Source organism: Mytilus galloprovincialis, chromosome 6 (assembly GCF_965363235.1).
Source record: "Mytilus galloprovincialis chromosome 6, xbMytGall1.hap1.1, whole genome shotgun sequence".
NCBI lineage: Eukaryota > Metazoa > Mollusca > Bivalvia > Mytilida > Mytilidae > Mytilus > Mytilus galloprovincialis.
Window position 1 is genome coordinate 95,094,686 of NC_134843.1, and position 72,089 is coordinate 95,166,774.

A 72,089-nucleotide genomic window follows, 5' to 3' on the forward strand; every position below is an offset into this window, starting at 1 on the left:
AAACTGATAAGGCGAAGAGAGAGAGAGAGAGAGAGAGAGAGAGACGATCAGAGCAAATAAAGAAAGACGATCGACATTCTATAAACTAAATGTAAAAGAATGCAAACTGAGCAACATGAAGCAAACCAATCATTAGTGGGAAAATTAAGTGCTCAGGAAGGGTATGCTATCGTGTACTTGGCTGGGGGACTATGCCCGGGTCCTCCACCATATCGTGTACTTGGCTGGGGGACTATGGTAAGCACAAGTAACGAAAGACGAATAAACTGTTCTTCAAATCAATTCTTTATTATCCATGCTACTGCATTGGCAGACGACAACTCAACGTCATGATAATAGCTAAAATATGTTCCACGTTTTCTGACATAATAGTATAAATTGTGTGAGGCAGTCCTGATAACCAGAAGACCCAAAATAGGAATATAACAAAGCACATGTGATACCAATATTCAAGTTCATTAAACAAAAGTTTGCATTAAATGTTTGAATGTTGGTAAAGATTCTGTTAACAGTGTTATACTCTTGAAATCTAAATGTTCAAGTATGAACGGTTTCTTAGAATCCGTGATAATGTTACAAAATAGTAGGGTTACAAACAAACTATTGTTTAACAAAGGAGCTAGTGTATATAGTCTTGATTGGTCATGCCGTGCAGAATTTCAAATATTTCAATGTACTGTAATGTTTACCTTTCATTTCGTTTTATTGTTCAAAGTTTTATATCTGTCATATCTAGTTGATAAATATTTAAATATGAAAAGAATTACAACGAAATGAACTTTGATTCGTTTGAAGCGTCACGGTAATATAACATTTATTTATAGCATTTTCGTACACTTTACAATTATTTATATGAGATTAAATGATTTAGTTACATTTTAGTATAATATGTGTTTGCATGATTACCAGAGGTAGTTATATTAACGTTTTGTAAGTTTTTTTTTCTCTTTTGTTGTGTATGCGTGTTTTGTGATGAATCAATACTTGAAATAATTGTGTGTTCTGAAGACATGTTATTGGAATCACAGGGTTAAATTCTAGGACGATGAAAATGTAAACGAAGAGGCGAATGAAAGTATTATACAAAGTTTTAGTTTTATCAAGAATATCAACCACTTGCTTACTGACTACAGATAATGTCAGTACAAGATACAGACAAGGGCTTTTCATGGATTATATTATGTGGTGAGTACATGTTAGACATATGGTAGTATTTTTATTATTATATTGAACACTGTTGAACATGTTGAAGCCAAAACGAGTTATAAAGATTGATTGATATGATGTTGTTAGCTTTTGTCCAGTCACAAGTATTTTATATTTATAAGGAACGAAATGCATATAGGAGATTGGGTATAATTGCCAATGGTACAACAATCCACTAAAGATCAATGCAAACAATGTCACATGTCATGATGTGAATGTCAACTTGATAAACACACGACACACGTCATTAACGTACAAAACAAATACCACATATATTAAAAACATGAAAGATATGGCAAAAGATAAAACAATTTTAAAAGAAACAAACCATTGACCGGGATACATAGTTTATGCAAAAACCGAAAAAGAAAGGCAATTATAGTACACAGCAATCAACAACCTTTGGATTACAGGCTCCTTACAAGCCCATGTAGAATACTGCAGGGTTAAACATGTGTGTTAGCACACGACCTTCTCCCAAACCATTGACATATAACACTTAGAAAAAGTAAACAAATAGCTGATGAAGGCTAGACTCATAAGACTACGCAGAAAGAGGTATCAAGTGCCCAACGAAACTTATTAGTAATAACCAAAACAACAATTGTGTTTCATAAGCCAATTTTTAAAATCATTCGCAATTTGCAAGAATATTGAAAACTTTGGATGTGGGCAGTATTTAGAAGTAGTAGAATTACCGAAAAGAAAAACAAAATCCACATAGTACATCAGACTGTGATTTTCTCCAAATCATATACATGTATGAGAAGGAAAATTTAACCAAAGCATAAATTATGTTGGAAGTCAAGTTATATAAATATAAGAAGATGTGATATGAGTGCCTGTGAGACAGCTCTCCATCCAAGTCACAATTTATAAAAGTAAACCATTATACTAATAGGTCAAAGTATTGTCTTCAACACGGAGCCTTGGCTCACACCGAACAGAAAGCGATAAAGGGCCCAAGAAATGACTAATGTAAAACCATTCATACAGGAAAACCAACGGTCTTGCCTATATACAAATCGAGAAACGAGACAAACTTATGAACCACATCAACAAACGACAACCACTGAACTTCAAGTTCCTGATATAAGAAAAGTGCAAAAAATGCAGCGAGTTTAAATAGGTACCAACCTTCACCCTTACCTGAACCAATAGTGTTTCAACACAACATATATTGAAATGAGAAATGAAGACGAGAAATGTGTATTTCTGATATAACTTATTTCATCTATATTGTCGAAATTCTTTAGAAAAAAATTAAAATTAAAAATTAAAATTAAAACATTTAACATTTGCAATTTTGTATCAACATGCATTCAATAGCAAAAAGTAAAATCACAAAAATACTGAACTCAGAGGAAAATCAAATCGGAAAGTCCTTATAATCACATGGCAAAATAAAATGACAAAACACATAAAAAACGAATGGACAAGAACTGTCATATTCCTAATTAGCCCTAGATAACATTTTTTGGGGGAAATATGTAAAAGTGTTGAATACTGATTTAACATTAAAAAAAAAGAAAAAAAAAAGAAATGGCATGATTTCCAATATCATAAAGACTTTATTATTCTTAATAGCATTTATCATCTTTTATATTTTAAACATTTGAGTGAAACAAATTTAAAGGGATATTGGCAGTTCCCTATTCTTAAAAAGTCTCATCGTAAGACATTTTTACAGGACAACTTGCTTTTTTAAATACTGGAAATACTGATAATAGTTTTTTTTTCTTTTATCTTGTAGCTTCATTTCTAAACTATACTTTGGTATCTGGAACTATACGAACCTTCGGGATATTATATTCGGAACTTCTCCAAACCTACGACAATGGAGCGGGTAATACAGCGTTCCTAGGCAGTATAATGTTTTTTGTAATGGCCATAACCGGTAAGTATTAAAAATCATCATTCAGATGTTTGTGAGTCCGCAGGGATTTTACAATGTTCAGAAAATCAGTAAAAGTTTTGGAGGATGTTTTGTCCTATGCGATTCATGATATCTTTTGGGCGGAAAAAGACCAGTACAAATTCACAAATTCAACTAACAGTAATTGTTTACTTATTTTTTTGCAAATTGTTTGTATTATTCCCACATCTACGCTAAAGAAGGCAACGAATACTTATAGATATACAAATTATCTCTGCTTCATTTTCTGTTCATTTTTATTGGCTTTGTGTTAACTTGATTGTTCCTTCATAACTATTTCACAGGGCCAGTATCTGGATTATTGAGCGTCCACTTTTCATTCAAATGGTGTACTATGATTGGTGGATTGATTGCATCTATTGGCATGGTAACCAGCTCTTTCACTCAAGATATAGAAATGCTGTATCTCACGTATAGCTGCTTACTAGGTATAAATATATATATATAAGATTTGTTATGGTTATTTGTATGACCTACTTTTTGTGTCTGACAAGGTTAAAAGTACAAATAGTATCAGTATACTCCTTTTAGAAGATGAAACTTAGATATATATTATATTTACAATAACAGCTGTCACGATAACAAAAACATACAATACATAATCAGAACTGGTATTTTCATGGTTTTTTTTTTATTTATTAATTTGTTAGTATGTACTTTACAAGTATACTTTATACTGTGTAATTCCTTGAAAATGAAACTGAATCCATACCATATATTAAAATCACATTTACTATAGTTTGCCAGTCATCGCTTCATTTCTACTGCTTCCTATGTTACAATTTACGAGAGCTAGATGAATGCCAGAGTCTCTATTCTTTGATATACACCACCATTGTCTTTGTGTACCCCACTGTATGCAACGGGGTAATTTGATGATACCTTTGACCGTCCACCCGTCCGTCTGTTCGTTTTTCCGTCCGTCCGTCTTTCCGTCCATTTTATTATTGTTTCCGCACTCTAATTTTGATCCTGGTATCTATGGTGAGCTTATCAAGTATTCCTCATCAACGTTTTATGAAATCATACACCAGGCTAAAAAAAAAACCAGGGACCCTTAGCCTGTTCCTGGACGACTAAGGTAATTGTATACAGAAAATATTTAGGAATAAAACGTTAATATGTCTTTAAAAAAAAACAACACACACACAAACTAGCAGACAGAGTTCGAATTAAGGCATCTAAAGGAGGCTTTTTAACTCTTAAAAATAGTAAATATTGAACTAAGGCATCTGTTTCCTCAGACACATTCTTCTTTTATTTATTTTGCAGATTTGCAGTTTGGGCTATATTTGTATGCCTGGATTAAAACGCTTAATTTCTTCTTTTTTAAGTGATAAGATGTAAAATAATTCCTGGCATATCTGTTGTGTGACTGTATAAGAAGCAAAAAAAAAAAAAACTTGACTGACTATGACTTGCGTTTTATACCCATTAAGCAATATTGTTAAAAAAAAATGGCCATGTCTGTTCGTTTTATATTTTCGTTACATTTTAATTGCACATCTTAATTTCGTATTAAAGAGATGACTTATGGAATTTTATAATGCTGCGTTATACCACGAGGGATGTTTCAGATTATAATTTATACCATGTAAAAACTTTTGTTTGATTACACTTTGATTTTTAATTATACCAACTGACCAAGGATTTTCTCTTCAGGTTCTAATACAAAGTAGAGTAAACTTTGCACTTCACCGCATATAAATTTCTGTTTTGTTTTTTGGCAGGTATAGGATTTGGATTATCTGCACCACCTACCGTTACGATTATAAACTTTTATTTCGAAAAGAAAAGAGCATTCGCTAATGGATTCCTCACGGCGTCGATGGGATTGTCAAGCTTAACGTACCCTTTTCTGTACCGGAAGTTGATCGATCATTATGGAATACATGGCGCTATGTTAATTCTTGGTGGTTTGTTACTCAACATTTGTGTAGGCGGAAGTTTCTTCAGGCAACCAAGTTGCTTCATACGCACAAATACTAATACTAACAGTCCTGACAGTTCAAAACTTTTATCTGAGGCAAATTACAAGAGTAAAAAGAGCAACCTGACTTTCGTGAAAAACAAAATCATTGATATGTTTAAGTCATATTCTGTTGCTCTAAGAAATAAGTCATTTATATTGTATTGTTTCGCCATGTCATTTGCATTAGTTGGATATTCATCAAACTTTCTCATTCTTCCTCCACACATTCAAAGTCAGCAGTTTAGCAAAGATGACGTTGTGATTGTTTTAACAGTAATTGGTGCTACGGAATTTGTTGTCAGACTTTTTTCCGGAACTTTTATTGATTTACAATGGTTCAGTGTGCAAACAGTGTTCATCGTGACAATGTTTATGGGCGGAGTTTGTGCTATCGTATTGACATTTTTCAAAAGTATGGCAATAAACATTACTTATGCAGTGACTGTAGGGATATTTCCCGGAATTTTACATTCATTACAACCGTTACTTATTGTGACATCATTAGGATTGAAAATGTTGCCGACAGCATTTCCACTATCTAGTTTCTTTACCAATACAGCGTGCCTGATAGGACATCCTTCTCTGGGTAAGTGGTTTTATAATTCATTCTTAGTCTTTATAAATATATAATATTAATTAAAATAAATTATATAGATATAAAACAGTCTACTTTTCGTATTAGTATCCATTGATCAAATATGAAAATGTGTTTTCCCAAAATATCTTGTGTCGCATACCTGCCAGTATAGACAAAATCTACTAAAATCAAAAGGTCACAATTATTTCATATAAGTTATTATTGTTTGAAACATTTTACACCAGTATTGTTTGTATTAATCATATTTTGTTATTTCCAGGCTGGTTAGAAGATTATACCGGTAACTGGAAAGCTTCATTTTATACAGTTGGTGGACTTTTTATAGCATCATCACTTTGTGTGTTGCTAGAGCAGAAGTTAGTAAAGGCACCACAGAGCGAAGAAATGACAGTCAGAACAGACAAAACCACTGAATTCACAACAAATAATCAGAATAACACTATAAACATACACTCTGATGATGTAGAAACAAGTCTCATGGGGGATGAGACATCATAGATATAAAATCTTGTTATACACTTATTTTGCATTTTACGTGTAGCTTGTATGGTCAGTGTGAGCTTTAATTTGCTATGTAAAGGCAACACTGGTGTTCAAAAGTCATAAGTCATAAATCGATAGAGAGAACACAAATCCGAGTTGCAGACTAAAAATTAAATCTTCTTCTCTGACACCACTAGGTTTTGTTTTAATAATAAAAAGAAGGAATATTACCTTACACCGTCGTGAAACGCATTTTTACAAAATGCTAACCAGACAACACGAAAATTAAATGAACCAAAAATGAACTTAAAATTCATGTAAAAGACCAATGAATATTTTCAATAAAAACTTCATTTTGACAAATTATAAAAAATTTTTATGAATTTTGAGTAAGACGCTCAATTGGAAGCCACCTTAACAACATACATTCTGAACAACCAAGTAATTGACCATGTAAATGTCTCATCTGCGGGGAAAGCGAAACTCGTGGAAGGCGAGACATATATATAGGAAAGGCTTTTCCACGATGATGACGTCGTCGTCGTTGGTGTTAACAATTGTTAAGTTTTTGCAAATTAAAAGTTTGATAAAAACTATTTGTGTAGATCGAAAAGATGGATCCTGAGGTGGGATTTGCAAACAAGAGGTTTTTACCGTGATGGTTCAATTGCCTTGTAGGAAAAGGGTAAATAACAAAAGTATCCTCGAACTCAAATAAAAATAAAAATAAAAAGTCCCTTATCAAATGGCAAATCAAAACCCCAAACACATCAAACGAAAGGAAAACAACTGTCATATTCCTGACTTGGTACAGGCATTTTATTGAGTAGAAATGGTAGATTGAACCTGGTTTTAAAGCTAGTTAAACCTCACAATTGTATGACTGTCGCATAAAATACAATTATATTGAAAAGGATGTGTGAAAAAAACAAACAAACATAAAAAATAAAAGTGTAAAAAAACAGGTACACAGCAGTCAACATTGTGTTACAATCTTAATCACTATATAAAGTTTTGACAACACTATTAAAAACAAACTAATGTGTCAATAAAGAAAAACAAAATGGCATGTAGACAAACCACATTAGTAAAGATAAGTATGAGTTTCAGCTCCAAGCTCTTGAATATAGACTTGCTACATGTCCCTTCCTAATTATGTTTTTTTCTTTCAATTTTGCCCCTTTAACAATTTTATTGCTATAACTAGAAGAATACCATTATACTGACATCTGCAGGAGGAACACATAAACAAACGCCAACCACTGAATTACAGGCTCCTGACTTTGGACAGGCACATACATAGATATTGTGGTGGGATTAGATATGTTAGCGTGCTCCCAACCCTCCCCTAACCTGTTATTGTTTCGGTTGAAAGGTGTGTTGTGTCGTATCGTTTGTTGTCCAAATGATTATAAGATTGGCTTTCAGCACCATCCTTATCATATTCCTTAATGTGACTGTTACATGTATACTGAATGTGAATTTGCATTGCTTTGCAGCATGTCTTAGTGTTTGGTAGATCTAACATTCATGGTTTATTTTCTATGTTTCTATTATAGTTTCGGTTGGATAATCTGTTATGCCTTATTTTTTGTCAGTGGCGGATCCAGAACGTTTTTTAAGGGGAGCCGCTCCAGTCATGGATCAGTGATTCCCTATATAATCAACCATTTTTTTTCAACGAAAAGGGTACCTGGGCACCCAAGCCTCCTGAATCCGCCTATGTTTATAGTTCTGAAAAAATATAAAATTACCTTTCCATACCATCATTGTCATTAAAACTGCCTGCACGATTATTGTAAAATAATTGTATAAAATTCGAGGTTGCATGTTGATTACGGAAGTGCGTCACTGTTTTTGATTTTTGATTTCCTGTGTTTATCGTTGATTGAATATATTCGTTGTTTTTGTATGTGGTTTGTATGTTGACTATTATATTATTTGTTTGTGCGTTTCTCTTTTATGAATGTTCTTGCATTTTATCTGCATGTTCATTGAACGATTGTATATTTGTATTGTCAGTTTTACGGACTTTCCCTTTTTAGTTTTTTAGTTTACCATTTGACGTGGCTCTGTACTAATGCATCTCGGCGTACTTTGAACAACATTACTTTGTATATACATGTGTGAAGCCAAACGCACGATTCTACGTCGGAGTTTATGTTAATACAACCATGTGTCTGTTAAGATTAAGGATTCGGTCCCAGTACTTAAAATCATTCAATACTTTATGGGTGGATTTTACATAGAGAAACAAAATCGTATAATATAAAAGCATAGTGAGGTTGTTAAATGTGTGCTTCTGTGTTACATTTGTCTTGTAGTGATTAAGATGAAAACACAATGTTGACTGATGTAACCCTGTTTTTGACATTTTAACCTATTGTGTCTGTTTATTTTATTCACGCATCGTTGTCAATATAATGAAATTTGATGCGACTGTCATACAAGTGAGATGTTTAGCTAGCTATAAATCCAGGTCCAAGACACCATTTTCTATTTAAAAAAATTCAGGAATATGACAGATATCAATCCGTTTGACGTTTTTGAGATTTTGACTTTGCCATTTTATAAGGGACTATGAATTTTTCTGTGAGTTCGGTATCCATTTGTTTGATGTGTTTGAGCTTTTGATTTTGCCATTTGATATCTTATAAAGTATAAATAGATATCAAAGGTACCAGGATTATAATTTAGTCCGCCATACGCGCGTTTCGTCTACATAAGACTCATCAGTGACGCTCATATCAAAATATTTATAAAGCCAAACAAGTACAAAGTTGAAGAGCCTTGAGGATCCAAAATTCCAAAAAGTTGTGCCAAATACGGCTAAAGTAATCTATGCCCGGGATAAGAAAATCCTTTGTTTTTCGAAAAATTCAAAGTTTTGTAAACAGGAAATTTATAAAAATGACCACATTATTGATGTTCATGTCAACACCGAAGTGTTGACTACTGGGCTGGTGATACCCTCGGGGACGAAACGTCCACCAGCAGTGGCATCGACCCAGTGGTGTAAATATTTATCAAAGGTACCAGGATTATAATTTAGTACGCCAGACGCGCGTTTCGTCTACATAAGACTCATCAGTGACGCTCATATCAAAATATTTATAAAGCCAAACAAGTACAAAGTTGAACATCCTTGAGGATCCAAAATTCCAAAAAGTTGTGCCAAATACGGCTAAAGTAATCTATGCCCGAGATAAGAAAATCCTTTGTTTTTCGAAAAATTCAAAGTTTTGTAAACAGGAAATTTATAAAAATGACCACATTATTGATGTTCATGTCAACACCGAAGTGTTGACTACTGGGCTGGTGATACCCTCGGGGACGAAACGTCCACCAGCAGTGGCATCGACCCAGTGGTGTAAATATTTATCAAAGGTACCAGGATTATAATTTAGTACGCCAGACGCGCGTTTCGTCTACATAAGACTCATCAGTGACGCTCATATCAAAATATTTATAAAGCCAAACAAGTACAAAGTTGAACATCCTTGAGGATCCAAAATTCCAAAAAGTTGTGCCAAATACGGCTAAAGTAATCTATGCCCGGGATAAGAAAATCCTTTGTTTTTCGAAAAATTCAAAGTTTTGTAAACAGGAAATTTATAAAAATGACCACATTATTGATGTTCATGTCAACACCGAAGTGTTGACTACTGGGCTGGTGATACCCTCGGGGACGAAACGTCCACCAGCAGTGGCATCAATTAAAGTGATGGGTTTTGGAAGATAGTTGACGTGTCTCATTGACAATCTTGAAACTCTAAATGTAGATTTATTGACACCATACATAATATAAATTAAAGTGCACATGGGAATAGTTCGAAGTTACAATCTATTTTTCATGGTCATCAGTCCTCATTCAAATAAATTCCTCACTCAATTCCAAGATGTAAGAAGTTGGCTAAACCAGTTCAAGCTATTTTTTTTACATCTTTCCTTATACTGCTTTCAGAAAGTATACTTTATGTCTAAAAGTTCAAATTATCCATTCAAATTAATATCCAACGATATTTAATTTACTCTTCAATTACTATCATCACCATCGTCTTCGTCGATATCGGAAACATCAGGTCCAAAGTCCGACATCCGAGAGAACAAATCGTCCTGTGTGAGGAATGTGTCGATGGTCGAGCCTGTACTATGGTGACTATGACTAGGGAATACAGCTCTTTGTCCTCTACATAATGACTTTGGATGGACACAAATCCCTGGCATTTGAGGTCCAGCTTTAAAATAAAAGGAATAAAGAAAATTACATTATGATTTATTGAAAAAGTTATCAAACAGTGCTTTTGATGGCAAATATGGTAAAATAAAACCTTTTAGCTTACATATACGACAACTAAATGCAACCGATTTCTAAGAGCCACAATGTCTCATTGTAAACTACGAAACCATAAAGACTGATATATATAAATAGTTTACAAAATAAATATAAGAGGAAGAAGCACAGTTAGTTACCATCGAAAAACTAATCACACGTCAGTACATTTTATCTCTATAACAAACATATATATACATGATATAATCAAGCAAAGTATTTTTGACTAAAATGAATCGACAATAACAGATATTTGGGACACAAATGCCACAAAACCAGGTTCAACCCACCATTTTGTTTTATTAAAATGTCCGGAACTAAGTCAGGAAAATGGCCATTGTTATATTATAGTTCGTTTCTGTGTGTGTTATATTTTAATGGTGTGTTTCTGCTGTGTTGTAGTTCTCCTCTTATATTTGATGTGCTTCCCTCAGTTTTAGTTTGTAACCCGGATTTATTTTTTTCCTCTATCGATTTATGAATTTCGAACAGCTGTATACTACTGTTGCCTTTATATACCCAGATCAATCAAAAGATTTTTTTGTCTCACCTTGACGTAACTTATTTACGCTATTTCCAACGACGATGGCGTTTTCGTGGTCAACAAATCGATGAAGAGAATTTCAGTTTAAAGGGAACCACCAAAGATAAATCAAAGATATTTGGTATGCAGTTGTATAAGCTATACAAAATCTAATTCCATTTAAGATACCTTGGTGTTCTCCCTTAGTCATGGTCAATTGACTTTTGCATAGTTTATACGGTAAAGATTAAATAAATCAATAATATTTGGTATGCAGTTGTATAAGCATTAGCACATCTCATTTTCATGGCGATTATTGGTTCCCGCCCCTCGGTTATGTTCTATTGACTTTGAAACTTTTAAATAGTTTACATGTTAAAGTTTATGATTAGGTCAGTTTAAAGAAACCACTTATGATAGGTCAATGGAAATTAGATTGTAGTTTTATTAACATTGGCAAACATTATATCACAGAAATATTATGGTTTTATTTCTTGAGTTATGGTTCATTGACTTTGAGTATTTTTGCATAATTTACATGTTACAGTATTTATCTTCAAATTTGAAAATTTGCATTTTACTTTCAAATTATATACAGATATCTCTGTGTCAACAGTTCATATCAAATGGTAAAACATCGCTACAATTGTTTGGCATGGAGCTTTAGATTAGGTTATTTGTTTGTTATTTAAACACTCACCTGCTCTTCTAAAGCAGTTATGACTGAAACAAGAATGGTTATCCCGAGCTCTTCTTTGAATTCTTTCAGTGTCTTTGCGTTTTTTTCTTGGAAAAATGTTCACGGGTAAGCATGGTGTACTACAGCGGAAACAGGGGCTCCGTGTGTTTCCCATTTGACCAAATCCTCTGCAAGCAAGCATATTTGATCAAATATAAGAATTGTTTCATTAAAGTTACTTCTGCTTATTGTGGTTTCCTGAAATCGATTGTATTTTATTGAAAAAAAACACGTGTGAAATATACTAAACCACATTTACGATAAAAGAGATGATTTTAGCTTTCCAATTGTGAACTTTCCATATCTAAGTAACAACATTCCAGCAGCACCTGCTTACGGGGTATATACCTTCCAATTGATACGATATTCCCGTGCTTGCATTTCCTATCATGATTTTCTTGATAGAGGGTTGCTGCTCACAAGGAAGCTATTAAACCAAGAGTTCCAAATGGTGAAATTGAAATCATCCTTTCGTAAATTTTACGGACGCCACCACGAGTTGGTTGACCGTTATGGAACAACCGTTTCACAAATGATATCGGATATGTTCCTTACGTCGTAACTACAATCCACTTCCCTTTCATGAATGTGACCTACCGAATTAGACTATTTACCGGATTTGTTATAACATAAGCAACACGACGGGTGCCACATGTGGAGCAGGATCTGCGTATCCCTTCCGGATCACCTGAGATCACCGCTAGTTTTTGGTGGTGTTCGTATTGGTTATTCTTTAGTTTTCTATGTTGTGTCATGTGTTCTTTTGTTTGTCTGTTTGTCTTCTTTCATTTTTAGCCAGATGTTGTCAGTTTATTTTCGATTTATTAGTTTGACTGTCTCTCTGGTATCTTCCGTTCCTCTTTTACAGCAACAGTTGTACACACTTAGCAGTATTTTTGAACAGTATAATAAATTAATCCTATATGGTACAAAATTTACAAATTAGTTTGATGTGCCATACAAAAGTTCGAAAATGTATTTCTTATTAGAAATGAAATCATTGAACACAAAAATACATAAAACTATAAAGGGTCATAAAGTCAACAAAAACAAAAAGACGTCAAACCCAATGTCAAACGCCTCTGGATGAGTTTAAATGAAAATCAGTAAAACTGGTTTCTACATACCAGATTTAACTATAAATAATCAAATATTTAAGCTACTATGTGACCTTTTGTAAAAGCTGCACTTACGGAATCCTTTAGAATGTATTCGCCATAAATTAGGTAAATGAAAACAATCCTAAATTGTGGAACAAACAAAGGATTGGATAAGAATGCAATTCAAGACAATGAAAAGGGCATTTTGTCTTCTACTCGAACAAAAGTTACTTCAAAGAATATTTGATTATTCGAAACAAATATGTCACACTAATCACTCATTGAAAGAAAAATTTAAAAATCATTTTGACAGTACAGTACAGCGTCACATAATACAAATTAGTCAACAAAACACTTTGTTGTAGAGTAAACAATAAAGCAAACATATTTTATTGAATGAGAGCACCAATATAAAATTCCAGTTTTGCTCTGAAACTGTTTTGAACCAAGTGCCACTGATGCGTCTTACTTAGACGAAATGTGTCTTTGGGAACCAAAGTATAAGCCTTGTGTTTTTCTGGAGTTTTAATGACGTTTAAGGAGAAAATTGCATTTAACAATTACAGAATATCGAAGGGATTACCTTTTTTTTTATAAGAATACAATCATTCTTATTATGTCCTTTGTTATTCTTTCAAAACCTACTGGGTGGGAATTTAGTGAAGTTTTCGCCATCAAATTGTTTTACAAGCAATAAAGTAGATGTTAATCTGGCGTCAGACATGATTTTGATAGTGGTTGCACTTACATTTATGAAATCATCTACCAATGATAGACCCAAAACATAGGATAGACGACGACTGGTAGATTTAAGAGGTCTCGACCAGTGGTGAAACCAAAAACTTTAGAATACAATGATGTATGGAACATCAAATACACCAGCCAATATTTTGTTGGATCACAATTATTGTCATTTTAACCGGGTTTGTATATTTGGGTTGCACAACTCATTTTGTCAATATAACCGAACTATAGACAGGGAAGTTTAGATAGGAATAAATCAGGTTAACCCATTTTTCAAAAATTGCCTATACCAAGTCCAGAAAATGGCTGTTATTTTCACTTGTTATGTTGATTAAAAGCGTTTAATTATGTCAGTGTGTATGGACTCTCCCTTTATGATTTGCTTCAGAGTTCCTTATTTTTATATACTTTTTAGCCAAATATCAACTTTTTATACGGCAAAATCATCACTCTTCCCAAGTTTCTAATACTTATACAAACAAACAAAAATATTTATCCAACATCAACTTTATATTGTATTTTTTCTTGAATAATCCTTTCAAAATATGTTATTTGGTTGCTAGTGTAGCTCTGAGACACAAAACAGCTACAGTAAGAAAAAGTATTCAAATCATGTTTGTTTATACCACCAGACTATCTAAGAAGGATGAAAACGAAAATTTGCTGCTATCCTAAGTATTATATATAGCGGTTAATTTATTTTTTTCTCGCTTGATGGAGTCAAAAAGCGAGACATGGGTATGATGTTTCCATTTTCATGGAGATTTTTGGTCCTGCACCTTCAGTTATGGTATATTGACGTTGAAACTTTTGCTTAGTTTTCATGTAATAGATTGTGTTTAAGTTTGTTTAAAGGGAACTACTTATGATAAGTAAATCGTATTTGGTATGCAGTTGTATTAGCATTGGCACATCTCATTTCCATGGAGATTGTTTAGCCATGTACCTTAAGTCATGGTTCATTGACTTTGAATAATTGCAAAACTTACATGTTAAAGTGTTGCTATTTTGATTTCAATATTTGCATTATCAAAATTACACAAAAAGCGAAACGTATCTCAGCTTATGTTTATAACACACTACATTTTGCCAATTTATTGAAAGATTTTGTTGTGAGTTTTTATTTTTAGCTTTTATATAATTAATTTTACTTTTAAGTTTCGAATCAACTTGATACAAGTCTACAATAATATAAGAAAATCAAGATCAAAGCTATCACAAATTCACAACGCACATTTTTTTGTGTACGAGTATCAGAATGCTTATTTCAATTGGTGGTCAAATATAATAGAAAAACTATATACCTGAACACATGCTCACAGTTGTTGCAGGCAAATTCTGCCCATCCCCACTCCTTGTTACGAGGTATGGCATCGTATCGAACATAACAACGTTTACATTTTGATACCTGCAAAAACAAGAATATTGACTTTTATTCTATGTATGCATAATTATTATCCAACGATTTATCAAGACAATGTCTATATATAAAGTGAGCACCTGTCCTATATCCATGAAAAATATGAAATCGTTCCAGTAGATAAAGCCCCAAATAACATCGTTTTTGTCTCGCTTGACGGAGTCAAAAAGCGAGACATAGGTATGCTTTTTCCGGTGTCTGCGGCGGCGACAGCGGCGTCAACAATGTATAAGTTTGTGATTAGGTCTAGTTTATGGTAAACTACTAGTGGTAAGTCAAATATATTTGGTATGCAGTTGTATAAGTATTGGCACATCTCATTACCATGGATATTATTTGATTCCGCCCCCCTCAGTTATGGTCTATTGACTTTGAAACTTTTGCTTAGTTTTCATGTATTAGTTTGTGATTATGTAAGTTTATGGGGAACCACTAGTGGTGAAGTAATGATAATTGGTATGCAGTTGTATAAGCATCAGCATATCTCATTACCATGGAGATTATTTGGCCCCGCCCCCTCATTCATGGTCTATTGACTTTTAAATTTTTACTTAGGTTTAACGTATTAGTTTGTGATTAGGTCAGTTTATGGAAAACCACTAGTCGTAGGTTAATTATACTTGGTATGCAGTTGTATTTATATTGGCACATTTCATTACCATGGAAATTGTTTTACCCTCCCCCTCAGTTATGGTTAATTGACTTTGTAATTTTGCTTAGTTTACATGTATAAGTTTGTGTTTAGGTTTGTTTAAAGAAAACTCCTTATGATAAGTCAATAGTATTTGGTATGCAGTTGAATTTGCATTGGCACATCTCATTTCCATGGAGATTGTTTAGCTCTGTACCTTCAGTCATAGTTCATTGACTTTGAATATTTGCTAAACTTGCATGTTAAAGTGTTGCTATTTTTTATTTCAACATTTACACTATCGAAATTACAAAAAAGCGAGACATATCTCTATGATAACAGTTTAAATCACATAAACTGCTCAATAAAGGAATTAGGTATTGACAATTAATCTAGAATCTCAACATACTACCCCACGACACTTACCAAGGAGGAAGACCTAGATTTGTTTCTTTTGAATTTCAAGCAAATATTGTAAAGTCAATTTTATCAGCGATCAAAGTTGTTGTGAAACTGCATATTCTAAATGCGGCGTGCATCAGATGTGAATACTAACAAAACAAATCTGTTAGAGTCCATATAAGATAAAACGATTTCGTCTTGAGCTTTTGATTTTGCCATTTGATAAGGGACTTTCCGTTTTAAATTTTCCTCGGAGTTCAGTATTTTTGTGATTTTACTTTTGACTGTTCAACACTTTACACAAGTATTATTAATTCCCTTTACACAATTATTCAAAATTCTGATAACATAAATATTCCAAAAATTTAAAACAAACTGAAACAAATGATCCTGCTCTGTTGCATAAACAAATGACCAAGCGTAAATACAAGTCTTAGTATGAGATAAATCGTAACTTTAAAATTTATTAAAAAAAACTCGGATTTTGGAGGACGCATTTTCTTCAAACAATTGGCCTTCCCATGCGAGCCAACTGTGCTACTCTTTTCTTATAGTTATTCCTTTATTCATATGGTGCTGTCTTCATACAGGAGCTTCTTTGTGAGAAAGGAAAGAAGCTAGCACTATCATCTGCTATATAAATGATGTTCTCTCACTAAATTTTTCAACGTTTGGTGACTATGTTGAACGAATTTATCCAATCGATCTTGAAATTAAAGATACAGCAGATGCAATTAAGTCATATCTTTACCTAAATCTAGAAATGGACAATTAAGATCGGTTGAGAACATACATTTACTGCAACAAATGATGTTTTAGGTTTCCCATGCCAATTGTGAAGTTTTCATTACTATGTAGCAACATTCCAACAGCACCTGCATATGAAGTAACTATGTTCTAATCGCCACAATATTCCAGGGCTTGCATTTCCTATCATGATTTGCTTGATAAAGCGTTACTGGTTACAAGTAAGCTATTAATATAAGGGTTCCAAGTGGTGAAGTTGGAATCCTCCCTTCAAAATATTTTATGACGCTATCAAGTTGGTTGACCGTTATTAAATATCTGTTTGACAGATCACAACGAACATATTCTGATTGTCATAAACACAATCCCGTCCTCTTTCCCACGAAAGTGACCTACTGAATAAAACTTATCATCTGGTTTATACTGACACGACTAGTGTCATATGCAATCACCCTCGTCTTTGGTAGGGTTCGTGTTGGTAAGTCTTTAGGTTCCTTTGTTCGGTTTTATAAACTAGTGTTTGTCTTTTTTCATGGCGTTTTTTGTTTTTTTTCGACTTGAGTTTTTAAATTGGACCCGCCCCTTTGGTATCTTTTGCCTCACTTTTACACCTCTCACTTCAAATGAAGGAATTGTTACTTTAATCAACATCTTTAATTATACATGCACATCTTATGCGATATAATAATTACTACATAGACATGTTACCCTCTTCCTAGCTGGTACTTTTCGCCACCAAACATTATCACATGGTCCGCATGCGTACTGACGTTCTTCGTGCTTAAACTGGCCCTGCTGTGCGAGTTCTTTCCAAGCTTTTTCGTTTCGCACAATTTGCCACTGTGTTGGAACAAAGTTGATAGTATAAGAACGTATTATCCTTGTTCATTTCGTATTGCTAAATAAATATACCTGGTCAAACGATAACTTATTTCCAAAAAAACTTAAGAAATATGAATAAATAACCATATTGTCATATCAGTTTCGATACAGTGCATCGTAAATCCAATCATCTCATATTCAAGTTATATTTGCTAACTTTTAAAACTGTTACAAATGTGTTATAGTCTTGATTACAGATACAATTCTATGGACAAGAATTTATACTTATATAATCGAATAATTCAATCCATGACATATTGTTTTGCATATTACCACTATTGATATGCTAATTTTTTGTATTCTTAACTTTCGTTTTTGCTAATGTGGTTTGTCTATATGCCTGTTTGTTTTTTCTGTTGACATATGATTAATTATAACATAATGTTGATTGTTGTACCTCTACTTTTGTCATTTTTCATTGTCATCTATTATATCTGTTTGTTTTGTCTCACATTGTTGTAACTATTACGGAATATGATGCTAGGCATCAAACCAGTTCAAATTCACCATTTTCTACATAAGAAATTATCAGTACCAAGTCAAGAAAAATATGAAAGTTGATGTCCATTCATTTGATGTGTTTAAGATTTTGAATTTGACATTTGATTATGGACTTTCCGTTTAGAATTTTCTTTGGAGTTCGGTTTGTTTGTTATAATAGTATTAACCGAATAAATCCATGCTATTTTGAGGCGTTTCATTACTATGCAGATCGAATATCGGTATCTATCACATATTGCACTTTTCTATCCTTCGTTTGTTTCATAAACAGCAAAAAAAGTGACATAAGTTGGGCTATCAACAATACAGGTGAACGGAATTATCCGGTCATCAAATAACGTCAGCGCTAAAATGCCCACTTGTAATTTAAAATTTTTCGCTAATATGTTTTGCCCCAACTTTTGGTATTTTAACACTTTTTCTTAACAATACTAGTAGTTAGTTTTCAGTATGATTAATATCATACCCCTTCGTCATCAGATCTGCTGATTTTTCTTATGGCTTGTAATTCAGCTGAAATATATGATTTTAAACATTAGACAAAGTTTTAAAATCGAAAACATTCTTTTAATTATTGTGTTGAATGCAATGTTGAACTTTTTTACGAGGAAATACTGGTAAATATTGCGTTGGAAAATCACAGCCTTAATAAGATAAGCATCAATGAATTTTTAAAGGATTTAAAAAAAAAATAAACCTACAACATGTCGCCGCATTAAATCTGATTTTAACTAATTGTAACAGACAAAATTTGTTCACTTAGCTTTCAGCATTTCGCTAAATACGTATATACGTTGTAAGTTCACTATAATGAAATAAATGTACGAAAATATTAAAATATTCGCTGAAATGAAGATGCAATCTTTTTTATAAGTGTTGGACGATAAACGAAAATTCATTACTTTTTTACCGTTTCTACATGCCACACTTTCTGAATATGAATCATTGCTTACTGGGTATTTCATTTGCTAAATTTAAACACATCCGACCTCTTTATATTTTAACCTTTGACAACGGTTAGAAAAACATACAATTGATTTTCCTATCTGGGATACACGTATACGCCCTAATTCGTCTTGATCTTTTTATTTGTTAAAGCTACAATAAATGTTTACTAGATTAAAATACCTGTTAAGGCAAAATGAACAGTAGCTTGGACATCCCCCTGGTGGTGATTTATAAGTCTCTCTGCTTCTTCATAGGCAAAGCGACCTCTTAATACTTCTCGTAGACTCTGTATCTTTGTACGTATAATGGGTACTGGTCCTGCCTTCAATACAATGTATGGGATTTTACGAAAACAGATCCTGCGCAAAATGTGGAGCAGGACCTGCTTACCCTTCCGGAGCACATGATCACCCCAAGTTTTGGGTGAGGTTCGTGTTGCTAAGTCTTGAGTTTTCTATATTGTGTCTTGTGTACTTTTATTTATCTGTTTGTCTTTTGCCGTGGCGTTGTCAGCTTATTTTCGATCTGTTAGTTTGACTGTATCTCTTGTATCTTTCGGCCCGCTTTTATATTTTATTTCACAATAAAAAGATTGTCAATCGGATCCTGAAAGTCATATTGCCCACAAAACCATTTATCTCAATATTAAATATTCTTTTGGTATTCTTATCATTTAAATATATGGAATGATCCCCAAAAACTAGCTTAATATGTTTCGTAAAGGATCGTATGCACATATATTGTTTATCGTTGTGTATTGTATGGAACGCCGTAACTGCCTTATGGTACTTCATTCTGTATCATGATGAGATTTTTCCTTTATTATGATGAGGTTTTTCTCTATTATGATGAGCTTTTTCTCTATTATGATGAGCGTTTTCTTTAATATGATGAGCTTTTCCTCTATTATGATGAGTTTTTTTTTATTGTGATGAGCTTTTTCTTTATTATGATGAACTTTTTTATTATTATGATGAGCTTTTTCTTTATTATGATGAGCTTTTTCTCTATTATGATTAGCTTTTTCTCTATGATGAGTTTTTTCTCTCTATTATGATGAGCTGCTAGAAGGGAATCATGGCAAATAAAGAGAATTAAAATCAAACAAAAAGAAAAATGGCAGAATCAGAAATGTTGAAAGTTCTTCGGAATGTTGGCTTGCTCCATGTGCGGGAAATGTTTGATACAGATAAAAATTACACCAAAAATTTTAAAATCAATCGGGTCCAGGACCAATCCAGTATATCTTATCAAAATCCTTCGTTTTTAAATCAATTTCCTATGTGCATACATTTAGAGTAATTAAAAGCTGGTAAACTCAGTGTATGACAAATATTTCCGCTTATGGAATACATTATTCTGCATTTATTTCCATATTTTTCTAGAAATTCACAATTGCATGATTGTAGTAGAATTGTTGTGTGTACACTACAAAAAAAGGATGTTTCGGTTATGGTCATGTAGACCTAGGCTTATCCTCATCAGGTATCCCTAGCCTTGTGTTTCCTCCTTTGTAATATATAGAATAGTTCAAATTTGATTTCTCTCATGGGGATACTGTTTTGTTAAAATCAATAGGGTCCAGGACCAATCCAGTATATCTTATCATAATCCTTCGTTTTTAAATCAATTTCCTATGTGCATACATTTAGAGTAATTAAGAGCTGGTAAACTCAGTGTATGATAAATATTTCCGGTTATGGAATATATTCTTTTGCATTTATTTCCATATTTTTCTAGAAATTCACAATTGCATGTTTGTAGTATAATAATTTTTGTGTCTGTATTAAAAAAAGGTGTTTCGGTTATGGTCATGTTGACCTAGGCTTATCCTCATCAGGTATCCCTAGTCTATTTGTTTCCTCTTTGTAATATGTAGGAAGTTTAAATTTGATTTCTCTTATGGGGATACGACACCTGTTCATACGTTTTAGTTCGTTTCTTTCTTTTTTGTTTCATTTGTTTTTTGTTATTTATTTCTCTCTTATTTTAGCAGTTTTGTAATTTTATTATGTGTGATATTTTTATCTTTTATTTGATTTTAAATTATCACACTATTTTTCCATTTTAGAATTCGTTAAATATTCTTTTAGATTTCTATGTCTTTTGTACGCAATAATCGGTGGTTTTGGAAACATCGTTTTAGTATTTCTGTTTTGTTCGATTAGGTGCCAATGTTTCCTTAAAGCTCTTCCGATTCCTTTAAATGCTGGGTTTAATCTAGTTGCAAAAACGAGTGGTAGAGCCGCTTTTTTATTTTTATAATTGTATTTCAAGGTTTGTTTCCATTCTCGTTTTGTTGTATTAGTTATAATGTTGTCAATCTCATTTTCGTTATGTCCTCTTTTAAGAAGTTTAGACTTAAAAAGTTGGACTTCTCTATTGAAGTCTTTTATGTCATTGCAAGATCTTCTAAAACGAATAATTTCTGCAGTAATTAATCCTTTAAATACGGATGTAGAGTGGGTTGATGTTCGTTCCAGGTATTGGAAATTATCAGTGGGTTTCCGATATAGTTTGACGTCTAAAATTTGCATTTCTTCCCATCGTTCACCTTTGAAGACAGTTATGTCTAGAAATTGTATACTTTCTGATGATATCTCATCTGTAAATTTAATTAATGGGTGTATAGTATTAGCGATGTCGAAGAAAGTCATAAGATTATCTTCACTGGAATCAAATAGGACAAAGCCATCGTCCTGATAAATTGATAAATGCGTGATATTGTTTTTAAACTGGAATAGATCAAGTATTTTTGAAATTATTTCAAACATTCTGATATCAGCTAAACTAGGACTCATTGGGTTTCCCATAGGAATCCCACATCTCTGTTTGAATATTATGTTATTAAATTCAAATTCATTATTTGTTAGTACGTAATTCAATAGCTCGAGTATTTCATTCCTGGGTGGAAGAGGTATATCATATTTAATTCGGAGTATTTTTGGCCAAGCTCTATCGACCGCTTCAATTATTTCTTTGTGTGTGAGTGAGTTGTACATACTCGAAATATCAAAACTGCATAATAGGATATTTTTAGGTGCTTTTACACTTTCAATTTTGTTGATGAATGCGGTCGGGTCTTTTGTATATGTCCAAAGTGTGCTTACAACTGGATTGAGAAAATAGTCTATAAATTGACCAATTTTTTCAACCGGACTATTGCATAACGAAACAATTTGTCTGCCAGGGAGTTGAACTTCATTTAAGTGTTCACTGTTTGCTTATTTTGTCTCGATAAATTTGATTTAATTTGTGTATCTTTGGTAGTATATATAATCTTCCTAGTCTTTTATTTTCGTATCATGTTGACTACTCGTATGTAGTGTTATGAAGGTAATTATTATCATGTAATTTTTTTCAGCATTCCATTTATAGTTTCTGAAATATTTTTTGTATGACACTCCTGGATTTGTTCATAATGTATGTTGTTATTTAGTATAACCATTGCTTGTTTAATGTATAATTTCTTATCAAGAACGACTGTGGTTGAGTTCTTATCAGCTTTTTTAATTATAATATTTTTATTCGCTCGTAAATTGTTTAAAGCTATTCTTTCCTTTTTACTTAGATTGTCTCTAATTATGTTCATTTTCAATTTGCTGAGTTCCAGTTTTGTCGCAAATAGATGATTTTCAATTGTATTATTTGTATGTTTCGGTTTATATCCTGATTTTCTCCTGAATGAGTGGTATGTATATGTATTGGAAATATCTTCAAATTGAAATTTACATCTCATTTTTCTCGATATTTCATCGAAATCTTGTAATAGGTTTTGTTTCGCATTTTTATTTAAGGGTTTAAGAAAATAAATTTTAAACCTTTTGCTAAAACAAGTATTTCATCATTGGTTAGGTTTTCTTGAGTAAATATATCTATGTAATTTAACGCTTTCTCAATTTTTGCATTGTGTTGATTGTTCTTCATAAACTGTTTTCTCCTTCTATTATGAGTTTTCAATTTACTCAAATATTTTTTTGTTTTGTTTTCCTTTTTAAATCTTCTTTTTTGTTTCTTCATTGCTTATGATTTTGTACTTTATTTGAGAAATAAAGTATTTTAATTTGTTATTCTATTTGAGAACAACTGAACTGAGCAGTCTCTATTTGAGAGATTACTTTATATTTGTTATTCTTTTTGAGTATAATATATTTTAATAGTCTCTATTTGAGAGAGTACTATATGGTGATATTCTATTTGAGAATATTTTGTGCTATCAGTCTCTGTTTGAGAGATGATTGTTATTCCAATAATATATAAAACAGTTTCTTTCCCTTTCTATGTTTTAGCGTTAAGATAGATCCTACAGTGTAATAGATAAGCGTGTGAACGGCCATCCAAACTATCAGTTTTCACAGGTTTCATGTTTCCATACTTGATGCATTTCATTCGCAGTGTCATCATATATGCGCAGGAATGGTAACTCCTAGATATTCCAGTTCATGTTTTGAAAGCATACTGACAAAATGTGGTGTTATTTTTTTCTTTTTCAAACATTTCCCACACATGGAGCAAGCCAACATTCCACAGAACTTTCAACAATTCTGATTCTGCCATTTTTCTTTTTGTTTGATCTTAATTCTCTTAATTTCCCATGATTCCCTTCTTACAGCGCATCATAATAGAGAAAAACCTCATCATACAGAAAAAACTCATCATAATAGAGAAAAAGCTCATCATAATAGAGAAAAAGCTTATCATAATAAGGAAAAAGCTCATCATAATAGAGAAAAAGCTCATCATAATAGAGAAAACCTCATCATAATAAAGAAAAACCTCATCATAATAAAGAATAAATTACCATAAGGCAATTACGGCGTTCCATAGTATTGTTATGTTGTTCGTGACATATTCATTCTATAATCTTCGACGTTTGAATATGGTTACCATCTTGACAAGAGGTAATAGCACGCACTGTATCAGGACCAACCAGCACGGAATATGACATATATAAACAGAATAAACAATTTTAAGAGCTGACTTTTTGTCGTGTGGTACGAGAATAAAGCGGTATATCGGGATATATTTTTCGTTCAAGGTGTTCTAGAATAAACAGTAGAGCAGTATGAAGGGATCTCTATCTCTCTCTCTTTCTCTCTCTCCCAAATCTGTCTCTTGTGTAGATTCAACATACATGACATACCTGATCATTCTCTCTCCTATAGATAATGTCATCCATCTGATTATTATTTGTAGTAGTTTTATCTCATAAAAACAACGGATCAATAAGTAAATATTTGATAATTTACTTCCTCAATTTAAAACTAAATTGTCGTTATTTTTAAATTTCAAGTATGAAAGCGTAAATACCACTCGGCAAAGTGAAATTCATGACTGGACTGGATTGAACTCTTCTGGATTGGACTGACCTGACTGTACTGTTGGGCTTTTGACTGAAAATTATATGAATATATTTTTCTTTCAAATTTAAATTGTTTTTCTTTTTAATGTTAATATTCTTCTCTCAATTATAAAATGGAAAAGCAGAGTAATAAATCTTTCAACGCACGATGATTAATTTTAGTGCAAAGATTGAAGTTTATATTCTTTCCAATGCCTGATTACCAATCATATACAGAGTATAACGTATATAATTGCTGATAATTTAAACATAATCACGACATACAAACCAAATAGTAAAAGAAAAAGCAAAGTAGGAAATTATCATACAATTTTAACAAGCAAATTCTGGTTAGTGCCAACTTATACTAGATTTAATTTAGTTCAGGGACTATTACACTAGTGTATTAAATTTAATTGCTTTTTGATTTGCATTGCTTAGAACTACACATATTCCATTAAATGAGTCTACTGTTTACAATTTTAATCTAATATTGAGTATTTAAACTATTAATTCATTTAGAACTGACATACACATCATGTCATCATGTTGGATTAAGTATGGTAAATATAAAAAATACTAGTACTAAAAAGTAAAATCACAAAAAAAAAACTCAGAGGAAACTTCAAAACGGAAAGTCCTAATCAAATAACAAAATCTAATGATAAAATACATCAAACGAATGGTCAACAACTATCATATTCCTGACTTGGTACAGGCATTTTCAAATGTAGAAAATGGTGGATTGGACCTGGTTTTGTAACCTCTTATCACAGTTCCTGTAAATGATAGAAATACTTGTTTGTTTTGCTGATCTGTTTTCCACTATGCAAAGGTATTAAACAAACTTGTCCCCATCTTTATACTCTTGTAATTAGATCACTATTTCCAAAAAAAAATCCTTTAAGCGTTGTCCAGTCATGTTAGTGAGTTCAGTCCAGTCCAATCAAGTTTTTACACTTTGTCAATTGACATCATGTAAATAATGAACATACGATAACAAGTTATTATCTTTATTATGTATGCATATCTCATTTTTACGACATTATATTTTCAAATTAAGTTCACGATTTGAACTCAGTGAATGTTAAAGAATTTAAAAATTTAGAACTTTAAAAATAAAAATATATAATATGACAAAAAAGTGCATCTAGTGCCTGGTTATTGTATAGCTTAAAAACGATTTAACTCTCCAATACTAGTAACTAATGGTAAATCAATACCTAGACTTCTGTTTTGTATTCAGTCTTAATGGGGCTCGCGGGTATAGCTCTTTTTTTTAAATATAGGATTTCGCTATATGAACTTTATCATATACTTAATAGGAAAATGAAATAAAAAATGAGGTCACCGATCATTTAAGCTCACAAACTACTTCCGAAAAAGGCATTCATTTTGTTAAGGTCCTTTTTTCTGTTCAACTAATAGAAGAAAAAGAGATAATATCATTAAAGAAATCACTTAAATTTTACAATAGTTTAGTTCCTGAAAAAAATGTTTGAGCGCATGTACTAACACAAATAATTCCTAATTTTTGCCTTTTTCAAATTTTTCTCGTGACATCATTGTTATGAATTCAGCGTCAAATTATTATCAGTTCACAGTTTGTATTTGTTTATTTTCGTCACATTTCCATGTGATTTCATAAATGTCTGGCAAAATGCCTCTTTCTCTACATAACTTGCAGCCTTTTTCTTCTATCAGTCTACACTACGCTTGAATGAGAAGGAAGTGTAGCGTAGAATGATCAAAACATAAGTGAAATTCTGAATGGTTGTATCTTTCGTAACTGGTCTTTCTTTCTGGCAAGTTCCACTCTATATATTAATGCTTCTTGACGGCTACTGTGTTTGCCCTTCTTTTTATTTTCTTTTACTTGTCTTATTTCTGAATGCATCATTTTGCTCTTCTCATGTTTGGTTCTGGTTTTTACAACTGTTGAAATGTGTCATTCCTTAGCCTTGTCTATCAGTTCAGGTGTTGCCATTTATGTCTTTGTGATGAATAATACTTTCTGCTTGATCTATAGATATAGGAAGATGTGGTATGAGTGCCAATGAGACAACTCTCCATCCAAACTAAAATTTATAAAAGTAAACCATTATAGGTCAATGAACGGCCTTCAACACGGAGCCTTGACTCACACTCCAGTTCTCGCTGACCATTTGCGGCCAGTCTTGATTCCACCCTTACTGATCTTGTTATCCTTTCGAGTCTATGAGAGTCTTTACAAGTCTGCTGTTTGATATTTTGTATTCCTCCAAAATTGATGGTAAAGGTAGCTGGGTTTGTGATGTTCGACTGTACAGACCTATGGCTGTCATTTCATATATCATGAGAAGCCATGTCAGTTTTGATAGCTATTCATGTTAGTATATCCAAGTCTCAAACTCTACAGGCAATCCACTCTTGTCCATCTTCTTTAAAGTAAAATACCAAAAATACCAAACACTTAGCAAAAATTCAAAACGGAAAATTCCCTAACCAAATTGTAAAATCAAGCAACTCCGAAACCTGTGTTTGTAATGTTTTCTCATGTTTGTCATAGAGTGTTATTAAATCATTTTCGAAGGCACTTAATAGGTTAATCTACAATTGTTGGTATTTCCACTAGTCGGATCTTAAGCTTTAACTTTTGTTATATCTGACTCTTCCTCATTATCATTGGTCGTGATTTATTTGACTTAAATGTCATCCTTCTGGCCCACGTGACTACCTCTTCCAGTACTAAAAGAATCCAACTTGCTTGAATACGAGACGATATTCTCAACGAACCCTCTTGTTTTCTGGTAGAAAAATCTATGAATCTTTGGACCTATTGTTTCTCTTTCTGCCTCTTCATGATTATGTTCATACTCATAATGAATAGTTGCAACCTCTAAATTCTGTCATGCTGTTGTCTTATTATCTATATTAAATCGCAGGTGTATTCCACCAAATTACTTTTGGACTAAAAACTGCCAATTTCGTCTTTCAGATCTTCGCCTCATGTATAAGTTGGATTAGAACACTGGTCGTGCCTAGACACAACAAAACACCTACAATACCCCCTTTCTGCATATCGATGTAACAATTCTCTGTCATATGTTTTATCATTCTGTTTGCCAATACAGAGAAGTAGATGTGTAAACCAACGCTCAACAGTGTATTTGTCCTAAACTGTGAAATGCCTTATGAATCTGTTTCCTATTGTACAAAAAAGTTATCAAAGGAACCAGTACAAAGCACCCTTCTGACTTCTGCCTGCTTTCTGGAATGATCACTTTTTCCATAGTGTTCGGAATAGCTGCCATCGTTTCTTTCAAGTTGGATTCTTGGAGAAATTCGCCCTTCTTTTCGCTTTCTTCTTTTTACTATTCTTCAGTTGTTCTGCACTTCTAGTTCTTTTCCCTTTATCTCACATATTATTTGAAAGGCAGGCTATTCCTTACTTCTCCATATCATTACTTATGGGCTCCTTCTTATCTGTTTGATTTTCTATTTAGCTTCAGATGAAAACGTAGTAGGCAGGTATAACTGGAAAATGTCAAAACCGTTAAAATGTTAAAACATGGTAACAAAGTATTACTCTTTTTTGTGAAACAATTTCCAATCAAACAAATAAAATGCTGTCTAGCGAGTGTCACTAGTGTAGAAAGTTAAATGACAAAAATACTGGATTCCGAGGAAAATTTAAAACGGAATGTCCTTATTCAAATGGCAAAATCAAATGCAAAGAATGGTGGATTGAACTTGGTTTTATAGCGCTTATCCTCTCACTTATATGACAGTCGCATCAAATTCCATTATATTTACATCGATGCGTGAACAATCCTGCAATAAAGGATTAAATATTTGGAGTCCTGTGACTAAATGGCAAGGTTCACATCAACTCTAATGTAGAGTCCCGTGTTTGACGTCAGAATGTAAACGTCACACAGGAAGAGAAATAAAATAAATTTCAAAATTATAGTACCAGAAACTGCTGATCCCTATGAAGCACCTGAGTTCATCGGCGGTAGTTGGTGTTGTTCGTGTTACTCAATATTAAGTTTCTGTGTGCTTTTTTTTTGTTGGCCATTTTTGTCGCTTTACACTTTTGGCATGGTATTTTTTTTTCTCGACATTTTGATTGTCCTCTTTCTCATTTTCTATAACAAAATCAAAATGGCACAGACCGAGAATCGTTAGAATTCGTCAAAACACGTATGTCATTGACAACTATAGATCGTTAAATGTTTTCTACAAGGGAGACTCATACCTGATCTGCTGATCCTTATCCGTTGTGTGAGGGATGATTTAACCCAAATTAAACAGTTAAATACTCTCTTTAAACCAATTTACACCATCGACCTAACATTAGCACTCTAATCAAATTTGAAGAAGTCTTTAAAAAGTCTATTTAAGTAAGAGTGCTAAAAGAAAATATATCTAAACGAATGAAAAACATTCAACAATACACTACTATCCTATATTTGTTGATTTTACGAAACATGAACTATAAGTGTTTATCGTTTTCGATATATATTTAATTCTATTTAATGTTTTCCTAACAGGATATAATCATGCCATTTATATAAAAAATAACAGAAGATAAAATCACATTAAAAGTAGACTACGAAAATGTAGCAATTGGTATTTGCTTGGATGATGATCATAATACTAATAGAACTCACTAAGAGAGGTAAGTTGGAAACTCAGTTATTGTACGACATCGAGGGCAAACATAATTAAAACTTTACATTATATTTAACAACTGATGAATACACTGCGAAATTTGATATTGGTGAGATGTTTTAGCTAAAAATAAATGTCGTATTTCCTATAGGAATTGTATTTTTAAAAATGGCATTTTGTACTTCGAATTCAAATAAGTAATTTCTTTTATAATATTTTACTTAAAATAACAGAATCACAATGATTTGTCATATGTTTGTCTGTTGTCGAGGCTTCTCAGTAATATCTGAATTCAGTCTTTGTAATGACTTCCGTGACGTTAAGCATCGTCTCATTTGATTTCGGACTATTTCCCATTTAACAGGAGAACAATCAGATATTTAATATCTTTCAACTAAGAATGGCGTCTTCATTCCTGATTTTCCTGCATTTAAATTCGAGATCATCAATCACGACTTAACTCTTTACCAATGAAAGAATATCGTAAACTAATATGAAAAAGCAAATTACAATTTTATATTAGAACATGTTTCACATTTTGTAGGTCTCAACTAATGAGCATCCAATGAGACCTTCACGTGTGTTCTCTAAAGAAGAGCAGTAATAGAATGTCAACAAGTAAGTCTATGTCATGAATAATTTCAATCAAAAAGTTAAATTGTAGAATTTAAAAGTCGAATTTAATTATATGACTGTATTTAAATGCGTAGGTTTTTGAATAAGCTATCTATCTACTCGATTGTATATTTAAACGGCTTGTGTGTTTTTTCGGATGTTTAAGAATAAAGATTTGAAAATAAGGGAAAGGTGTTAAAATACAATTTAATATGTTATCTTTATTTAGATCTACATTTACATGTAATTTTAACATGTTTAAATCATCCTAAAATTAATTACATTAAACATGTAAATACCTGCTCCGGTAAATATGTCAATGTGGTGTCCTTACGTGTGTACATATATAGAGATGAGGATTCTGATTTATTAGTTGGCCAAAATACTGACCCCAAGTCTACCGGACTAGATGAAAATCTTCGGTGACTTGCTTAAGGTCGAAATCACTTTCAAAAGATGTTCAAAACTGCGAGCTTTTAGTTGATTAACTGGATATAACTATACATGGGATAGATGATATAATTCTATGTAAGTACTGCTGCATGTTTTGTGTCTTTTTATGATGACGTACTTTGTTTGACGTCAAAACATTGAAATATTCTTGAATTAAACAAAACAAAATTTGTGATTATGTAATAGTTAAACGAGATAACCTCCATCGGTAGGAAACAACTGTTAGATTCAACTGGTACACTAGGAACAAAGCGGGGACATTGGATCAGTACATACGTCTTAGTCAAAGCGGGAGTGGAATAGGGCAATATTATTGAAGATAGAGAAATATGCAAAGCTTAATAATCTTAGCGGCAAGAAACTTTGGAAAAGGGGTAACTACCTGACTTGTCTCATTCCTATTCTACTAGTTATTTCATTTTCATCTAGTTTTATTGACTTGTTACAAGGATAAATACGTATGTTATATCATTTTAACAGCAGAATTCCATTTTACACACTCAAAAGATATTTTATAATGATGCCAAAAGTTAATTGCGTGCCAGATAATAGGTTCAGTTTGTGTAATATAAAGTTGTAGTGTTTGATACCTTTGTAACTTGTTCAGCTCTAAATGAAGCATCTATATATAAAGTTTCCCAATTTTAAATAGTTTTGTGTTCGTAACATTTTAGATTACAGTTTGTATTTTGTAAAATGTTTCCTAAATCCTCTTAAAATGTTTCTTAACGTTTTTTGTTTTTCGAACTGCATGGCTCTTCCAATCTTAAAGTTGCCCTTTAAACAATATCTACAGTAAATAAAGGATGATGTGGAATATACGTCAAAAGATAGCACTCTTCCTCCACCGTGTATATTTACAAAAAGAGAATTCTACAGGGGAAGATACAAGATTATCATTTCAAATTTTACTTGTATCGTAATGTATAAACACCAAGGTGACATTTGTCTGCATGTTGAGTTACACACTACAGACATGACCTAGCGTCAATGGAACACGTAGAAAATGTTTTACACGGTATTTAAGAAATCAAAGAAGTTGAGAGGGACTTAAGGAGCACCCTCTACTAAGACTGCATAGAGTAGGACTCAGTGGCTTTATGTAATGACCAAGATTAATTGTTAACAGAATCATAATGCAGAAAAAAAGTTGAAAGAAATATATAATAAAATTGAGAATGGAAATGGGGAATGTGTCAAAGAGACAACAACCCGACCAAATAAGTCGTGTTTCAAATTAAAAATTAGACTAATTAATACACCACTTCCTCTCTAAAGATAAAAAAAGGTAGAAGTAATGTTTTTAAAACAATATTATTTATCCTTACATCTATTGGTACGTGACATACTTTTCATGTTCAACATTTGGAAAATTTTTACTAAGACGTGTACATTTTACAAGTGTTTGTCCCGAGTAAAATAAACTGGTTTTCTAACCAATGGAATATAGTAGTAAAGTGTGTAGCTATCTAACTTTTATAAATTGCCTCGTTTTGATTTCTGATGTTTAATTAATTTAGAATTATATGGTACAATGTATTGTAATATTTTTGATAATACAAATTAAAAATATCAGAATGGTGTTGCAGCAATACCAAGTAGAATATTTGTACTGTGACTACAGACACGGTTGATTGAACTGGTAGACATTGATTGATAGGTTAATATATTTCAATCTATAACTCTTCCTAGTCTGATTTGGGTAAACATGGTCGTATTAATGATCATGGAGTTATGTACCAATTCACTATCTAAAAGTAAGTTTAGACTCTTAAAGACAGATAGACTATACTAGTAGCACCAACTGTATCCAAAATTATTTCAAGTTCTAACTGCTGCTATTTTATTTTAAAGGTATAATAAAGTTTAACTAGTTTAGTATATAGAGAACCCGAGATGAGTATAAATATGAAATGTAATTTCGATATTTTAACGTAGATACATTGTATGTGTGTGTGTGATCTCTGGAATTCTTTGTTCATTCAAACCATATTTTTCAAACTTAATGACACACAAACTTGCCTCGTATATAGTACATTAAAAACATTATTAATTCACCTATCCGTGTAGGTAATGTTCGCAGTGTCTTAAGATGCTTTGACAAATATTCTGCAATTAAATGAAAAATTATGATTGTATTATAAGATGTGAAATTCAACGACTTCTATTCTAATGAATTAATTTTGCCTATGTAGAAAGTTTCTATTTTGATTTTAGTTGCACTGTGTTGATATGCCTATTTAATTTTCTCATGGACTCAAAATTCAACAAATTGTTCCTATTTATATCTAAGAAAAACGCTTTAAACATTAATAAGCTAAATAAAAATCAGAGGTCAAAGCCGTTTAAAGTGGTTTTTAATAATTTCAAGTATATTTTACACTTAATAATTACTTATACTTAACCAGGTTTCGCCAATAACGGAAGCAATAGAGGTGATTTAAAAAGTCAATGATTTATAGTTAGATCACCAAATGTTCTCTTAATAACGGTAAGAATATAATTTGGCTTTTTTATTGTCTTTTTGTGTCATTTTTTGTTGGATTAAAGTATTATTTAGAATTTAATATTTCAATATGTTTTTTTTTTCTTTTTCTCTTTTCTTAAAATGTTTTATCATTCTCAAAACTATTTATAAAATAGTGTCAACAAATATCGTCAGTTGTAAAAAAAAAAACACTCCTATTTCTTTGTTTTTTTAATTTGATTTGATCAAACATTATTATATAATAAAAAAAAACTATAGTTTTAATTACTTGTTACGTAAGAGTAAGATTTTATTTTTTTACGAGAAGCTCGAAAGTCTTCTTCCAATGTATATATTTTTAATGAATTACGTGTCAATGAATATCGAAGGATAGGTGTAATTAAACAGACAGAAACTGTTAAGAAATCTTTCCCCTTTATGTAACTGTTCAAAGCTCTTTTTTAAATTTTTGTTTGTTTGTTTATTTCGAGCAAGAAGTAAATCTGACATAATTATAGAATTTCAGGTGTAAATAGTACATAATTTTGACAGTATATTTAATCATTAAGGTAAATAATTTGATGTTTACATTTATCTGGAGGCAACGTACATATGTAATCCTATAGCCAAATAGTTACACTGTCCAAACCTGATCTTTTAACCTTAGGATTCGACCAATGTTGTGATCTCTATAGGTTTATCTTATAGGTTGTATGGAAATATTAAGACAAGAAATCTTCAAAAGCAAAATATGTCTTTTAATACCATATAGATTATATGAGAATATGGAGAAAAATATTGTTCAAGCATATTTTATAATTGAATTCATTCGGTTTTTCATCTCTTTCTGATTTTACTATGAACCACATACACAGATATTTGGTTCTTCAAACCAGAATAAACTCTCAAAATGTTTAAATGCAGAACAACAAAAACGTAAGTTCAAGGTAAACAAGTGTTACAAGTTTAGGCTTCGAATCTAAATGATTCTGTTTGATAAATTGTAAAAATATTCGAATTAGCTCTCGCCGCGATATAGCCTTTTTGTGCTAATGCGGCGTAAATCAACCAACAATCAATCAATCAAATGATTCTGTTTATAATGGAATAGTTTTTAATGAGATGTAAAATGATGATACAAATTGTTAAATGTTGAAGGCCATAGGGTGAACTATTGTTTGTTTTTAACATCCTTGTTCTTTTGTCTGTGATGGATTGTTGTTTCATTAGTACATCATGTAATTAAACAACATCTTATTATTATTTTTTTTAAACTCGTACACAAGGATCTATCAAAATATGAAAATTTCACCAAACATTTCCAGAGACAAAAATGTAGTTCTAAAGCTGTGCATTCGTTTGAAAAAGTAAGAAAATAATATACTAGTAGATATAAAGAGTCTGCTATAAATTGTACAGTTTTTACAAGTAAAGAGTTAAAGAAAACTTATTCTATGTTCATGCAAGACTAGGTGTTTTGTTTTATGTTTCTTTATGATGTGTTGGGGAAAAAATACCGTTACACTGATACTCTGGCATCACCAAGTTAGTATACATCAGGTATAAACATAGCCTACCAGAAACAACATATTAAAAGACAACTATAAATGAATATATGGTCTTCAATTATGGACAGATGTGTTTTCCTTAGTGATATGTTTAAATTTTTTAATGCCCCGAGTCTATACAAGAGGTGAAAAGATAAAAACATACATTTAAAATAATAATTGTATTTAACACTAATAACATTACAGATTAAATCATTAAAACACGAGACAACCAATGGAGTAATTCCTGGCGTACTAGTAAGCCAGACGCACGACCATAGTTTGGGAGTAAAGGGGTATAAATCTTTTTTTTTAAATATAGGATTTCGCTTTTTTTTTCTATAAATGAACTTTATCATATACTTAACAGAAAAATAGAATAAAAACATGAGGTCACATTCATTTAAGCTTACAATCTTCCACCGAAAGAAGCATGCATTTTTGTTGAGGTCCTTTTGTTATTGAACTAATAGGAGAAATATACGGTAATATCGAAATAAAAAAAAAGAACTAAATTACAGAAATCGCTTAAATTTTACAATAGCTTAGTTTAAGTACAGCTTATTTGAAAAAATAATACAAAAAATATAGGTAACCGATGAGTTAAATAAGATTTTTCAATTTTCATGCAAAAAAATGGTTTTTGGGGTTTTTTTGCACCAAAGGGAGATAATTTGGAGCTTTTTCAATGATATGAACATTTTAAAAGTCATCTGGGGTCATTTGTTTGTGTGTACCATATCATAAAGTAACAACTAATAGTGTAAAAAATAAATTAGTAATGAAACAAAATGTTTCGATTTCTGCTGAAATTTTTTAACCCTCGAGCCTCCTTCAATGGTTCTTTTTTGTATTCAAATAATTCCCCTTTTTAATGTCGATCAGTTGAATGATAGTATTAAAAAACAACAGTTCAGATAATGACTTAAGCCTATAATATCAGAATCATATCAAAATAACAGATTACAAAAAGGACAGATAAACTGATAAAGATAATACAACAACAAAACATTAGAACAAATTTGAAGCAAAAACACGCACATCGAACTAACCAAGATGTGTAATCGTCAAAATGAGGCTAACGGAATATGGCTAGCAAGTAAAGCTAACGGAATATGGCTAGCAAGTAAAGCTAACGGAATGTGGCTAGCAAGTAAAGCTAACGGAATGTGGCTAGCAAGTAAAGCTAACGGAATGTGGCTAGCAAGTAAAGCTAACGGAATATGGCTAGCAAGTAAAGCTAACGGAATATGGCTAGCAAGTAAAGCTAACGGAATATGGCTAGCAAGTAAAGCTAACGGAATGTGGCTAGCAAGTAAAGCTTACGGAATGTGGCTAGCAAGTAAAGCTAACGGAATGTGGCTAGCAAGTAAAGCTAACGGAATATGGCTAGCAAGTAAAGCTAACGGAATATGGCTAGCAAGTAAAGCTTACGGAATATGGCTAGCAAGTAAAGCATAACCAACTTGTTTTAAATTTTGAAAGCATATAGTGTTTTTTTTTCGTACGGCTTATACGTAATTGTATACATACAAGAGATCAATAGCAACAAATAGATACAAGCTGTCAGGAGCGTGAGACTTCCAAAGAATTGTTCATTACTGCTCTTAACAAAGGACCGTTGGTGTAAACTTTCTACTGGGTTACTATCTGTTGTAGGCAACTTATTCTTTGTAACAATTAAATATAGACGGATCTTATCAGATATTTCTTTGTGTCACTTTTATTTGATTCTTTTGAATGTACTACATTTGGTTTCGAGTCGCCGTGGACTAGACCAGAAATATAATGTTCGGATTTAACAATGATGCACCAAATTAATTTAGAACAAATTGACTCCACTTAAATCCCAATTAGGAACTGTAAAAGCAAACACCAGAGCGGATGCAAGATTATGTTTAAGCTAAATTCTGTCGAGTAGTTTTTGAAATTTAATTGCCAATATAGTTTGTTCGTATTAACGGACAAACACAAATACGTGTAGATTTCTACGTGTCGCTAAGAGGGGTCAGTTTTTGTGTGTAATCGGAGAGGGCTTAAGGTTGGTAAGATTTGACTGCTACAACGGGATTGGTTAAGTCAGAAACACCTTGTAACTTGAAAAATGAAATACCAGCATTTCTGTGAGTAACTTGAAAGAAATGCTTGAGTTTCTGAAATTCAAAATACAAATACATTTAAGTTTATAGAAAGGTTGAGACTATCTGATATATGTAACGAAGAAGTTAAGAATAATCAAATCAAAACATGGACACCATAGCCCTATAATTAAAAAAAAAATGCATTGTTCTATTTCAGATAAAGAATGAAAAACAACATCGAGAAAAGGAAATAATCTAACGGAAAAATGTCTTCTGCAAATATCACAGATACTCATGCCGAACTCGTTCGTCTCAATGACGAGAAAGCTCTGTTTTATCTACCAGTGATTATATACATGTTAATCCTTATGTTTGTTGGAACGTTTGGTAATATTTTGGTGTGTTTCGTTTACCTTAGTAAGCAAACAAAAACATCATCACATTATTTCATACTAGCGCTCGCCATGTTGGATTTGCTCACGTGTTTAGTCGGAATGCCAACGGAAGTAGCCGATCTTCGATACCCTTATATGTTTTACGCTCCCGCTGCATGTAAACTGTTGAGATTCATTGAATCTGTTTCTATTATTGGATCATCAATAATTCTAATCGCCGTCGCATTTGACCGTTTTTTTCGAATATGCCGTCTTGGGAAACAAGTGACTGTAAAACACGCAAAAATTGCCTGTTTGTTATCTGTTGTCGTTGGAATACTAGCAGCATGGCCAGCATGTATTTTGTTTGGAGAAAAAAGTGTCGATATTGGACTCGAAGGAGTAAACGCTATCGACTGCTCAACCGACGACTCAATGCGAGGTACTGTATATCCGACAGTTTATTATGGATTTCTATTCTTGTTATTCATTGGATGTTTTGTATTTTTTACTATTATATACTTACAAATTGGTGTGGTCATTTGGAAACGTAAGCGAACAAATATTGGAGAAAAACTTCCAGAAACTCCGACTTCAAAAGAAAGACCTTCATCAGACGGTGTATCAAACGACCCAATAAGTACCGAAATGTCGTCCGGAAATGACGGAAGCTGGGAAAGCGAAAGACGGAAATCGACAATATCTGCACGAAATTTTAAAAAGCAAAGTTCTAAAAACCAGATTAAAGTAACTCGTACGACTGTAGTATTATTTGCCGTCACTGTTGCATACGTCATTAGTTTCCTCCCATTTCTCATCGTCATGGTTTTAAGGAGTACGAAAAAAGACTTTGAAGAATCTCTGACGTCTGCTGGTGAAATGCTCTACAAATTTTGCTCAAAGTCGTATTTTATTAACAATGCCATTAATCCATGTATATACAGTTTTCTGAACATAAATTTTAGAAAAGACACTGAGAACTTAATAAAAAGAATTCTTGCTTCCTGTTGCTGTCGGAATAGAGGTGGAACGACGGTTTAACTTACTCGTCTCATATATACAATTACATTTTCAGTGCAATAAACCATATTATTTCATTTCATTTATAAGTAATAAATTAATACTACCTTTGGGGTCTTATTATATTCACAAATACTTTGCATGCATGATTCGTCAAACAATTATAAGAGCGACTATTCTTGATTTGGATGGTATTTTGAGGAGGAAAATCACGACAAATTTCAAAGCATAAACTTTTAAGGGACTTGTATCACTTGAATACGTTTTTTCTTCTTTGACAGTACTTTTGTTTTTTGTATAGATATGAAAATTATGAGATGTGAATAAAACTTTCCACCAAAGTTCACATGACGTCGATATGAGTGATGAAGTACGTTGCTTTTGGTCCGGGATTTGCTTTTTGTCCGTTGCTTTCGGTCCGTTTTGCTCAAAATTACCGGACAAAAAGCAACACGGACCATAAGTAACGGTAAAAAAGCAAAAGTGTCGGACCAAAAGCAAAATTTTCGGACAAAAATCAAAACGGATTGAATGCAACGGACAAAGAGCAAAAAAGCTGGGAGAAAAAAAGCATAGTCGGACAAAAATCAAATCCCAGACCGAAAGCACAGTATCATACGAGCAACTATAGGCCTAGTTATGTAAAGCAAATCCAGTATTGTGTTTATTAATCAAGCTTTAATAAAAAGGCATCTACATGACGAAATATTCAAAGCAGAAAACCAACGACCTTTTATGATAAACAAATACATGAACTACAATAATATTATGACAGACAGAATTTAACTATTTGCATTAAGGAATTTGGCAGGGTCAAACGTGTATTACAGGTGTTCAGGTTATCCATAACACTAGCAAAATGTATGATTGAGAACTTTATCCTTTCGTGGAATAATTTTTTTTAGGGTTCAAAATGGGTTGAATTTTGTACAATGATCATACGGAAGTCATTTATTTAAGTAACATATATGATGAAATTTAGATTCAGTGTTTTGATTTTATTGTTACAAATGGATACTCGATGCTTTGTTTTATGTCTTTACAAATTTCATTTTCACTTGGACTCATATATGTTTCTAAACTATTAATATATGTGCTTCGAAAATACTGTGACTGTTATCTTATTTTACTATATGAGTAATGATTTGATTCTTTGAAGTTGGGAATGCATTTTCGTAGTATTTTTCAAATGTAAATTAGTAACATTGACCTTTTACGAAGAACCGCAAAATTACAAATTCACTATATGACCGGCACAGCCAAAACAACTATTGCAATACAAATATATGCTATTTGCCAGCTAAAATTAAGATATTTTAATCAGAGCCAGCCACTGCCTTTTGTTAATATTTAAACCGATCACATGGTAGAATCATTATTTTTAAAGTTTAATTGTATCCTTTATATAAATAAATTCGTGTCATGTCACATTGCTGACCTTACATTTGGCTAAATATCTAAATTTAAAAGCTATCGTGTGGCCTGCTCTTAAGATTGAAATAAATTTATTTGGGAGATTAACAATTCACAAAAAAGAGTATGTGTATGTTTGACAGTCTTTCCAGAGAGACCATGAAAAAAATCTTTAGAAGGGTCGCACAATAAAAGAACGCTGTCAAAAAGATAAATAAAGAGAACTGCTTCACAATGGACAGAGTACACAAGAGGTTCTTAAAGCCTTAATCGCCCACCTGTATTTCCAAGGATAGATTTTCAAATGTTAGCGAACTTGATGAACAAATTGTGAAAAAATGGCTTTAAAGGGCAATAACTCCTTAAGAGGTCAATTGACAATTTTGGTCATGATAACTTTTTTGAAGATCTTACTTTGCTGAACATTATTACTGCTTACAGTTTATATCTATAATAATATTCAAGATAATAACAAAAAACAGCAAAATTTCCCTAAAACTACCAATTTAGTGGCAGCAACCCAACAATGGTTTGTTCGATTCGTCTGAAAATTTCAGGGCTGATAGATCTTGACCAATTGAACAATTTAACCCCCATGTCAGATTTGCTCAAATAGCTTTAGTGTTTGAGATATAAGCCAAATACTGCATTTGACCCCTATGTTCTATTTTTAGCCATGGTAGCCATGTTTGTCAAGGGAACAAAACTTTGGATACAATTTATAAACAAGATACCCTAAGGAACATTTAGTTAAAGTTTGAAGGTATTTGGCCCAGTAGTTTCAGAGGAGAAGATTTTTGAAAGTTTACGACGACAGACGCCAAGTCACTGGAATTCACGGGCTCAGGTGAGCTAAAAAGTCGAACACGTTGTCTCCGTGTGTATCTAGTTCCCGTTCCTTATACACTTGTCGTGTTGCTAATGAAATGTAAACAAATGACATTGTGTGATATTCATAATCAAAGAAAGGAGGTTGAAGTAAGGCAGCAACCATTTGATTTTCTGGGGGGGGGGGGGCTATGGTTTTTTTTTCTGTACAAACTTTTTTTTTCGCCTGCGGCGAAAAACAATCTATTTTTTTCGCGACAAGTCGAAAACAATTTTTTTCTTTCAACTTTAGCATTACATATAGTGGCAGCTGAGGGTGAAACAAACAATTTTTTTTTTCTCAGAATCAAAAACAAATTATTTTTTTCTCCGAAAACTGGAAACAAACTTTTTTTTCCAAAAAAAACCATAGCCCCCCCCCCCCCCCCCCCAGAAAATCAAATGGTTGCTGCCTAACTAAGAGGTCATTGTGACAAACTAAATATGACATCAATATTAGTGGACTCTATCTGGCTTGTACATAGCAAAGTGTCTTCGTAATAATGCTATAGTTCTATCCGTTTTTGCAGTGTCAACTCTTTTTATTCAGGTGTTTCATTTTTAAAATTTCGTAAATCAGGTGAGCAGCAGCAAATATCAAATTCAAAGATTTTACTTTGCTGTGGGGTTAAGCATGCTACAAGGAGTCAGTCCTTTTCAAAGAGATCGCAACAGTTATTGGTCATTATGAATACCATTCATTTATAGGAAATAGTAGACTCATTTGTACATGTAGTACAATTGCTCTATTTCCTATAGGTTGTTAATAAATTTACAATAGGCAATTTAAAAAAAAATAAAAACTATTGAATTTTATATTCTTTCATTTTCTTACACTGCAAATAAACAACATTCTACATTGGTGAGCACACACTGAAATGTCTTTAATCATGATTAATTTTATATTAATGAAAGTCATTAGGAGAAACGAAGAAGTAACACTATCAATGATCCATGCAAATGAGGTCAATGTTAGATGAACCCTGCCAGACAGTCATATAATACCTTGCAATCATTTCAGACAACTAAAGTATTAACCTATTTCTTATAGAAATAGATCCAACTATATAAAATAAAATTGACCAATGAAAATTAGTTTAAATTAAGTTGAAACCGGCTGGATAGACATGTAAACCTTACAGTAATTTTATAGACATGACCTATGAATGTCCATTAAAACTTAACATTGTCAAATGAACCATGACAATGAGGTCATGGTCAGGTCAGTTATTACCTCATGAACACCTTACAATCATTTCACAAGTCACCAAATATAGCTGACCTTGTATTGAGAAACAGACTTAACCAGGAAAACTTGACATTGACCTATGAACTATGAAAATAATATCAAGATCATATGAATCTTTACAGCTTTAATAGTTATTCCGTACACCAAGGATAGTAAACATATTGCAACTAGTATCTAGGAATTAGACCAAATATAAAATGTTATCATTGATCAGTGAATCATGCGATGGTGGGCAAGGTCAGTTGAAAACAGCCAGTTTGACCTACTGCTTATAATATCTGAGAAACCAAACTTATACTTTTACCTCAAACTTAATCACTGGTCTAATATAATTATCCTACAAATCGTAACAGTTGAGAAATTCACATTACAAAACATTTAGTTTTTTATAAGCATTCACTGAACAATGAACATGAGGTCAAGGACAAGAGACATTTGCCAGACAGAAACTAGAACTCTAGATGTTGGTTATGGTATAACTTATACTGTTGGATCATTTCATTGGCACATACCACATTTTCCTGTAAATTTGTTTTTTCAAATATTGTGTACTGGCTTTTACGAGCAATAAAAAACAACTACATATGCATTGAAGATCACTCTTTCGTTAAGTGTTCATATATTTATTATCAAAGAACAATAATCAGCATCCTGCATACATTTGTCTAATCTGTAAATATATAGTTTACTGTTTTTCTGTTTATAACAGTTTTTATGAGTCTTTTCCCAGGTAATTTAATCAACATAATTTTTAATAATCATACATGGTCAATATTTGGTTTATAGACCATTGAAATTCACTAACTTTTACTAAGCTCTGTCAATTCTTACATTACTTGGTTGCAGAGATTGGAAACATTATGTGTATGGCAAAAAAAACCCATTGCAGACTCAGTGTAATTTTCACATATGAAAATAAAACGGGAAGACCCGACAGCTGATTCATTTTTCTTACAATGGCGATACAATAATGACAGATGCTAACAATAAAATGTGAAGTTATGGAAAATATTGCAATATGATCTACATTTTAATAAGCTTCAATGAATGATAAATCAACCAGATTTTAAGCCTTCCCTGCTAGGTGATTAAAACAAAATAGGATGTGCGCTCAAAACTTAAATAAAATAATACATGTCAATTAAAAATAACTCCATCTCCGTTGATAATAACAATAATAAGAAAGCTTCCATAGATGGGGCAGCTGATATTTTATCGATGATGATATAATGATCAAAATATTCCTTTGAACACATGACGCACATAATGGACACAAGATGAGTTTATAATGATTGAACTTTCATCATTTTACAATTGTAATTTTGGATTTTCTCATTCATCTTGGTCCAGTTTTAAATCTCATATCCATTGTTTAAGTCTCAATTGTTTTAACAATTGTACCAATAAATTAACAAATATGAAACTGAAAATCAAAATGAAAGCGAGGCTGATTATGAAATTGAGACTGAGTCTCATTTTTCTTCACCAATGAAAATATCAGCCCATATCATGTCACGTCTTTGTCAGTTTTTTTGTTCTGTTTATGTTTATTTTTAGAATTTTGTCCATCTGTATGCTGGTCCTCTACTGGTTCCTCAGATATCTTATCTATGGAAGATAATACTTGTGCTAAGATCTTCATTTGATCAACTCCTTGTAAAAGTTGTCTGAAAAACAACAAAAAATATCATGCATCTTAAATATTTTCATTTTGGAATTTTGTATTAATCTAATATGATTAACAGGTGGTAGACTGACAGCAAACCTCATTGAAAATCACTATCATAAATTTAAATAGTGATGTGTTAGAGATAGTATTTGGTCTATACGTGTGCTACAGACACTGCTGTACTGAGAAATCTGGACAAAACCAGGACAATACTAGAATCTTTAATAGACCATCAGCTGCAAACGTTTAAAATACTTTTTCTAATGCAATATTTTGTATTAATGTATCTGATTAGATAAAGACAAGCTTAAATTTTTAAATCTACATGTCTGTAACTCAGTAGAGCTGCCATTTCTAATTCCCAATTTTTTTATGTGAGATTTTCATTTCTCATCTAAAAATCTCTTTTCATTCAAACTTCATTCAAGTTTGAAGTGTACAAAAAAGACAATAATGATAGAATGTAATGTTTTGTTTATTTGTTAAAGATCTACTAAGGATCCATTGGTAGCATGTAATTATTTGAAAAGTTTTCTCAAGACTTTAGCCAGTGTTGACATAAATGGGAAAAATAGTCTGTAAACTATTAGTCCTATCTCATATATTTGTTCTCTAAAATTTTGACCACAGTCTTATAAATCTGAACTATGTACAAATGTTCTTACTTTAAACTTTGTTCAGCAGTGTTAGCTGCACTGGCTAATTGTTCTGATGAATATTTTGTCCTTTCTCTGATCTCAGCCAAACCATGGTCCCCTGATCGCAGTAAATCATTCTCTGATCTTAATGATGTCACTAGTTTCTGTAATAAAATAGAGTAACATCAGAATGCAGGGCACAAATATTTTTGCCAACAAACCTTTATATCTAAAGTTCTCTAACATAACAAGGGCTTTCTATACAAATGTTCAAACAAGAGTGCACACGCTGAAATGTCTCGCCTTCTATACTAATCATTGATATTATGTTGATAGTCCTAAATATAAAGCTAAGCTTTATTACAACTGTCACATAAACTTAACATTAACCAAGATAACTAAACAAAGACCAATGAACCTTGAAAAAGAGGTCCAGGTCAGATGAACCATGCCAGGCAGACAGGTACAGCTAACAATGCTTCTATACAACATATATAGTTGACACATTACTTATAGTTTAAGAAAAATAGACCAAAACACAAAAACTTAACACTGTGCAACGAACCGTGAATATGAGGTCACGGTTAAATAAAACCTGCTCGACTAACATAAAGATCATAAAATATTTCCATACACCAAATATAGTTGACCTATGGCATATAGCATTAGATAAAAAGACCAAAACTCAAAAACTTAACTTTGACCACTGAACCATGAAAATGAGGTCAAGGTCACATGACATCTGCCAGCTAGAATGTACACTTTACAATCATTCCATACAACAAATATAGTAGACCTATTGCATATAGTATGAGAAAAACAGACCAAAACACAAAAATTTAACTATAACCACTGAACCATGAAAATGAGGTCAAGGTCAGATGACACCTGCCAGTTGAACATGTACACCGTACAGTCCTTCCATACACCGAATGTACTAGCCCTATTGCTTATAGTATCTGAGATATGGACTTGACCACCAAAACTTAACCTTGTTCACTGATCCATGAAATGAGGTTGAGGTCAAGTGAAAACTGTCTGACAGACACGAGGACCTTGCAAGGTACACACATATCAAATATAGTTATCCTATTACTTCATTGTACTTATAATAAGAGAGAATTCAACATTACAAAAAAATTGAACTTGTTTTTTCAAGTGGTCACTGAACCATGAAAATGAGGTCAAGGACATTTGACATGCGACTGACGGAAACTTCATAACATGAAGCATCTATATACAAAGTATGAAGCATCCAGGTCTTCCACCTTCTAAAATATAAAGCTTTTAAGAAGTGAGCTAACGCCGCCGCCGTAGCCGCTGCCGCCGCCGCCGGATCACCATCCCTATGTCAAACTTTCTGCAACAAAAGTTGCAGGCTCGAAAAAATCATTTAGCAATATTTCAGAAAATAAAACAAGGAAATGCATTATATTTTTCAACGTTTAGTTATAGTTCAAAAAGCCAAAATCTGTGCAAGGATCCGGAAATTTTTTCACCTAATTTCGGTTATTTTTCAAAAAACAATTGTCACAATCACATAACTGAGTATGCTCAAACTCGTAGCCTCAACGAGCTTGTTAAACTGTTGCATTGCATTTATTTCATGAATTTGCCTACCATTTTCCTAAAATCGTTAAAGAGTAATTAAGGAAAGCCATCAGTTTAAAAACGAAATGATTTTATTGACTCAAAATGATAAATTTCTCAGACATCGCCAATGTTTCTTTCGATTTTGAAGACAAAATTAAAACTGATGTTTTGCGAAATACTTAAACGATCAATTCCGGACTCATTTCCTGGATTAGTTTTGTTTATCAAATTCACAGGAAATCATCGGTATTTTAATTTTTTTACCTTTGATAGTGTTTGAATATTAATGATAATAGTTGCACATGATTTATAGAGAATTTCGACATGCGTATTAATAGTAAACAAAGCATGTGTATTAGAAGTGAAAAAAAAAAACTTTTTTTCTAAGTAAATTAAATCAAAGTTTTAATTTAATTTTAAATCAGAATTGTCATTGTCTTAGCTGAAAAGTAATTGAATAATGAACACAGTTGTTATGGAATTTTAATTTATTCACAATTTAGTTCTGAGGTTGTGATCAATAGTCAGGTATGAATTAAAAAGATAGGTAGAGAGATTAGTGATCATAAGCTATATATTCCCCTGAGGCATATAAACAAAAGTTATTAGGAGGGCCCTCAGGATTATAACACTATACTGAAGTGGCAGTTTTATTACAGGAAAGGGATAACAAAACAAAAAACTAGTTCAAAATGGCGATTAAGAAAACCAATCTTAACGAAATGGCCAAATTTATTTCTGCAAAAATATAAAATTTGACCCAAATCCCAATCTGTCGTTTAGGACAAATGAATTTCTGAATTGGTCATGACTGGCATTTATGATTGTTTCCGGACCCTTGGTTGTGTGCATAATTTTACCAAAATCAGTGACATAGCCAATGTACTGTTCCTAGACCTTAACTTTTAATTGTCTACATTCTTTATCAATGTGTTGTATTTTGAAGTGCCAAAAATAAAATATTGTTTGTTTTCCCTCCCACGAACGACCCGGTAAAATCACTGCGAATTTTCAAAACTTTTTTTTTGCTATGTTGGTTTTTGGTGATATCTTTCCAATGCTGTAGTAAACAAGCGTTGGTTGTTTGTGATACCATTACGATGCTGTAGTCAAAAGGAGGTCCCTGTATACTGTTTTTAACACCAGAAAACTTGCTGGGGTGTACACTGAATACAGGGAATACCCCACTTTTCTTGACTTGTGCCTTACCTGTTGAATTTTGTACAAATTCAATATAGAACCAGGTGCTCCGCAAGGTGCAGCTTTATTTGAACACAGAAGTCGAACCCTGAACAGTTGGGCCAAGTATGGACACAACATTCAAGCTTGATACAGCTCTGAATTTGGATTGGGATCAAATTTTTGACAAAATATGAGTTTCTGACACAAAACAAATGTCAAGATCTTACAAATCTATTGCGCAATATTGTGCAATTAAAGAGTTCTTCTTTTAACTTTTCAAAAATTTGGAATTTGAGAAATTTGAAGAAAAAAAAAATTGAAAACAATTACCATTCCCCTTTTTTGCAACTAGTCCAAAACCTGACATTTCTTTATATATAATATACAAGTAGTGAAAGGGAGGTGAATCCGAATATACCCAACATTGTATCTGAAATGTTTTAGAAATACCTCCCTTACACTGCTTTTAAATTGTCTAAATTGTCCATTGACCAGAAATTACAAGTTTTTCCCCCTTTTTGCCCCTAATTCAAATACATTTTGAGCCATAACCCCCCATAGTCAATACTTACTATCTCTTCATGGTATAGAAACTTGTGGTTTAATTTCAGAGAGATTCATACACTTAAACACAAGTTATTGTTTGAAAACTACAAAGATGATTATTTTTGGCCCCTTTTTCCTAAACTGTTGGGACCATAACCCCCAAAATCAATCCCAACCTTCCTTTAGTGGTATTGAACCTTCTTGTAAAAAATTATAGAGATCCATACACTTAAACACAAGTTATTGTCTGTTAACTAGAAAAATGCTTCTTTTTGGACGTTTTTTGTACATATTTGGGAAAATTTACCCCAAATTGGATTCCAGCCTTTCCTGTGTTATATGGAAACTTGTGGTACAATGTCAGAGAGATCCATACAGTCACACACAAGTTATTGTCTTGAAACTAGAAAAATGCTTGTTTTTGGCCCCTTTTTGGCCCTTAATTCCTAGACTGTTTGCCCAATAACCCCTTAAAATAAATCCCGACCTTCTACTTACATGTATGTAATTAAACATTGTGGTACAATTTCAGAACAATTGAAATACTAATACAATATAATGTTAAAATTTTATTAATTTCTTTTTACTTACTCAAAAGTTATTATCCGGAAACAATCTGTTTTCGGACGACACTGACGAAGACGACTCTGACAACGATGTGATACCAATATACAACCAAAAATTTTTTAATTCAAGAAATGAAATAAAATAATTTGCCTTCCTACCTACCCATACCCTGACAACCTCAGTCGGGGGAGGAGAAACAAAGATATTTTTAATGTTGGCCTAATTCACAACAATCATTATGTACAATCCATAATACTGTGAAGACAACCTATAAGACTTTTGAGTTTACCTGTAAACCTTTGACATCAGATTGTAGTTTACTGACTGTTGTTTCTGCTTGCACTGCTCTTTTCTGTAGAAAAAAAATATACTGTAAATTTAGACATTTCTGTGTACTTTTATTTTTTGCAGTTGTTAAAAAATTAACAAAATAGGATTTTTTTCTCACTATTTAGAGAAAATCCTGCCTAAATAATGCTATAAAATATTAAATGCATTATTTTGAAAACCAGAATTCACAGTATAGAACTTTGTAAGACTATTTTACAGCATAATAATTCCTTATTGGAACGATTTTAATAACTGTATATTAATCAAAAATTGATCATGTTTACTTTAGATTTTCAAATGAGATGTAAACGGGAAGTGACAAGTAGATGATAAATTCAAAATTCAAATTGAAAGGTCTGGTTTTACAGCTGTATTATTATAAATGATTACACTAAAGAGGTACCCACTAACATGAATGCTGCTGAAAATTTACTATACATGTACATGTATTTATATACAAAAATTACAAAAATTTAGAATGCTCTGAGCTCCATCCATCAATAAAATTACTACCTCATTAATTCACCACCAGGAAAACTCCCCAAAAAATCAAAGTGTGTACACCAGATAAGGTGTACATCTTAAATGTACCAAAAAAATGTATTTATAAACATTGTACAGCATTGTTAGACTCTGTTATCTTATAGAAACCTACTGTTGTAATAGTTAGATTTGCCTCTATCTGTTGAACCATATTCTCTAAAGCAGTATTCTCTTCTGCTTCTTTCTTCTGTAAGTCTTCCATATCTTTCTTCATCTTATGGCATCTGAAAAATCACAAATAAAATCAAACCAAATGAAAACAAGAGGCTGTCACAACGACAGCAAACCGGATTTATTAATATTTATTTGTGTCCTGGCAATATCACAAGAACCATTACTGATGAATGGTGAAAGTGAAAATCGTCAATATCAAATTTGAGCTCCATTTTGTCATCAGTATCAACATCTTAAAATTTGAAAAGCTTAGATTGAATGGTTCATGAGTAAATGCAACAACGTGAATTGAAACGCCATTTCACAATCTTTCAAGAACCATAACTCCTGAACGGTAAAAGTCAAAATCGTCATTATTGAACTTGACCTCTAATTTGCCATCAGTAACAACATATAAAAATTTCAAAAGCTTTGGTTGAATGGTTCATGAGAAAATGCACGGACACGACTGGAAACACCATTTTTCAATCTTTCAAGAACCATAACTCCTGAACTGTAAAAGTCAAAATCGTCATTATTGAACTTGACCTCTATTTTGTCATCAGTAACAACATATTAAAATTTGGGAAGCTTTGGTAAAACAGTTCATGCATAAATGCACGGACACGACTGGAAACACCATTTTTCAATCTTTCAAGAACCACAACTCCTGAACGGTAAAAGTCAAAATCGTCATTATTGAACTTGACCTCCATTTTGTCATCAGTAACAACATATTAAAATTTGGGAAGCTTAGGTAGAACAGTTCATGCGTAAATGCACGGACACGACTGGAAACTCCATTTTTCAATTTTTCAAGAACCATAACTCCTGAACGGTAAAAGTCAAAATCGCCATTATTGAACTTGACCTTCATTTAGTTGTCAGTAACAACATATTAAAATTTTAAAAGCTTTGGTTGAACGGTTCATGAGTTAATGCACGGACAACATTTGATTGCCGCCCGCCCGCCCGCCCGCCCGCCCGACCGCCCGCCCGCCCGACCGCCCGCCCGCCGTACATCCCCAAATCAATAACCGACATTTTTGTCACAAAAATCCGGTTAATGATCTTACTGATCCTATACATACACGAGAAATCACATTAAAATGATTAACTTTAGTAAGAAATTATATCAATTATCACATGAAAACTACATAACCATTTCCATATGTTGTTTAGTACATGAAGAACAAATAAATGGGGAATTGTTCATGGGACAAAGATGATGCATATCATATAATGTTATAAAGGGACATAACTGAAGACAGTAGAAGTGAGGCTTCTCAAGTTTGTACTTGATCTGACTTTTGTGGTAATAGGTATTGTGTATAAGTCTCATAACATTTGGTTGAGGTGTACATAAGTTAGAGAACAGAAATTTCAGCAGTTTTTATTTTTTTATTTTAATAAAGGGGCATGACTCATGAACTGGTCATAACTGTTATAGTGAGGCCACCAAAATTCTATTGTCTTTATTATGTAGTAATAAGCATTGTGTATAAGTTTCATAATATTTGGTTGATGCAAATTAAAGTTAGAGAACAGAAACCAAGTTTGGAACGTACAGACGTATGTACAAACAGACAAGGGTAAAACTTAAGATTGAAATCTTTTCAATTAGTATCATACCAAGCAAACATATAAGGGTACCGTACATATTCTGAAGTCTCATTCTATGTCTAAAATAAAATGTATTTTGGATTTGTTTTATTGTTTTGATGCAGCTCTTTTTCACAGAAATATAATTTTGTATGTTTTTTTAAACTCAGTTTGGTTTTAAATTCAAACATACAATCAGGAACATTTCAAACATTTTAGATCTGAAAAAATGTAATCTAGACACAACTTCAAATATCATTTTGTTCAGTACCTTTGTGACTCTGTGACAGCTTCTCTTCTGGCCTCTTCCAACTGTGTGCGTAACATGGAATTTTCTTCTCGTAACTATCAACAGAAATAAAGTTTATTTACAGTATAAATATATATTTCATCTAATTATTGGTAAGCAAGCAAGCAGCATTTCATTTAAACACAGTATTTTCATTGACTATTATTTTACTCTTTTGCTGGATGTGAAAATACTGAAGGAAAATGTATTTCAATCATGAGCCTTACAGACATTTCATAAAGGTAAATACACATTAAGCTGTCTAGATACAATTTTTGTAAGGTACTACTGTGTGTTGCTGTTGAATATTTTAAAGTTTTCTGTTTCTTACTATTCAACTCATACATCTAGGTTTTCACTACATTGTAGTTATTTGGTATTACAAGCTGATCATGCTGATATATCTACCTTTGGTATCTTGACCTCTAATGGATCCTCTAAATCAGTTAAAGATGGAAGTACATTTTGTACATATGTAATCAATCATAAAAATTATCAGTATATCTACCATGTACTCAGCTTTCTCTCGTTCTTAGTTCTAGTTCTCATCTTCATTTATTTGTACTCACCATTCTTAGTTCTAGTTCATAACCCCATTATTTATACTCACCCTTTTTAGTTTAGTTCATAACCCCCTTTATTTGTACTCACCCTTCTTAGTTCTAGATCATAATCCCCTATCTATTTGTACTCATTCATCTGAGTTCTAGTTTATAATCCCCATCTATTTGTACTCACCCATGGGCCATCTGAGTTCTAGTTCATAACCCCCTTTATTTGTACTCACCCTTTTTAGTTTAGTTCATAACCCCCTTTATTTGTACTAACCCTTCTAAGTTCTAAACCCCCTTTATTTGTACTCACCCTTCTAAGTTCTAGTTCATAATCCCCATTTACTTCTAAAGTAGAAATTCTATTGTCACCATGGTTACTATGATCACAGTCTTTTTTTAATATTCCGTCCGATAAAAAATCTGGCAACCTTGTGGTGCCTCCTGATACCATAGTAACTGGCTCAGAGTTCACATGATTGTCATTTTCAGCACTATATATATTTTCACCGGAATCTTCATTGTTATGTGAGTTTAACCCTGTGTTATTACTTGGCTGACTAGAAATGGCAAAGTCGGGAAGATTTAAGTCATGAGAATGATCACTAAAATGGTTCTGAACAAAATCAGGCAAATCACTGGCAAAGTCTGGAGCTACCCGAGGACTGCTATTGCCAATATTTTGAGTATTATTATATGTTTTTGGTCGAGCTCCTGCACTTGACGAGCTTCCAGATAAAAACTTCTTAAATGAAAATGGATTTGCATCTCCATTTTTCTTCTTTTTAGGTCTCTGATTACTGCTACTAGTATTTACTGTTTTTTCTGTAATATAACATGTGTATTTTGTATATTGGATAACAATCTAAACACATTTTGAAGTATGTTAAATAAATAAAAAGTATATGCTCAAAAGAACTACTGTGGATTCATTATTATTCGTTGGTTACCAATTTTTTTTTGGGGAAAACTATTGTAAAACAATCACTTGGACCTTTTGGATAGAGGCAACATAATTGACTCATACAGAACCCTCATACCTTTCATTGGACTCATACAGAACCCTCATACCTTTCATTGGAATCATACAGAACCCTCATACCTTTCATTGGACTCATACAGAACCCTCATACCTTTCATTGGACTCCTACAGAACCCTCATACCTTTCATTGGACTCATACAGAACCCTCATACCTTTCATTGGACTCATACAGAACCCTCATACCTTTCATTGGACTCCTACAGAACCCTCATACTTTTCATTGGACTCCTACAGAACCCTCATACCTTTCATTGGACTCCTACAGAACCCTCATACCTTTCATTGGACTCCTACAGAACCCTCATACCTTTCATTGGACTCCTACAGAACCCTCATACCTTTCATTGGACTCCTACAGAACCCTCATACCTTTCATTGGACTCATACAGAACCCTCATACCTTTCATTGGACTCATACAGAACCCTCATACCTTTCATTGGACTCATACAGAACCCTCATACCTTTCATTGGACTCATACAGAACCCTCATACCTTTCATTGGACTCATACAGAACCCTCATACCTTTCATTGGACTCATACAGAACCCTCATACCTTTCATTGGACTCCTACAGAACCCTCATACCTTTCATTGGACTCCTACAGAACCCTCATACCTTTCATTGGACTCATACAGAACCCTCATACCTTTCATTGGAATCAGGATACATTGGAGGGAGGAGATTTACATTCTCAGAAAAAAAAGTTTGGAACTCTATGTGAAAATACTGAAAATCAATCGAATCATATTTTATGACTTCAAAACCAATCAGGGCCCCTGGTATTTACTGGTATTTACTGGTATTTATCACCCCAGCCAATACTCCTCAAGTGGTCTGTCAAATATTGGTTGCTTGAAATTTTCATGGTGGCTTTCACTATTTATTGTAGTAGAAACTTTACAAAAGCAAATTATATTTTTTTTATCTATTAGCATGTTAAGCTAAACATTCTAAAATAAATAAATGAGTTTTATATGTTTTATTCATTTCCAACACTTACACCTAAGTTTAGTCCTTATTTTAGATTAATAAGAATTGACAAATTAACATTTTTCAATCAATATATATTTTTTAAATGCATAATTTTTACAGGTAAATAAAACTGCAGGTAAATGAAGTTACAGGCGTCTTTTTTCCTATCACCTTGCATTGCTAGGTGCGAATATTTAATTACTATAACAATAGCCCCGATAAATGATGACAAAACATGGGTTGATAGTAATAAAAGTGATATTTGAAGACTGACGACTCACTTAAGTAATCAAATATTTCACGTCAATTAACTGTGAAACAAAATTCATCTTTGTGTAGGAAATGGAAGGCATGAAGGACCTTACTCTTACACATCTGTAATTAATGGTTTTAGCCAAAAAATAATATATATCATGTATATATAATTTAGTAAAAATTTTACCTTTACCAAATAAACTTTTACTTACATGAATTACAACCACCTTAACCGAATGCACCTACTGAAACTTAAAAACCCCATTTGGAACTTCAATACAATATAAGAAAACAACACAAAACCAGTGCAAAATTTAATGATTGCAATGCTATAATTAGTGCAAAAGCCATCTGATGAGTTCCCTTGCAAGGGACAAATGTAAAAACAAGAGTGCACACACTGAAATGTCTCGCCTTCTATACTAATCATTGATATTATGTTGATAGTCCTAAGTATAAAGCTAAAGATCATAAAATATTTCCATACACCAAATAATGTAGACCTTTTGCATATAGTATGAGAAAAACAGACCAAAACACAAAAATTTAACTATAACAACTGAACCGTGAAAATGAGGTCACGGTCAAATAAAACCTGCACGACTGACATAAAGATCATAAAATATTTCCATACATCAAATATAGTTAACCTATGGCATATAGTATTAGATAAAAAGACCAAAACTCAAAAACTTAACTTTGACCACTGAACCATGAAAATGAGGTCAGGGTCACATGACATCTGCCCACTAGACATGTGCGCCTTACAATCATTTCATACAACAAATATAGTAGACCTATTGCATATAGTATAAGAAAAACAGACCAAAACACAAAAAATTAACTATAACCACTGAACCATGAAAATGAGATCAAAGTCAGATGACACCTGCCAGTTGGACATGTACACCTTACAGTCCTTCCATACACCGAATATACTAGCCCTATTGCTTATAGTATCTGAGATATGGACTTGACCACCAAAACTTAACCTTGTTCACTGATCCATGAAATGAGGTCGAGGTCAAGTGAAAACTGTCTGACAGACATGAGGACCTTGCAAGGTACGCACATATCAAATATAGTTATCCTATTACTTATAATAAGAGAGAATTCAACATTACAAAAAATTTGAACTTTTTTTTCAAGCAGTCACTGAACCATGAAAATGAGGTCAAGGACATTGGACATGTGACTGACGGAAACTTCTTAACATGAAGCATCTATATACAAAGTATGAAGCATCCAGGTCTTCCACCTTCTAAAATATAAAGCTTTTAAGAAGTGAGCTAACACCGCCGCCGTAGCCGCCGCCGGATCACTATCCCTTTGTCGAGCTTTCTGCAACAAAAGTTGCAGGCTCGACAAAAACCAACATGTTTTGTACAAATAAATCACTACTAATCACTGTTTATTAAGAATTTTCAATAAAAGTAGAAATAAGAACATTTAAAATGTCTTTTAACACTTTTTTCATTTCATGACTAAATATAATTGACCAGATAGAGAGTGGTCTTTATAGTAATGTCCACTCAAAATTTCAATCGACCAGTATTTGCCAGTATTTACAACCACTTTTTTTAATTGTCGTAGCAAGACTCAAAATGTTCTGTATCTTAGCATACTTATATATATATAATTACTTAACTGATAACCAGACACTACAATGTACCAACTCTATTGTGACAAGAATTGAATAAATGAAAAAAGAACTGATGAATCATGCAATCTACTTCATCTTTGATTTAGTGTTCCAGAAACATAAAACTAGAGGCCCTAAAGAGCCTGTGGCGTTCACGCTGGTCTATATGCATATTCAACAAAAGACATTGTAGATTAAAATAGAATTCTTAACAAAAATCTCAGTTACGATGGTCTTGTAAAAAAATTGCTGATTATTTAGCATGTTTAGTTTCTCTCTTTCTTCTTTTTGCTCAGAACACAAAACAGAGTTACAAAAAATTCTTCAAATAATTAAGCGTGAAAATGGGAAAGGAAGTCCAGCAGGACAAGAGAAATAACACGACCTATTATGGCAACAAGAAGCAGGATATGGGATTCAAACCAAACATTAATCAGGATCTGGGGTCAGACCCCATCCCCCCATCCCCCCCCCCCCCCCCCCCATGATTTTGTTGTATGAAATATGAAATCATATTTTCAAGCGGGACAGATGTCCAAATAGCAATAGGGAGTATCCGAGTAATCTACTTCATTGAGTTAACAAATGTTGAGTGTTGATTGACCTGTAGGTGAATGTGTGCTTTTCGGCATTTTTATGAGTGTATCTGTATGGTATAAAACTAAAATAAGTAGAGTTTGCCTTCCAACATATCCTACCGTCATCAGATATAACCAAGGTTGAGCGGTCTTTGCGCCGGTTTTTGTTTGAAGAATCACCAATGTCAGGCAAAATGTCGAGGACCTGACCATTATGCGTTGGAGTTATGTCTTCTTCTGATTTGTTTTGCTCTGCTTCTTTTGGGACGACAAATTTCTTAAAAGAAAACGGGTTGTCTTCATTTTCGTCTCCACCTTCCGCCATACTTCCGGACAAATGTCAACATCCGGTTAGGTCTGCGGGAGAAATCATTGTATGGTTTTGGCGGGTTGGGAAGTATTCATTTATTCAGGATCAAATAAAGATAGATTGATAATGTAACAGGAGGCCACTACACGTCCCGTAAGTGTACACCGACCTCCTCCTGTTACAATATTATACACTGTTAAATTTAAACATGTTATCCTTGTTCTAACAGATTTTACTATGATCTATTTTATACTTTTTACATTTTTTATGTACATGCAATTGCGGAAAAGTTAAATCAAGGATATATAGTAATTTCTTACTATACAAATTAAATAGAAATAATCTAAATATTCAGAAAATATAGAAGAACGTGAGAGAGAGAGTTCCAGCGTATATTTTAAAAATTAAATCTAAAATCTTATTGAAGAATTTGGCGGCATCTATTTCTCATTTAATCACGATGGTGACCGTCACACCTTTGAATGTACTATTTCAACTTTACACTTGACCCAGTACCTTCTTCTTCTTCTCTTCTTCCAAGTACGGAACATATGAATGTGTACGGTCCCGCGAAAACTTTCCACAGTGTCGGGGCAACACCGGATAGTCGTTGACTATTTACATTTAAAACATTCACCAATCAAGTTACAGTAAAACTATGCCGTTTATTTCCTTTCATAGCCTGCTTTCAGAGCAGCTTTGAATTTCCTTATCGAGTCCGCTGAGGTAATTTTAGATGAAAGTTAATAAAATTTCTGATGTTCTTCGGTGTCATCTTTTGTTTTTGATAAAAGCGGTATATATATACCTGGTCCGGCTGTCGTTGTGGATTATATATTGTTATCTGTCTATATCTATCAGCCCATGCTGAATTTTACTTAACATATGATAGTCTACTGTTTTCCTACATTCTTTTAGACTTTCTCATTGTAGTTGTTTAACCATGTGTGCTACATTGTCATGTGTTCGGTCTGTGTAGTTGCTATGAACAAATCTTTGGATTCCACAAAAGATCTCAACTATGGCTGTATATGCTGCTGCTTTTACTGGTTAAGTGCAGTCTTTCAGATTCCTTCAGATAAATTCCAATGTTAAGTTTCTTTTGCTTACAATGTTGTCAATGTGCCTACCCAAGGATTGGTTGATGCTGATGGTTAATTGTCTATGCTTAAGTATTTGCTGGCATCAACATTGTCTAGAGTATGTACGCGAAGTTTGTATGCATTGTTTTTATGTGTAAATTTAAATCACATTACATAAACTGCTTGATAAATGAATTGGGTATTGACAAACTCCTAGATAATCATAGGTCTGTTCTATATATGTTCCTTTGGCATCTCAACCAAAGATGAAGAATTGGATCTTCCATCACTGTATTGATACCTAAACTACACAATTATCCTTACAAACAACGGTATATTGCTTGTTCTTTCAAGTACGTACTCCACGGAACCTCTCTCAAATGTATCAACATCATTTTTTTTAAATCAGCAATATCAGCTAAGATTTAAAGTTATTATGCCACTGCCTATTCTAGAGGTGGCGTGAATCAGATATGGATACTAAAAGATTCCAAAGATCTTTTAGAGTACATACAATCTTGCAATAGTATTAAAAGTTAAAAACATTTGACTGTTCTACATTTTACATAGTATTCCCCATTCCAAGCTAAAAGACGAATTGAAAGAGTTGGTATTGCTTTGGCCAACATAGATACAAGTACCTTGTCTTAGAAAGGGATGCATCCTACAATCACTCTGATTCACACAAAAAATTCTTTGAGACTAACATTATCAAGATGCTTAATTTCTTGATTGATAAAATATTTGTTACATTTGGAGGACATTTTTTTCAACAAACAATCGGCATTCGTATGGGAACCAACTGTGCCCCTGTTCTTGTCGACTTGTTCCTTTATTCTTATGAGGCTAAGTTCATACAGGAAGAAAGAAAAGAAATTAGCAGTCTCCTTTAACTTTACTTTCCGCTAAATAATTCCAAATTTTGTGACGACTATGTTGAACGCATCATCTATCCCACTAACCATGAGATAAATCATACAACAGATACAGTTAAGTCTGTCTCATATGTCGACTTACATCTAGATATTGACAATGAGGGTTGGTTGAAAACAAAACTTTACGACCAAAGAGATTATTTCAGTTTCCCAACTGGGAACGTTCCATTTCTATGTAGCAACATTCCGACAGCGCCTGCATACGGTGTATATATCTCCGAATTGATACGATATACCCGGTCTTGTATTTCTTATTATGATTTTCATGATAGAGGACGTACTAGTGCTGCTCACATACAAGGAAGCTATTAAATCAAGAGTTCAAAATGAAGAAGTTGAAGTCATCTCTCCGTTAATTTTATGAACGCCCTCACGAGTTGGTTGACTTATGGAATAGCCGTTTCACAGATGATAGCGGATATGTTCTTAATGTCCTAACACCAATCCTGTTCCGTTTTGACTTACCGAAGTAGACTTGTTACCGGGTTTGTACTAGGAACACCAACACGACAGGTGCCACGTGATGAGCAGAATCTGTTTACCATTCCGTATCACCTGATATTACCACCCGTTTTTGGTGGGTTTAGTGTTGATTAGTCTTTAGTTTTACTTGTTGTGTGTTTTTTAATATTAATTGTCTGATGGTCTTTATCTCTTTTAGTCATGGCGTTGTCAGTTTATTTTCGATTTATGAGTTGGAATGTCCCTCGTATCTTTCGTTCCTCTATGTATGAAGTATGTATTACTTTTTCGGTCACCTGTGTTATTCTGATTACTATGCATTTTGTTTGCGTTGAAGCTCAGTTGCCCGTTGTTCTCTCAGTCTTCTAATGCTGTTATTATTTTTTGGCAAAATGTCACTGTCTGCCTAGCTGGTTGTTTAATCTCCTTAAGAGAGAAGGCTATCGTCTGCAAATAATTTGGTTTCAAGTGACGTCAGAAAAATTTACAGGTCCAAGAACTGTGTAACGCCTGATAGTACTGTTAGAGGAGACAGATCGATTTAATATTACGCTCTGCATTCTATTTTGGAAGAAAGAACGAATCCATTTTCTAGCTTTAAGGTTAAGTTCATAATATTTTTGTTTGTGTAAATAAACTCATCATAGATATCAGGATTAAATTTTGTATTTACGCCAGACACGCGTTTCGTCTACAAATGACTTATCAGTGACGCTCGAATCCCAAAAAGTTAAAAAGGCCAAATAAAGTACGAACTTGAAGAGCATTGATGATTAAAATTCCTAAAAGTTTTCCAAATACAGGTAAGGTAATCTATTCCTGAGGTAGAAAAGCCGTAGAATTTTAAAAATTCAAAATTTTTGTAAACAGTTAATTTATAAATATGACACTAGCAATGAAAATTCATCTCAGCACAGACGTGTTGACAATTGGGCTGGTGATACCCTTTGGGAATTAAAACTCCACCATAAGTGACATCGACCCAGTGGTTGTAAATAAACTCATCATAGATACCATGATTAAATTTAAAGGCGGTGGTGTGGTACTTTTTCGAATGCCTTTGCAAGAAAGATGATGTCGACTTGGGATCCTTTTCCAGTGTTTTTCCAATGCTATTGACGGTTATGATTAATTGTGATTCGCGTGATCGATCTTTTTTGCGGAATCCATGCTGTGCGTTAGTTAAGATGATATATTTGTCAAAACATCCATCATACTGCTGTGGACTGTGTGTTCAAATACCTTGCATGTGATTGATGTTAGTGACACATGTGTAGTTGGAGCCTAAATGTCATCTCGTCTTTCAGTCTGGACCAGTAGCCTTGTGTGGTTTTAGGAATTTTAGTTGTTTGTGAACTCTCTTGGTGCTGATTTTGATATTTTCCATGACGGAACATCGGATATTTCCTTTGTTGGGAAAGTTATTTAGGTTTCCCTTTGTAAATACTGACTGGAATTGAGTACTTCAGCTTTGCTCTAATTATCGTTTTGTAGGAATCACAATCTGATATTTCATTGTACTTCTCCTGTCCATTCTTGACCTTTGCTCTTTGCTCTGTATGACCAACAAATTTTCGAGCTGCTTTATAGTTATTACTTACTTTTTTTGTTGGTTTGCCTCTTTTACCAATGTGATGTGGCCTCTGTTTGATTACCAAATACAAACTTTCCACTGTGGCTCTCATCTGAGTCACGTATGCAAGCAGCAACTCCATAGAGAGCAAATCATGATTGGAAATACAACCCTTTGAATATCATAGCAACTGAAAAATATATAATTTATATGGAGGTATAGCTTGAATGTTGTTACTTAAAGGGACACTTGCTTCGAGATATATAAAAAATCTAAAGTTTATTTTTTTTTTTGTTCAATCAATAATGAAAAAGAAATAGTGAAATAACAATTCGCTTTTTTCAGCCAAAAAAGGTTCAATTTTGTCACATTACACTAAGAAACATTGATAATTAGTTATTCACTTGCAAGTGAATGAGTCGACCTCTTTAAATCCGTATTCACGTGAACTTCAATTTAACCCCTCGCTAGAGATTGACAACGCATGCATTTTACGTGTACTGGTTAACATACACTATAACAATATATCATTTTACCAGACCACGGTTTGCGGAAGTAGTCAAGAAGACAATATTATGTTTTTCAGGGGTTGACAGGATACACGTGATCGTTGTTAGTTTCAACTTCAATATTATTATGCAAGCAGATGTAATAAACAATGATTTCATACATTATTTTTTTTTGGTTTACACTTTATATAGGGCTTTATTTATGATCTTATTCCAGAGTGCACAATTCTTATTCTACATATTTCACCTTTATCAAAATAAGGAAATCTGTTTGGTCGTCCCATTTTGTTGTAGGGATGTTTAGATTAAGTGTCGACTTAATATGTATATTATTTTGTGTTGTCTGCGAGAAACAAATCATTTTTCTGATCTAGTAACTAAATTCAAAACCAATATAGATAATGTTAACATATATATTTTATTGAACTGTGTAAATTAATCGGAATGCGAATGACAACATGCACCTACAATTCTTTTGTGTGTTTCCCGTTTCGGTAACACATGACATTTGCGCGGGAACTTCTTACATAAACATCGTTTTTGGATTATTGAAACATGTGAAATGTACTGTAACAGTTATTGATTTTTGGAGGTAATGTGATATTATTTATTATTCAATAGTACATAATTTTACGTCAGGTTTGTACACATTAAGTCTCTGGTCAGTGGCGGATCTAGGGGAGGGGGGATTCCGGAGGTTGAACCTCCCTTTTTTGTTGAGTCAGAACCGAAACACATCAGTAGCAGATCTAGCCATTTTGAAAGGGAGTCCAACCATGTCCCCATTCAAATGCATTGATCACCCCACAAAATGGGCGATTCCAACCGGGAACCCTCCTGCTGGATCCGCCACTGCACACTACTCGGACCTATGTTGTTGTTGTTGTTGTTGTTGTGTATCTTTCCTCCACTGTTTGGAGAACTGTAGTGTTGAATACTCAGCACTACATATATATATATGCACTGTCCCACAATTACTACAAAACTAAAAAGAAGTCTATATATACTAAGAGCGGGATGGTTTCCACTGTGTTTCAATCACTCAATAATTTTAAAGTTATGATAAATGTCAATGATATGCAGGCAAGTAATTCAAGCACATTACTTGTAGTGAATGTCCAGAGCGGTACTACGTGCAATATGGAGTGCATAACATAATCCTCTACTAATACATTCCAGTCTATTGTAAAATTGAGGTAGCACTAGGTGACTAGACGAACAATCCAGTATGATCTGTGTAAGCTGAGTTGGTTCTGATGTTATTTGTTGGTATAATCCCGGTGACATTTCCTCGATAGCTTTGCTTAGGGCATCTATAAAGGGTTGTCTAATCGAAGTAAGATGCTGGCATTGAACTAAAAAGTGAGTTCTGTCTTCAGGACCTTGCTTACAGAGCGGACATGTCGGTTCTACTTCATATTGGTTGAACTTATGTCTATTTGCTTGTAAAGTATACACTCCAAGTAGCATCCTACATTTTATAGAGGCTTTTGTTATAGCATGAGTGTTTTGTCCAGCACTACTCCATATCAGGTGTGTCTTACCAATTGAAAGACGGTCAATATCTACATATTTCAGAGAGGATTTAGATGCAGCTTCTAACTTCAGTTTGTTATCCCAATAACTATTTACTGTTCGTTTTACAAGTTCTTTCCAGGTTAATTTTCCTGGTGGGTTTTGAAGAAGGTCGTAGCATGAGGGTAGATCATATTGTTCCAGTATGGATTTCACCATGATAAACCAACTATTTGACGATTTTGATTTTGTTGCTAGTTGACGCCATGCTAATTGATGTTCTATAGAGTCAAAATTTCTTATGATGTTGCCAAAAGTTGTTAATATCCTCCTATGTATCTCTGCTTTAATTGGTGGTTCACCTAGTAGCAAATAGCAAGCGGAATCAGCAGCCTTGTCTGGTAAGTGCTGTATCTGTTTAAGTAGCCGCTTATAATATTGATTGATGGTAGTAAGATCCTTTGCTGCTAGTCGTATGGCTTCCAGTCCATATGTCAAACGTGGTATTATGTAAATACGAATTAAGTGTAGTGAGACACATGGGTTTAGACCATTAATACCGTGCAATCCTGCTCCCATCATTGCATAGGTTGCTCTACGAGCAGTGCTTATACGTTCCTGGACCACTGTACTTGAGTCAAATCGTGATTTGCTATCTCTGGTTATTCCAAGATGTGTGGCAGTTTCAGACTGCTGAATCAGTGAGCCGTTGAGTAAAAATTCATGCGTGTCCTGATTTCCAGTTACTAATACTGTAGATTTTGTTTCACTTAGAGTGTAGTTTTCTTGCAGTGCATAGTTTTCCTGGAGGTCTAACATGGCTTGTAGCTCATATGGGCAGTTTGATGCTAGGCATATGTCATCTGCGACAGTAGGAGTCCCACAGTAAATTGACCCAATGTAACATCCTAGTCCATTTTTTTGTAAAAGGTCCAAGAGGGGGTTAATGAAGATTTTGTAGGCTGTGGGTGACCACACACCACCCTGTCTAACACCCTGCTTCTCTGGAAATGGACGAGAGAGACCACCACTCCACTTGACTTGGGATACTAGTTCGTTGTACCAGGCTTTAAGCATAAGCCACTTATCTCCCTCAATTCCAATCTGATATGATTTTCTAAGAAGTGAGCTGTGCCATAACTTGTCGAAAGCTTTCTGGGCATCTAATAATGCAAGGATAAGCAATAGTTTATTGTCTTTTGCCTCCGCAAAAAGTTCGGTTATTATGATGGCAGCAAATATTGGTGAGATTCCTGCTGTGAATCCACGTTGCAGATAGTTTTGTATTTTGTTAATGATGGTACTATTGTCATTCAGGTGGAGTTTTTCCATGACCTTGTTGATAACACTTGTGACGGTGATTTTCCTATAGGAGTTTTGATCAGTGGCTGGTTTACCTTTGTTTTTGAACACGGGACTAACTAAGCCCATTTCGAAGAGTTCCGGTAAAGTACAAGATTGAAATATCAAGTTTATGAGTTTAGTTAACATGACGACCAGAGTTTTTCCACCATATTTAAGATGTTCGCTACAGATGCCAGCGCTGTCAGCAGCTTTTCCATTTTTCAGTTGACATATTACTTCACTGACTAATTCTTCACTTACAGTGATTTGTGATTTTTGTTCAGATCTAAAGATGTCTTCCAAAAATAAACAATCAAGTTCAACTTGGTTTTGATAGCTGTTCTTGTTGTAATGTGGAGTTGCGAGTTCTTCAAAATAGTCAGCCCAGCCATACCGAATATCATTGGGCGTTGATAGAAGGTTCTCTTCTACTTTCAGGCATGTAGTTTGTACGGATCCATCTTTTCTTTGATTGGCAATAAGACGATAAAAGGTTTGCTGATCACCCTCATGGGCTTTCATGATTTTTTCATATTTTGAAATGCGTAACATTGCCTCATGCTGTCTTTGGGTAGAGCGAAGTCTCTTTTTTGCCTCCTTCATGTTAATAAGTGACATACAGTTTAAATTTAATGGACGCCCGTCACATTTCCACTCCCAGAATTTTTGTTTACTAACTTTGCAAGCTTTGTTTATAGCTGGTGACCATGAATGGGATGATTTTGGTCTGCTCTTACTTTTTTGAGTCGGAGCACATGCTCTTGCTGCAGTGTCAAGTATGGCACATAATTCGCTTGTTACATTTGAGAGTTCACTATAGGTAGACTTTCCGGTTCTAAATTTATTTCTAAAAGTTTATTTGAGACCATATTTTGGTACTTTTCCTTGTTTATCTTTTCCCACTTTACTCTTGGCGGTAAGTTTGAGATAATAGGTTCTGAATTATAAGTATCCAGGTCAACATTGATGCAGCCAGCAACTGGGTCGTGTTGAGACGTGTTAAGTGGGTGACGTTGTAGGACTTTAAAGTTGGTAACTAGTCCTGGTGTACTTTCCAGGATGTAATCAATCTGTGTTGAGCTCATACCACTAGGGTGAAAGTAAGTGTTTTCCTGTCCTAATCCATTAGGGGTATAAAAATTATGTTCTTTAATAAAATCTAAAAATAATTTGTCTCTACTGTTTGGTTTATCTCTTGCAGTACTAGCATTCGTATCACCAGCGATAACTATGTCACATGACGATTTATATTTCAAAATAATTTCTGAGAGTTCATCAGTTATTTTACGGTAGTCTCTATCAGCGTCGATCCCTCCTCTACACGGCATGTATACACCTATTATTAATAGTGGTTTAGGTTTTACATCCACCTTATTGACATTTATGCGCATTGATCCATCAGATTTTTCGGTGACAGAGCTTGAAATTTCCCTTTTATAGCATATTGCCGTCCCACTCATCCCTCTAGGTCTCTGGAGTGTTGATATGGGATTTGTATCATCTACACATTTAACGTGACATTTGTATTTATTCAAAAAATGTTCCATTTCGTCCTTTTCAAAGTTGTAAAGCCAGTGTTCCTGTAGAATGAGAATGTCTGACATTTTTTCCAGTAATGTTAGATACGGTTTACTGGAGCGGAAACCCTCGACGTTGTAGGATACCAGCTTAAGTTTACGAAGTTTGTTGGAATTTGTCTCATGATTTTCTGAGGAAAGTGTGGGTTTGCTACCATCATCTGATTTTGATGGACCGTTTGCGGATGTCGATATATGACTGGTGCAACATGTTGTTGTTGAGTTTGCATGGGTTTTATCTGACAATGGCTGTAATTCATCCACGGTGGTTTGGTTAGAGTCGGTGCATTCACTAAAAAAGACTGATTTGTTGGGCAGAATGTTGCCTGTTGCTCGCTTTGCATACTATCCGAATTCCCAGTTAAAGGCTGCTTGGAGTTGTCTGTGGGTAAGGAGTCATTACTAGTAGCATGCGTAGTATTTAGTTTGGCTGGTTGTACATTTTCGTTTATGATGTTAGACGGATGGCCACTATTTGTCGATGCTTGATTAAAGTTCTGAGGAGAGTTATCATTTCCTACGTTTCGAACATTTGGATGGTTTACAACAATCGGGATCCCGTTATTCCGTGTATGGAATGTAGGTAGAGTTGCACTATTAAGACTATTTTGACTTGAAGTACCGTGGGTTTGAGCATTATTTTTACTGATAGTGGAAGATATTAGCAGGCAAAATCGAGGGAATTGTGCAAAATAATGATACAAGCATGAAAATTACCACAAAGCATCATTATTATGTACTTTTAAAGAAACAACTGCTGGCCATTAAAAAAAATCATTTTTTCAAGATGGCCACCGTCGTTTTCTAAAATGACTGTTTTTTCAGTTTGAAAATACTGATTTTTTTCTGGAAAACATTTCGTTTACCTTCTTTTAGTGAAAAACAGCTGTCAGGTTTGGTAGCTACCTTCCTTACATGTGAATAATTCACTAGACATGAGTATTTAACATATACAGGGTTTGCGCATGCGCGAAAAAATTCATTAAAAAATATTTCAACTATTTACTATAAATTTGTGATTTGGGATTTTCAATGATATTATGATTTGGTTTAATAACATTCTTCAAGTTTATGACACGAATTGATAATTTTGCGCATGCGCAAACTCTTTATAGACATAATGAGTCATTTGTATGCACTACCAGGGCAAACCGTAGTTCATCTCATTACTTTAAAAAGCAAGTTAGTGTAAAATCTATGATGCCACTGTTTAAAAACAAGCCCATTCAGTTGCAATGATCAGGCACTTGATGGATAAGACGGAAAATGTGGTTAATACGAAAAAAACATCAATATTAACGGCAGATCAGTCACTTTTGGTAATGGATAATCAGTGGGAATCGCCTGATTTGTACAAAGAAGATAAGTTTATCGTCATTTGAGGTGGATTTCACATTGAAATGACTTGTTATAAAATTCTGGGTGATATATTACGTGAAAGTAGATAGACATATGTCCTCACTAAAACCATTATTGCAACACCTAGAACGGCATATTCTTGTATGTATGTTCAAATGTACCTAGCACTAGACACGCGCATCAGATAACTCTATGTGTTTTAGCTTGGATTGTATATATCGGCTTAAGAAAAGTAAACACAGAAGTTATAATCATGTCATGACTCTGTGACGTTAAATGATTTGATAGACTGGTGTAAGAAAATATAGTCATCTCTACCACAGTTCAATTCCTGGCGTTCGATTATAAAATAAAAACTTCTTGTGAATTTGGTAGTATGCTCATTTCATGAGTCAGATTTTGTACAAACAGTCCATATAAAGCATGATACCGTATTCATTTAGGTCTTGATCGTGTAACATATTCTCGATCGCTACCGACCTTTTTCAAGATATGGCTTCCCTTTTCTTACGTCACCCACAGGTGGCAATTGATTTTGAAAATGATAATTTCAATGTACGTAAGACCAGCAAATATTTTTCTTATAAAACAATTGATCAGACAAAAAACTCAAAATCATACAATTGTAAAGGGCGATGTGTTGTCATAGGTTTAACCGAAGACCCCATTTAGACGTATTAATGGTAGCTGGACCAGAAGTCAGTAGACTATCAGATAAATTTGCAAGATCTAGTGGTTTGAGGCATTTTATAATAGATGAACGACTTAATGAACACAAAGGATTTCTCTTAAAAGATCAAAGGCAAATAATTTGAAGATCGTTTAAAGCAAATACAAAACGAAGGAGAACCGGTTTCTTATAACCAGATCAAAAAGAACAACTTCCTATTATGTCGGTAAAATAAAACTGTAAACGTTTTGTAGATATCTTTTCTAGACTTTTATTTCTTGTCGCAGTGGACAAACTGATTTGGAATATTTCTTAATCCATAAAGACAAACTGCTCCTCCGTTTTTGTCTTCGGATGTCATTTTAAACAGTGGTATGAAATCGGTGCAAATGGATACACTTGAAACATTTTGCAATTTGCAGATCCAAATTCTGACGCATTTACCGTTGATGGGGCAGCAATGGTTAATTCCAGGCCACCTTGTAGGGCAACAACATTGGATGATTTTGCACTTGTGTCATACGATCTTAAATAAAATCTTTCATCGATAAGTATTCAAGAGTAGACATTGTGTTAGATTTACTAAAAAGACAAAAGTTGGGTTCTGGAGTAGTTTTCTCTATGAAGATGACAACGAAACGAATTTTTTGCCGACATAAATGCTTTTATATAGACTAATAAGGATACTTTCCAGCTACCCCTTGTAAGCATGGAGAAGCAGATATACGAATGTTTGTCCATGATCGGCATGATTATGAAAATTGTTGTAAGACGGTTATTTAAGGTAGCACCGACACAGATGTAGTAGTATTAAGAATTGCAGCACTCCAAAAATGTGGTGGAACAAACTGAGAAATGGTTTTGGCAGGAATGAAGACTTTCGATGACTTCCTGTACGTGATATATCAAATGCGTTTTGTCCTCGTATAGCTACTCTTTCTTTCATTCATTCAGTGGATGTGACACTAAGGGAATAAGTCAGTTTGGATGACATGGGAAGTATTTCAACATGTAAGGGACGTACTTATTTCTTTACTGAAGTATAAGGACACATACATGGACATAAATGAAGCATTTGTTTGCATCATATCTGACAGAACAACATCACTACTTGCTGTTCACGAGGCACGATGTAAATGTTTACCCAGGTAGCAGCGGCATTGTGATGTCGTTCCGCCTACAAGAGTTTTTTTTTCCGGAGCACATCCAAAGGGCAGCGTATCAAGACGGATAAGTTTGGGCTCAGCCTGATTTATGTACCAATTCATGAACACTGGGGTTGGATGAAAGAAAAAAATCGATGACAGTTGGGAACCAAAAAGGACTTCTACGGCTGCCGTTAAAGTTGCATCCTCCTGTCGGGAACTTTTGAAATTCGGAGGCGAAAATTCCAGTTGTGTTGGTGACTGTAAATGCTACCGTTCTGTCCTTCCTTGTACGAGTTTTGTTATTGGCTACTGTCAGATAATTATAAGATAACGAACCTGTCTTTCTATCAAAATTAGGCATTTAATCTTAACAAAAATTAAAAAATTTGGCCGCCATTTTGAAACCGGAAATCACTCTTTTTTGTCATTTATGTGTTGTTTTTTCGTACTTTAGGAACTGTTATTAACGCTTAATAAAAACTTACATTGGATTATACCTATAACACAACTTTCAAGGATTTCAACTGGATATGACTCCATTTGCAAAATTATCGGTGGCCATCTTGAAAAAAAATGGAAATATTTGATGGCCAGCACCTGATTTCTTTTACTTATCATTTAGTCCACCTTTATACCAAATTTCATGCTTGTATTTCATGCTTGTGTAATTATTTGTTAAGTTGATGAAAATTATTAAAATATTTTCTACGTTTTTTGCCTCTAATTAGGAACCGGAAACCACTATTTTTCTTCATTTAAGTGTTGTTTTGTCGTACTAAGGAGCTGTTTTTAACGTTTTATCATAACTTACATTGGATTATACATTACACATCTTTCAAGGATTAAAATCCCTTGTAAAATTGCTTGAAAGTAAAAAAAATCGAAATTTTTTACTCTTTTGCCGACATTTTGAAACCGGAAGTCACCTATAGTTTCATTAATGTATTGTCTAGTGGTTATTTATGAACTGTCATTTGCTTTTTATCAAAACTTATAATGGATTTTACATAAAACACACCTTTCAAAGGATTAACAAATAATGGCTAATTTGATATGACGCCATTTTCAAAATGTGTGGTGGCCATCTTGAAAAAATGATTTTTTTTTCTGGCCAGCAGCGCATTTTTTATAAGTATCATTTAGTTAACCTTTATACCAAATTTCATGCTTGTATCACGATTTGCACAATTATGTCCATAATATGTTCAATTGTTTTGTTAAATTTTCAATTTTTACTAAGTTTTCAATGCTGTCCATCCGACAGGCATTACGGACATTCTCAAGTTCAAGTTGACGAATTCGCTGTTCATATATCTGCATCATTGGGTTATTTTCACTTACAGTACAGCTGCATTGACGTTGTAAAGATGGGTTGTTTCTAGGCTGGTTTTCATCATTGTTATGTATACCCTCTAGTAAAAGTATTTTTGTTTTTTTGGATGCGATTCGACTCTTCCATATCTTTGCATTTGTCTTCAAGCTTAGCTATGAATGCTTTTGCCGTAACAAGTTGTTTCTTTGTTTGATTAAGATCAAGTTCAGTTTTGCTTAATTTATTCTCAATAGCACGGAGTTGCTTTTCCTTATTTTGTAGTTCGGAACGAGGAACAACTTCAATATTTTGTTGAGACATGCTGTTTTTTGTCACTAGATCTGCACAAGAGGTTGGAGTTTGTTGTACAGATACGCTGTCATTGGCTTCTTCTGTGTTACTAGAAGTGGCTTTCTTTGGTCTTCCACGTTTCAGTTGAGTGGAGTTAGGTGTTACATCTTGGGTATTGATAATAGTTTTATCAGTCGTTATTGGTGCATTACTGATTGCATCTGGCGTTGACATGCTGGTGTCATCTGATGTTGAAATGATGATAGACGATCTGTTGACGGCTTGCTTACAATCGAGAAAGTCTTGCATGTGTACACAACCACGACAGGTATATGGACTATTTGAGGTCTCAAGCGCTCTTGATTCTTTAGGTTGAATGTTCAGGCATACGTAGTGGAACCAGTAGGTACAAATACTACATTCAACTGAGTTGGACTTGCAGAATACATTACATATGGGGCATATTGCATAAGAGTCTGTATCCTGTATTAGTTCAGGATCTGTTGTTACATCACTTATTATAGAAGGACTGTTAATAGTTGATTCATTTGTTGGCTTATGTTTGGTACGAACACTCTCACTTTGAACCATATTAACGGTAGTATTGTTGTTACGAGTACTCTCACTTTGAACCTTATTTACAGTAGTAATATTGTTAACACTTGTCTGTTGACCTGTAGTAGAACAATGTCCCAGGACAGGGTATGGTGTAGTAATAGCTATGGTTGTTTTGACGTTTGCCGGATTTGCATCCTTGTTACGCTCCTGATTGGATTTTGTGTGTTTTATTGGCGCAGTTGGCGTACCATAATTAGAGTTTGATTGTTGAAGATATTTACTGCAGGTTTGCCTTATTAATGAGTTCAGTTTATCAAAGCTTTTATTTTGACTAAGTAAGATAACTACCTCTGGTAAGATGTTACGCAAGAATAGTTCCAAAGCGTTGCCATTTATAAGTACTCTACTACTGCTGTTGTAACAGTTTATTCTATATTGCTGTTTTTTTGTGACTATTCTTTACTGATATTTGTTCCTCAACTAGAAGATTGTTTTTATCAGTTTTAGTAGTAATGTCATATTTAATATGTTTGGAGACAAGGCATCCTTTAACAACAGATTTAAATTCTTCATAGCACGCTGCTGTTAATTCAAGCACTAAATTGTCATGTTTCATTTCAACTCGGATTTGACTTTCCCTATTTGCTGCCTCTATTTTGCCTGACATTGCTTTATCAATGTTTAGTGTGTATGGAACAGATGTTTCATTTTGAGCATTTGTATCATTATAACTTTTGTCTATATTTGAGTTTCTTTGCTCTTGAGATCTACGCCTAGTATTTAAAGTGGCTACTTCGGTCCCCAGTCTTGTAGTGGTATAGGCAATTGGCGCATTTCTAGTTCTGTGACTACGTCTAGTTAATGACATAATGATGATGATTGAGTGATATGAAACCAAGCAGAAACAAAACCACTAAAACGTTATCAAAAATATACATGTACCGGTAAAAGTTCTTTAAAAAAAAAAAAAAAGATCACTGGGTAAAAGTTCTATATACACTATGTAAAAATTTTCCAAGATGGCGCCGGCAAGCCGGTGTAAAAATTGTGATAAAAGTGTCAATTATAACTTAAAACGTCTAAAAAAGTTCTGAATTAAAGGATTAAATGGACAACGGGTGCATATCTGTACACTATATTACACTGGTGTTGGTAAAAGTCAACTATAACGCATTAAAATGGATAAAACTTGTGCTGTGATAAAAAAAACTGTGCATCCACCATCGAGCCTCGTTCATATTGTTTTTTTTTTTGTACAGTCACATGGTGTGTCACGTGATAGAAACTCAACATCACTCACTATGTTATTTAGTGAGTGATGCGAAAAAAACTCAATTTACATTAGGTCCCCATTTTTGAAAAATTACTAAATCCGCCTCTGCTTATCCTGGGTGAGGTTCCCCTTTTAAAAAATGGTTGGATCTGTCTCAGTTACTCTAATCTAAACTGAAACACATCAGGGGCGGATCCAGCCATTTTGTGAAAAGGGGGGGTCCAACCATGTGCCCATTCAAATGCATTGATCACCCCAAAAAAGGGCGGTTCCAACTGAAAACCCTCCCCTGGATCATCCACTGCACATTACTTGGACTTATGTTAGTGCGTTACATGTAATTACTTAAGTGATGCGAAAACAGCTCAATTTACTAATAAACTTCCTTATTACAGAAACTTTATATAAAAGTAAACATGTTCATTATATTTTGCTGTGTGAAATTGCTTATGCGGGAAAGACCCATTACAACCCGACCATAGAGGAGACAACAGCTGAAGGCCACCAATGGGTCTTCAATGCAGCGAGAAGCTCCCACACCCGGAGGCGTCACAACAAACCCGTTCTAGAAATAATTTGTGAATGAAATTGGTAAATACAGTTATTCTTGATCTTCATACAATTTAAGGGCATTTCCAAATAGTCCTAAATATAATGCTTTATGCATCTGAAAAGGGTTGAAAATAACACTGAAAAATCATCGTTTTTCTTCTAGCATACATGTAGTTTGTACGTGCAGTATAGGTGTATTTTAAAGGCACAATAGTG

General features: G+C 33.4%; 4 protein-coding genes across 9 annotated transcripts; 2 read left to right on the top strand and 2 right to left on the bottom strand.

The window, feature by feature from the left end:
* Positions 1-863: 863 nt before the first annotated feature.
* On the top strand, positions 864-6,234 carry LOC143080791 (monocarboxylate transporter 13-like). The gene is made up of 5 exons (XM_076256823.1): positions 864-1,185; positions 2,960-3,103; positions 3,427-3,570; positions 4,873-5,700; positions 5,972-6,234. Exons 1-5 carry the CDS (start codon positions 1,137-1,139, stop codon positions 6,208-6,210), a joined length of 1,404 nt encoding a protein of 467 aa, XP_076112938.1. The 5' UTR covers positions 864-1,136; the 3' UTR covers positions 6,211-6,234.
* A 3,728-nt stretch (positions 6,235-9,962) lies between these two features.
* Positions 9,963-24,426, bottom strand: LOC143080792 (shiftless antiviral inhibitor of ribosomal frameshifting protein homolog). Its single transcript, XM_076256824.1, has 7 exons — positions 24,309-24,426; positions 19,346-19,487; positions 18,684-18,730; positions 17,543-17,674; positions 14,939-15,042; positions 11,752-11,918; positions 9,963-10,433 (listed from the first exon to the last, which is right to left on the bottom strand). The coding sequence occupies exons 1-7, from the start codon at positions 24,342-24,344 to the stop codon at positions 10,231-10,233; spliced, it is 831 nt and encodes a 276-aa protein (XP_076112939.1). The 5' UTR covers positions 24,345-24,426; the 3' UTR covers positions 9,963-10,230.
* A 4,604-nt stretch (positions 24,427-29,030) lies between these two features.
* LOC143080793 (orexin receptor type 2-like) lies at positions 29,031-37,829 on the top strand. Of its 6 annotated transcripts, XM_076256826.1 has the most exons (4): positions 29,031-29,169; positions 29,707-29,780; positions 32,639-32,721; positions 36,543-37,829. In XM_076256826.1, exon 4 carries the CDS (start codon positions 36,592-36,594, stop codon positions 37,738-37,740), a length of 1,149 nt encoding a protein of 382 aa, XP_076112941.1. In that variant the 5' UTR covers positions 29,031-29,169; positions 29,707-29,780; positions 32,639-32,721; positions 36,543-36,591; the 3' UTR covers positions 37,741-37,829. The 6 variants fall into 6 exon arrangements, with proteins under 6 accessions (XP_076112941.1, XP_076112940.1, XP_076112944.1 ...); XM_076256825.1 differs by lacking the exon at positions 32,639-32,721; XM_076256828.1 differs by lacking the exons at positions 29,031-29,169; positions 29,707-29,780 and adding an exon at positions 31,837-31,987.
* A 4,004-nt stretch (positions 37,830-41,833) lies between these two features.
* Positions 41,834-55,751, bottom strand: LOC143080795 (uncharacterized). Its single transcript, XM_076256832.1, has 7 exons — positions 55,524-55,751; positions 51,225-51,736; positions 50,343-50,416; positions 48,429-48,540; positions 47,733-47,795; positions 43,583-43,719; positions 41,834-42,915 (listed from the first exon to the last, which is right to left on the bottom strand). Exons 1-7 carry the CDS (start codon positions 55,726-55,728, stop codon positions 42,756-42,758), a joined length of 1,263 nt encoding a protein of 420 aa, XP_076112947.1. The 5' UTR covers positions 55,729-55,751; the 3' UTR covers positions 41,834-42,755.
* Positions 55,752-72,089: the final 16,338 nt, after the last annotated feature.

Bases quoted from the DNA above. Each gene is read 5' to 3' on its own strand.
- LOC143080791 (XM_076256823.1), top strand. From the start codon at position 1,137: ATGTCAGTACAAGATACAGACAAGGGCTTTTCATGGATTATATTATGT. The intron at 1,186-2,959 runs GTGAGTACATGT...TTTATCTTGTAG, and splicing joins TTCATGGATTATATTATGTG to CTTCATTTCTAAACTATACT. The intron at 3,104-3,426 runs GTAAGTATTAAA...ACTATTTCACAG, and splicing joins TTTTGTAATGGCCATAACCG to GGCCAGTATCTGGATTATTG.
- LOC143080792 (XM_076256824.1), bottom strand. From the start codon at position 24,344: ATGGATGACATTATCTATAGGAGAGAGAATGATCAG. The intron at 19,488-24,308 runs GTATGTCATGTA...ATTGTATTGAAG, and splicing joins ATAGGAGAGAGAATGATCAG to GCAGGACCAGTACCCATTAT. The intron at 15,043-17,542 runs GTAACATGTCTA...TTGTTTTTGCAG, and splicing joins AAGTACCAGCTAGGAAGAGG to GTATCAAAATGTAAACGTTG.
- LOC143080793 (XM_076256826.1), top strand. From the start codon at position 36,592: ATGTCTTCTGCAAATATCACAGATACTCATGCCGAACTCGTTCGTCTC.
- LOC143080795 (XM_076256832.1), bottom strand. From the start codon at position 55,728: ATGGCGGAAGGTGGAGACGAAAATGAAGACAACCCGTTTTCTTTTAAG. The intron at 50,417-51,224 runs GTGAGTACAAAT...TTCTGTTGATAG, and splicing joins ATGAACTAGAACTTAGAAGG to TTACGAGAAGAAAATTCCAT. The intron at 43,720-47,732 runs GTAAACTCAAAA...ATTTTATTACAG, and splicing joins CTGATGTCAAAGGTTTACAG to AAACTAGTGACATCATTAAG.